The sequence below is a fragment of the Macaca mulatta genome, chromosome 4 (genome assembly GCF_049350105.2).
Source record: "Macaca mulatta isolate MMU2019108-1 chromosome 4, T2T-MMU8v2.0, whole genome shotgun sequence".
NCBI classification, from domain to species: domain Eukaryota; kingdom Metazoa; phylum Chordata; class Mammalia; order Primates; family Cercopithecidae; genus Macaca; species Macaca mulatta.
In genome coordinates, this window is record NC_133409.1 from 155,278,987 (window position 1) to 155,329,473 (window position 50,487).

At 40.0% G+C, this 50,487-nt stretch overlaps 1 protein-coding gene and 2 long non-coding RNA genes across 3 annotated transcripts; 1 reads left to right on the forward strand and 2 right to left on the reverse strand.

Annotated features, from left to right (window-relative positions):
- Positions 1–650: 650 nt before the first annotated feature.
- Positions 651–13,816, reverse strand: LOC144340541 (uncharacterized). The gene is made up of 4 exons (XR_013416771.1): positions 13,526–13,816; positions 2,091–2,248; positions 1,729–1,833; positions 651–1,250 (listed from the first exon to the last, which is right to left on the reverse strand). It is a non-coding gene; the product is annotated as an uncharacterized LOC144340541 (long non-coding RNA).
- A 10,254-nt stretch (positions 13,817–24,070) lies between these two features.
- On the reverse strand, positions 24,071–34,642 carry ZNF165 (zinc finger protein 165). Its single transcript, XM_015135770.3, has 4 exons — positions 32,751–34,642; positions 27,754–28,164; positions 27,336–27,474; positions 24,071–25,071 (listed from the first exon to the last, which is right to left on the reverse strand). The coding sequence occupies exons 2-4, from the start codon at positions 28,162–28,164 to the stop codon at positions 24,164–24,166; spliced, it is 1,458 nt and encodes a 485-aa protein (XP_014991256.2). The 5' UTR covers positions 32,751–34,642; the 3' UTR covers positions 24,071–24,163.
- LOC106997866 (uncharacterized) lies at positions 32,831–43,264 on the forward strand. Its single transcript, XR_001444146.3, has 4 exons — positions 32,831–33,479; positions 36,101–36,340; positions 41,065–41,187; positions 42,428–43,264. It is a non-coding gene; the product is annotated as an uncharacterized LOC106997866 (long non-coding RNA).
- The last annotated feature ends 7,223 nt before the right edge of the window (positions 43,265–50,487 follow it).

Here is a 50,487-nt window from a genome sequence, read left to right on the forward strand (position 1 = left end):
TCCTAGCATGTCCAGGAGATACAGCTGAGCCAGGGAGAATATACTTGTTTGGTACTTCCCTGCAGCTATTGGCCGAAGTGCTGTCATCATACATATATTCCCAGGCCTTAACATGGCCACCTGTCTAGATTCCAGAATTTAATGGCTCTAAGACATATGCTCACACACAAATTGAGCAAGTATCAAAGAATATCACAGAAGGAACAGTTTTATGACTTAAAACATTTAGTAGAGATAAGCCTAAACCTGTCTGACCAGCAGACCCAAGCAAAATGTCTGAATTATATTTAATACTGACAATTCTGAAGACATTTTTACTTTACCAACAATGTTTTTCCTAGAGATACGAGCACAAAAGAAAATTTACCAACAACTTTAAAACTAGTTTTATTTAATGAAGATTACTAAAGTCCCATGAACCTGAAAAATATTTGGGCTTATTAATTCATGAGTGCTCAGTTATTTATAAGTCAACTTGGTACCATGTAGATAATATACAAACAGATAGGTATACAGGTATACATAAAAGTAGAGACAAAAACTTTTATAGCATTTTTAAAAATTATTTTATTTTTATTTATTTTTTCTTTTGTTGAGACAAAGTCTCACTCTGTCGCCCAGGCTGGAGTGCAGTGGCATGATCTCGGCTCACTGCAAGCTCCACCTCCTGGGTTCACGCCATTCTCCTTCCTCAGCCTCCCGAGTAGCTGGGACTACAGGTGTCTGTCACTGCGCCTGGCTTTTTTTTGTATTTTTAGTAGAGATGGGTTTCACCATATTAGCCAGGATGGTCTTGATCTCCTGACCTCGTGATCCACCCACCTTGGCCTCCCAAAGTGATGGTATTACAGACATGAGCCACTGCGCCCAGCCTATAGCTTTTATTTTAAAACTTTTCCATGAAGTAGATAAAACTCACTAGTTTAAAAGGACAATTTGTGCCTTTGTAAATGGAAGAAGTTAAAGTTTATCTGTTTCACAAGGCTGAAGCCTTAACTGAGTTTTAGAGAACAAGGTAGCAAGTTTACATCTCAAAGTGAAGAGAAAGAGTTTAAGCTTTCCAAAAGGCCAATTAAGTTTTACATTTTTCTCAGCAAAAGTCATGACAAAGGGATCTGACAAGATGACCCAATAGGAACAGCTCCAGCCTGCAGCTCTCAGCGAGACCAATGTAGAAGGTGGTGATTTCTGCATTTCCAACTGAGATACCCGGTTCATCTCATTGGGACTGGTTAGACAGTGGATGCAGCCTATGGAGGGTGAACAGAAGCAGGGTGAGGCATCGCCTCACCTGGGAATTGGCAAGGGGCAGGGGACCTCCCTCCCCTAACCAAGGGAAACTATGAGGGACTGTGCTATCTGGCCCAGGTACCATGCTTTTCCCATGGTTTTTGCAACCCACAGAACAGGACATTCTCTCATGTGCCTACACCACCAGGGCCCTGGGTTTCAAGCACAAAACCCAGGTGGCTGTTTGGGCAGACATCGAGCTAGCTGCTGGAGTATTATTTTTCACACCTCAGTGTTGCCTGGAACCTCAGGGAGACAGAACCATTCACTTCCCTGGAAAGGGGGCTGAAGCCAGGGAACCAAGTGGTTTTGCTCAGCGGGTCCCACTCCTATGGGGCCCAGCAAGCTAAGAACCACTGGCTTGAAATTCTCACTGCCAGCACATCAGTCTGGAATCAACCTGGGACAATCAAGCTTGGTGGGGGAAGGGGCACCCACCATTACTGAAGCTTTAGTAGGCGGTTTTCCCCTCACAGTATTAAGGAAGCCACCGTGAAGTTCAGATTGGCCTTTCTAGATTCCTCTTCACTGGGCAGGGCATCTCTGAAAGAAAGGCAGCAGCCCCAGTCAGGGGCTTATAGATAAAACTTGCATCTCCCTGGGACAGAGCACCTGGGGGGAAGGCAGCTGTGGGTGCGGCTTCAGCAGACTTAAACATTCCTGCCTGCCGACTCTGAAGAGAGCAGCGGATCTCCCACAGCACTCAAGCTCTGATAAAGGACAGGCTGCCTCCTCAAGTGCATCTCTGACACCCATGCCTCCTGACTTGGAGACACCTCCCAGCAGGGGTCAACAGCCACCTCATACAGGAGCACTCTGGCTGGCATCAGGCAGGTGCCCCTCTGGAATGAAGCTTCCAGAGGAAGGATCAGGCAGCAATCTTTGCTGTTCTGCAGCCTCCACTGGTGACACTCTGGCAAACAGATCTGGAATGGACTTCCAACAAACTCCAGCCAACCTGCAGAAGAGGGCCTGACTATTAGAAGGAAAACTAACAAACAGAAAGCAATAACATCAACTTCAACAAAAAGGACGCCCACCCCAAATCCCCATCCAAAAGTCATCAGCATCAAAGATCAAAGGTGGATAAATCCATGAAGATGAGGAAAAACCAGCCCCCAAAATGCTGAAAATTCCAAAACCAGAATGCCACTTCTCCTCCAAATGATCACAACTCCTCTCCAGCAAGGGCACAAAACTGGACAGAGAATGAGTTTGATGAACTGACAGAAGTAGGCTTCAGAAGGGGGATAATAACAAACTCCTCTGATCTAAAGGAGCATGTTCTAACCCAATGCAAGCAAGCTAAGAATCTTAATAAAAGGTTACAGGAACTGCTAACTAGAATAACCAGTTTAGAGAAGAACATAAATGACCTGATGGAGCTGAAAAACACAGCATGAGAACTTTGTGAAGCCTACAAGTATCAATAGCCGAATCGATCAAGCAGAAGAAAGGATATCAGAGATTGAAGATCAACTTAATGAAATAAAGCATGAAGACAAGATTAGAGAAAAAAGAATGAAAAAGAATGAACAAAGCCTCCAAGAAATATGGGACTATGTGAAAAGACCAAACCTACGATTGATTGGTATACCTGAAAGTGACAGACAGAATGGAACCAAGTTGGAAAACACATTTCAGAATATCATCCAGGAGGACTTCCCCAACCTAGTAAGATGGGCCATTATTCCAATTCAGGAAATACAGAGAACATGATTAAGATACTTCTCAAGAAGAGCAATCCCAAGACATATAATTATCAGATTCTCCAAGGTTGAAATGAAGGAAAAAATGTTAAGGGCAGCCAGAGAGAAAGGTCAGGTCACCTACAACGGGAAGCCCATCAGACTAACAGTGGATCTCTCTGCAGAAACCTTACAAGCCAGAACAGAGTGGGCGCCAATATTCAACATTCTTATAAAGAAGAATTTCCAACCCAGAATTTCATATCCAGCCAAACTAAGCTTTATAAGCAAAGGAGAAAAATAGAATCCTTTACAGACAAGCAAATTCTGAGGGATTTTGTCACCACCAGGCCTGCCTTACAAGAGCTCCTGAAGAAAGCACTAAATATGTACCAGTCACTGCAAAAACATACCATAATATAAAGACCAATGACACTATGAAGAAACTGCATCAACTAATGTGCAAAATAACCAGCTAGCATCATGATGACAGGATCAAATTCACACATAACAATATTAACCTTAAATGTAAATGGCCTAAATGCCCAATTTAAAAGACACAGACTGGCAAATTGGATAAAGAGTCAAGAGCCATTGGTGTGCTTTATTCAGGAGACTCATCTCATGTGTAGAGACACATGTAGGCTCAAAATAAAGGCATGGAGGAATATTTTCCAAGCAGGGAAAAAAAAAAAATAAAAAAAGCAGGGGTTGTAATCCTAGTCTCCGATAAAACAGACTTTAAACCAACAAAGATCAAAAAAGACAATGAAGGGCATTACATAATGGTAAAGAGATCAATGCAACAAGAAGAGCTAACTATCCTAAATATAAATGCACCCAATATAGGAGCACCCAGATTCATAAAGCAAGTCCTTAGAGACCTACAAAGAGCCTTAGTCTCCCACACGATAATAGTGGGAGACTTTAACGACCCACTGTCAATATTAGACAGATCAATGAGACAGAAAATGAACAAGCATATTCAGGATTTGAACTCAGCTCTAGACCAAGCAGACCTAATAAACATCTACAGAACTCTCCAACCCAAATCAGTAGAATATACATTCTTCTCAATATCACATAGCACTTATTCTAAAATTGACCACATAATTGGAAACAAAACACTTCTCAGCAATTGCAAAATATCAGAAATCATAACAGTCTCTCACACCACAGTGCAATCAAATTAGAACTCAGGATAAAGAAAGTCATTCAAAACCACACAGCTACATGGAAACTGAACAACCTGCTCCTGAATGACTACTGGGTAAATAACGAAATTAAGGCAGAAATAAGTAAGTTCTTTAAAACCATTGAGAACAAAGAGATAACATACCAGAATCTCTGAGACACAGCTAAGGCAGTGTTTAGAGGAAAATTTATAGCACAAAATGCCCACATCAGAAAGCAGGAAAGATCTAAAATCAACACCCTAACATCACAATTAAAAGAACTAGAGAAGTAAGAGCAAACATATTCAAAAGCTAGCAGAAGACAAGAAATAACTAAGATCAGAGCAGAACTGAAGGAGATAGAGACACGAAAAAGCCTTCAAAAAATCAATCAATCCAGGAGCTGATTTTTTGAAAAGATAAAAAAAAAAAGACCACCAGCCAGATTAATAAAGAAGAAAAGAGAGAAGAATCAAATAGACACAATAAAAATGGTGAGGGGGATATCACCACTGGTACCACAGAAATACAAACTACCATCAGAGAATACTAAAAGCACCTTTATGCAAATAAACTAGAAAATCTGGAAGAAATGGATAAATTCCTGGACACATACACCCTCCCAAGACTAAACCAGGAAGAAGTTGAATCCCTGAATAGACCAATAACAAGTTCTGAAATTGAGGCAGCATAATAGCCTACCAACCAAAGAAGCTCAGGACCAGGTGGATTCACAGCTGAATTCTACCAGAGATACAAAGAGGAGATGATCCGATTCCTTCTGAAACTATTCCAAACAATAGAAAAAGAGGGAATCATCCCTAACTCATTTTATGAGGCCAGCATCATCCTGATACCAAAACCTGGCAGAGACACATCAAAAAAAGAAAATTTCAGGTCAATATCCCTGATGATCATCAATGTGAAAATCCTCAATAAAATACTGTCAAACCAAATCCAGCAGCACATCAAAAGCTTATCCAGCACAATCAAGTCAGTTTTATCCCTGGGATGCAAGGCTGGCTCAACATACACAAATCAATAAACGTAATCAATACACAAACAGAACCAATGACAAAAACCACATGATTATCTCAATAGATGTGGAAAAGGCCTTCAATAAAATTCAACACCCCTTCATGCTAAAAACACTCAATATGGTGGATGATGCCCGTAATCCCAGCACTTTGGGAGGCCAACGTGGGTGGATCACGAGGTCTGGAGATTAAGACCATCCTGGCTAACACGGTGAAACCCCGTCTCTACTAAAAATACAAAAATTAGCCTAGCGTGGTGGTGTGCGCCTGTAGTTCCAGCTACTCAGGAGGCTGAGGCAGAAGAATTGCTTGAACCTGGGAGGTGGAGGTTACAGTGAGCTGAGATTGTGCCACTGCACGCCAGCCTGGGTGACAGAGCGAGACTTCATCTCAAAACAAACAAATAAACATGTTCAATAAGCTAGGTATTGATGGAACATATCTCAAAATAATAAGAGCTATTTATATCAGACCCATAGCTAGTATCATACTGAATGGGCAAAAGCTGGAAGCATTCACTTTGAAAACCAGCACAAGGCAAGGATGTCCTCTCTCACCACTCCTATTCAACATAGTATCGGAAGTTCTGGTCAGGGCAATCAGGGAAGAGAAAGAAATAAAGGGTATTCAAATAGGAAGAGAGGACGTCAAATTGTCTCCGTTTGCAGATGACATGATTGTATATTTAGAAAACCCCATCATCTCAGTCCCAAAACTCCTTAAGCAGATAAGCAACTTCAGCAAAGTCTCAGGATACAAAATCATTGTGCAAAAATCACAAGCATTTCTATACACCAATAACAGACAAACAGAGAGTCAAATCATGAATAAACTCTAATTCACAATTGCTGCATAGAATAAAATACCTAGGAATACAATTTACAAGGGACGTAAAGGACCTCTTCGAGGAGAACTACAAACCACTGCTCAAGGAAATAAGAGAGGACAAAGAAACAGAAATGGAAATGGAAAAAAATTCCATGTTCATGGATAGGAAGAATCAACATTGTGAAAATGGCCATACTGCCTAAAGTAATTTATAGATTAAATGCTATTCCCATCAAGGTACCATTGACTTTCATCACAGAATTGGAAAAAAACTACCTTAAATTTCATATGGAGCCAAAAAAGAGCCCATATAGTCAAGGCAATCCTAAACAAAAAGAACAAAGCTGGAGGCATCATGCCTACCTAACTTCAAACTATATACTACAAGGCTACAGTAACCAAAACAACATGGTACTTGTAGCAAAACAGACATATAGACCAATGGAACAGAACAGAGACCTCAGAAATAACACCACACATCTACAACCATCTGATCTTTGACAAACCTGACAAAAACAAGCAATGGAGAAATGATTCCCTATTCCATAAATGGTGCTGGGAAAACTGGCTAGCCATATGCAGAAAACTGAACTGGACCCCTTCCTTACACCTTATACAAAAATTAACTCAAGATGGATTAAAGACTTAAGTGTAAAACCCAAAACCATAAAAACCCTAGAAGAAAACCTAGGCAATACCATTCAGGACATAGGCAAAGACTTAAAGATTTCATGACGAAAACTCCAAAAGCAATTGCAACGAAAGCCAAAATTGACAAATGGGATCTAATTAAACTAAAGAGCTTCTGCATAGCAAAAGAAACTATCATCACCATGAACTGGCAACGTACAGAACGGGAGAAAATGTTTGCAATGTATCCATCTAACAAAGGTCTGATATTCAGAATCTACAGGAACTTAAACAAATTTACAAGAAAAAAGCAACCCCATCAAAAAGTGGGTGAAGGATGTGAACAGACACTCCTCAAAAGAAGACATTTATATGGCCAACAAACATAAGAAAAAAAGTTCAACATCACTAATCATTAGAGAAATGCAAATCAAAACCACCATGAGATACCATCTCATGCCAGGTAGAATGGCGATCATTAAAAAGTCAGGAAACGAAAGATGCTGGAGAGGATGTGGAGAAATAGGAACACTTTTACACTGTTGGTGGGAGTATAAATTAGTTTAACCATTGTGGAAGACAGTGTAGTGATTCCTCAAGGATCTAGAATCAGAAATACCATTTGACCCAGCAATACCATTACTGGGTATATACCCAAAGAAATATAAATCATCCTACTATAAAGACACATGCACACGTATATTTATTGCAGCACTGTTTACAATAGCAAAGACTTGGAACCAACCCCAATGCTCACCAATGATAGACTGGATAAAGAAAACATGGCACATATACACCATGGAATACTATGCAACTATAAGAAAGAATGAGTTCATGTCCTTCTCAGGGACATGGATGAAGCTGGAAACCATCATTCTCAGCAAACTAACACAGGAACAGAAAACCAAACACCACATGTTCTTACTTATAATTGGGAGTTGAACAATGAGAACACATGGACACAGTGAGGGGAACATCACACACTGGGGCCTGTTGTAGTGTTGGGGGCAAGGGGAAGGAGAGCATTAGGACAAATGCCTAATGCATGCGGGGCTTAAAACCTAGATGATGGGTTGATGGGTACAGCAAACCACCATGGCACATGTGTACCTATGTAACAAACCTGCACATTCTGCACATGTATCCCAGAACTTAAAGTATAATAATAATTAAAAAAAAGAAAAAGAAAAAGAAAGTCATGCAAGCAAAGTGAGGGACCAAGCATATAATTAAAAGGTGGTTTATGTTGACGGAAAAAACAAACAAAAATTCCTGGAAACAGAATCCAAAAGAGAAAAAGCGGAAAGGCCATATATACATACATCTCACGCACACACACACAGACTCTCACACACACTCACACACACACACGCACACACTCTCTCTCTCTCTCACACACACACACGCCTGATTATCAGCTTTTAATTAAGCTGACTTCTGACCATAGAGCTCTTAATAAAATTCTTTTCACATCTTTTATCAGATTTCATCTGGGACAAACAGCCAATATTCCGAGCTTTTAAGCTTTTTTTTTTCTTTCTTTTAAACCAAAGGTACCTTTTCAAGTGACTCACCTGAACCAATAAGCCTTACCTAAGGCCTTGTGATGCACAAGGAAATCTCCAAAGAGGTGCAAAGCAGTCCTCACAAGACCCAGAACCAACTCAAATGTCAAAGAAAGAAATTCTTGCAAGCCACAAATGGTATACAACCTATGTTTTAGTCAGGCCATATTCTCTAGGGTCTCTGCTTCTCAGCTGATGTCCTACACATAAAGGCCAAATGGAAGATTGAAAGAGACAGCTGGTAAAACAGGAAAACCAAAGGTGCCTATAGGGGTAGTGCCAAAGGTGGGAAAATATGGAAAAGTAAATTTATGGGAAGAGTAAAGTCTGCTTCTAGATTCTCTGGGGCTGTCTCTGAGCTGATATGTAAGCTTTGTAGAAGGACCAGTCTTCAGGTGGGAAAAGGCAGGAAAACCTTTGTCTTTGAAAATCGCTTTCCTGCCATCAGGCAAGCAAGGAAGGAGGCAGAATGTCCTCATGCATTTTCACCTTTTCTAGCTCAGTATTTTAGAGAGGAATATTTTAGTTTCCTATAGTAGAAAGAATTACAAATGAGTACCCCAAAATGTCAAGAGTCATATGAATAATTTGAAACAAATAACTCAAATTTATTCTAATATATGTTTGTTTGTTTTCCCCTGAGCTAATGGTGTCTGCTAGAGGTGTTTGAACCAGAGCAACCCCATCCTGAAAAGGAGCTGGGCAAAATACAGGCTGAGACCTATTGGGCTGCATTCTAGGAGGTAAGGCATTCTAAGTCACAGGATGAGACAGGAGGTCAGCACAAGATACAGGTCACAAAGATTTTGCTGATAAAACAGGATGCAGTAAAGAAGCTAGCCAAAACCTACCAAAACCAAGATGGCTAAGAAAGGGATCTCTGATTGTCCTCGCTGCTCATTATATGCTAATTATAATGCATTAGCATGCTAAAAGACACTTCCACCAGCACCAGGACAGTTTACAAATGCCATGGCAACATCAGAAAGTTACCCTATATGGTCTAAAATGGGGAGAAACCCTCTGTTCTGGGGAATTACCTATCCCTTTCCCAGAAAACTCATGAATAATCCACCCCTTGTTTAGCACATACTCAAGTATTATCAGTCAAGCAGCCCAAGCTGCTGCTCTGCCTAGGGAGTAGCCATTTTTTATTCCTTTGCTAATAAACTTGCTTTCACTTTACTCCATGGATTTGCCTTGAATTCTTGCACGAGATTCAAGAACCCTCTCTTGGGGTCTGGATCAGAACCCCTTTCTGGTAACATATCCACTGAGGAAAGGAATTTTGTGATGGCCTAAAGAATTTTAACTCTTTCAAATCTGATCTCAGCTAGAATGCTGCTTAGCTAATTCCTTGGATGTTAACATTTCAAATGAATAATAAGATTTATATCTTCAAGAGACTGCAAAATCCAGCAAGACATTCAAAGGGTATTGGCTGATATTGGGTAAGGATTTAATCGGGTTTACTTCCACTTTAATGGTGGCAGCTGAATACATTTTAGCAATGTCAGTGGAGGATTGGGACCATAAATGGTCTGGCAAAGCTTGCAATAAATTATCACTGGCATTTATTAGTCCCAGTGTAGAAAAATATTATTGGATATGTATTTTTTATAATCTTAGGAGTTTCATTCTTATTCCGTAGTTGTTCATTTGCTCCTTCTGTTACAAATTTAAATACATTTCTCCCTTTCAAGAGAAGAAAATGTGTGCATTTTGAAATTCCAAAAAATATTTGCCTAAGAGATATACGGGAGCTGAGGGAACAAGCAGAAAGGAACAACACTGAGGAAACCTACCTGGAATTCTAAGGTTTTGGACTTACATACAGTAATAGGTTGATTAGATACGCCTACCATTTAGTTTCATTACTCTGAGGAAGCAGACAGTTTAAGGTAGTAGGGTAGAGGACAGAAAAAGTAGCTCTAGTGTTTTGAGGGTATGTGTCTGTTCTCCATTCATGAAGATGTAAGATACATTTGGAGAAATGGGAAAGCCCCCTTTTGGTCCTTGAAGCAACCCTACTTATCTTGTCAGGCCCTGTCCTCTTGTTGTTCCTGTTGTCATTTAAGTTTTCCACAATCCTTTTAAAAATGGCCAGGCATGGCTGGGCACGGTGGCTCACTCCTGTAATCCCAACATTCTGGGAGGCCGACAGGGTGGGCGGATCACCTGAGGTCAGGAGTTCGATATCAGCCTGACCAACATGGAGAAACCCCATCTCTACTCAAAATACAAAATTAATCGGGCGTGGTAGCACATGCCTGTAATCCCAGCTACTTGGGAGGCTGAGGCAGGAGAATCGCTTGAATCCAGGAAGTGGAGGTTGCGATGAGCTGAGATCGTGCTCTAGCCTGGGCAACAAGAGCGAAACTCCATCTCAAATAAATAAATAAATAAGTAAAATGGCCAGGCTTTTTGCAATAGAAGCAAATGCCTCTTTTGTCATTAGAAAGGATCATTCATCTTTTCTCAAAAGGCCTAGTTTGACTAGTCAATTGTCGTAGTTACAAACTAAGGCCTCTTTCAGGCCTTAGTTATTTTTTTTTTCTTAGTAGCTTTAGAAAGTTGATCTGCTAAGCTTGCTAATTCATGAATTTATATATTCACCCAATTAAGCTGGTGTCTTTTAATTAAGATAACCAAGTCCTCATTTAAGTCGTTGAGGAAAGTAGAATTTATAAGATAATCATTCTGTTGATCTTGGAGATTAGAATCAGCCATTCAGAATTTTGTTTAAAAGTTTTCTTCAAATCGTTCAAAATAATCAAGTACAGAATCAACTGATGTTTGAGTACCTTGTGGAATTCTACTCTAATCTACATGTTTAGAAAAGACCTAGGAGACTTCCTCAGGCAGTGATAATGGAAGGAGAGGCAAGTCACGACAGGGGAGTTCAGATAAGAAAGAATATGAAGGCACAGGGATGTAACCACTCAACAGATTTACCTTGCCCACTGCCTAGACAAAGCTGATATATCAAGACAGGGGAACTGCAATAGAGAAAGAGTTATTCATGCAGAGCCTATGGTGTGGGAGACTGGAGTTTTATTATTACTCAAATTAGTCTCTGTAAACTCAGGGATCAGAGTTTTAAACTATAATTTAGCAGGTAGGGGCTCCGGAATTGGGGAGTGCTGATTGGTCAGGTTGGAGATGGAATCACAGGGGGTCCAAGTGAGTTTTTCTTGCTGTCTTCTGTTCCTGGGTGAGACTGCAGAACTGGTTGATCCAGATTACCGTCTGGTGGTGTCAGCTGATGCACTGGAATGCAGGATCTGCAAAATATCTCAAGAACTGATCTTGGGGTTTACACCAGTGATGTTATTCCCAGGAGCCCCTTGAGGAGGTTCAGACTCTTGCAGCTGGAGGCTGCATGGCCTCAAACAGTAATCTTACAGCTAATTTGTTAGTACTACTAAAGTAGACTGGTCCCCAGGCAAGAAGGATTTGTGTGTTTTGTTTTGTTTTTTTGTTTTGTTTTTCTGGGAAAGGGCTATTATAATTTTTGTTTCAATGTTAGATGATAAATTCCTTCCCAAGGTTAGTTCGGCCTATGCCCAGAGATGAACAAGGACAGCTTAGAGGTTACAAACAAGATGGAGTTGGTTAGTTTGATCCTTTCATTGTCATAATTTCCTGAGTTATAATTTTTGCAGAGGCTATTTTAGGAGTAGAAGGAGGAGGAGCTGGAGGTGAAAGAAAGCAAGTCTCTGAAGTCTTTTAAAATTCAGAAATAGTTTCAGATATTCTTTTGTTTACCTCTTGTGAACCCCGAAAACCTGAGACAGGTCTCAGTTAATTTAGAAAGTTTATTTTGCCAAGGTGAGGACACACACCCATGACACAGCCTCAGGAAGTCCTGACGACATGTACCCAAGGTAGTCAGGGCACAGCTTGGTTTTATACATTTTAGGGAGACATGAGACATCTATCAATACGTATAAGAAGTACATAGGTTCGGTTCGGAAAGGCGGGACAACTTGAAGCAAAGGCAGGAAGACTGGAAGTGGGAAGGGGGCTTCCAGGTCACAGATAGATGAGAGACAAACGGTTGTATTCTTTTGAGTTTCTGATTAGCCTTTCCAAAGGAGGCAATCAGATATGCTTTTATCTCAGTGAGCAGAGAGAAAACTTTGAATAGAATGAGAGACAGGTTTGCCCTAAGTAGCTCCCAGCTTGAGTTTTCCTTTCAGCTTAGTGATTTTGGGGGCCCAAGGTATTTTCCTGTCACATTCTTGAATAGAGAAAATTTTCTCAGAATTTCTTTAGAAGTTTCTAGTTGCCGTTGGAAGTAAGTCTCCCCATTCAATTTGTCTGGTTCTAAACCAGCTTCTTCCAACTGTGTGCACCAATAAATGATTTAGCCATTTCTAAAGATGCCTATTTTGGCCATTGCTGCTATGACCATCCTGGTTTAGGTGGGTCCACATTCCTAGGTGTTTATAAGAGGACACTCCGTAAACATTATAAATTCAATTGGTATTTCTAAAAGTGGCTGTCCCTTAAAAGAGTGCTTAGATTTTTAGGCTTGATTTCTCATATTTTAGGAACTTTTCAAAAGTGACTAAGGCTAGGAATGTGTTTTGAGTCCAAGTGTGCTGCTTATAAGCGTCACTGCTCTAGGTGTCACCCAAGAGTTGTGAATTGCTCTCTTACATATCTTGGGCTATCTCTAACTACCAGGTGACATTAGAGTGCTCAAGGTATAGGGGACCATACCCTCATATTATACCTGAAGAGCAGAAGGGGATCCCTAAAATGTTATTTTGGTGAGGAATGCCCTACAAGGCCACTTCACATCCTAGGCCATATACCTGACACCTCTGCAAAGTCTTCAGTCATCTGGAACACCTGAATGGGTCAGAAGGCGCAATTGCTTCTTTTCTTCAGGTCAAGAGAACTCACCCTCATATATTTTTCAGTTATAACTAACAGGAATTAGTAACAAATGAAAATCTACATCTGGATTTCCAGCAATAGAAAACACCTGTAGTCTTAAAAGCATGCCATGTAAAATGAAACCACCAGTGCCTAATTGCTAGTACTTTGAACTGAACCCTCTGTGGGACAGAGGTGGAAAAGGCAGGAATTCTCTGCAAAGCTCTTTGCCTGACTGTGACCTAAACCTTCTGTCCTCAGGCAGAGGCAGAAAAGGCAGTTTTTCCTGTAACCCAAATCTTCTATCTGCAGGGTGACAACAGAAAACCTTCATTCTAGAAAGGGAGGATTGGAAAGAATAACTCAAACAAAGTATAGACTTTAAACCAAAAAGTGAAAAGGTACAGATTTTCAGTAGAACTTACCCCTTTATCTTCAACAATTTCTCTCGGAGTCAGAAGAATGAACATAAGGGGTTGGAGGCAGCCAACCTCTTGAGTCCAGGAGGAACGTTGGATGGTAGGGGATGGGTTGTTCTGAATCCTGCTCACAGTGCCAAAAATGTCAACCTAAAAGGAAGAGATTGAGGCACAAAATATAATTTAAGGAGTTTACTTGAGCCAAAGTGAGGACAGCTGCCCAGGACACACTTCCAAGTTGCCTGGGGAGTGCTGTGCCAGCCTTGGTTACAAGCAGGCTTTTAAAGTCAAAGGGAACAAGGAGTGAACTGATGCAACAATGTTTGACAGTAATTCTCATTGGTTTACAGAGATAACATTGATTAATGATTGGTTATATGTTAACATTGGCTATATGAACTATGGGGTATGAGTTATGGTGTCCAGCATATTGTACTTTATTGCTTCTTGGCATCAGTTATTTGAGAGTCCACACAGCAGGTGGCTTCAAGAGATAATTATTTAACTTGAGGTGGAGTGACATGATTGCTGTTTCATTCTAATATCTCTCTGGGCCTGATAATTTAAAGGGGCTCACATTTCTTAGATAAAAGGTTTATTTTCTTTTCTTCCCCCCACAACCCAAATACACTTTTTTGACATAAGGATTATTCTGAGAAACAGCAAACATGGGAGAAGATCTGAAAACAAGGTAGAAGTTACCCTAATGAAAGTGAAACTTGTATTTATGAAACAGGACATCTCTATTTGTAAAGGTGTCTCCCTCTCTATACCAGGAAGAGAAGGAAGACTGAATTACAAGACAGTCATATCAATGGAGAAGGCACAAACTTTGATTTGTACAACAAACCTTATTCTTGTTTACTTTTCCTGGTCATTTCCATAACTGGTCTCTCTCACACCTCTGTTTTTAGCTAAAGATGGTGTTTAAGCCTGAATTCTAAGCCATCTCTTCGAGAGTTACTCTTTCTTTGAGCTTTTCCCCATGCATACATGAGATATAATACATGTTAACCATCTTATTTGTTTTTTTCTTATTAATTTGTCTTTTATTACAGGGGCCCCAACAAAAACTTAGAAGGGTAAAGGGAAAATTATTTTTCCCTCTTTTATAGACCAGTCAGGGAAACATAATAGCTAGGGGTGTATTTTAAATTATTAGCATTAATTTTATTGTTCATCTTTATATTATGCAATGCCAGTTTTAAATGCAAACATAAAAGGATTTATCTCATGTGTAGAATTACCAAGATTACACAAAATTCATATTTTGTAGCTTCTACATGCATATATATTTTGTTCTTACCACATTAGTGAAAACACTGTATAAAACGAACTCATCACTTGAAAGGCACACAGTCTACCAAAACTCTCTCTCTTTAGCTTACTGATGAGTTAGGAAGGATTGAAAGAAAAAAGAACTATGAGTTGCTCAATCTTTCCCTTTCCTTCTGTGTCATTTTCAGGAAGTGTTTGCCTAATATAGAAAGTAACATGAATAAAAAAGAAATACTTTTTCCTTATGAAACACAGGAGTCATGGCTGACACACCTATAACAAAAGACATATTAACAAGAGGAAAGCATTACAAATTTATCTAATTAAAGTTTTACATGCCACAAGAACCTTCAGAAATGAAGACTGAATCAGGTAAAACTGTATTTTTAGCCTAAGTATGATGAAAAAAGCAGATGGTTGTGGAGAAACCTGATTGAACAAAAAGGGTATGATTTTACGGTAATAAACTGAGCAAGGTCTCTTTGTTCAGATTCTTCTTGGTCTCTCTGCATGAATTCCTTTCCTTTAAGTATAAGGCAGGACATCTGACCCATGAGGATCTTGTGACCTACTTTCAAGGGAGGTAGGTCAGAGAGAGTGACCTTAGTAGGTGTTATAGTTTGCTTTGAGAAAGCAAACTATAAAAAGAGAAAGATGGGCAAGAGACAGGAGGGAGGAGAAGGTCAGAGAGACTTTCTTGCTTCTGAAGTCCTCCTGTCTCCTTCAGCACATGCCAAGGTGCCATACTTTGGCACACCATGCTTTGAGCCCTGATAGTTCCTTGGCTACTCCAGTTTTTTAGACCCTGCCATTGACAGATTTCTGACTTAAAAGCAAGTTCTGGTTCCTGCAGAAAGCATGATCTCTCCAGGCTGTGAGTGCCCCAGCTTACTCAAATACTTTCCTTGTACTCACTCTGAATCTTGCTGAATGAACTGTGATGCATTGTTGACCCACCAGAATTCCATGCTCATGGAGGATCACAAGTGCCATATGTGAATGGTGCAGCAGGAAACCACAGATAACACATATAGCATGGAGAGCTTCTGCTCATGTGGATGCCCTATTGTTCTACTTACCTCACTTACAAAACACAAGTTCAAAGGTAAAATTAACAGTTTCAAGCCTGTGACAACAGAGCACTAAACTGTGCTCAGGGCTCTCTAAACACAGTACCCTCGTGAATACTGGGCCCTGTGGCCTGTGTGACTGCATAGGTCACACATCTTTGAGGCCAGGCATGAAGATCTAGCAGACTCAATGGGGAAACTGACAAGGAAGACAATTGCAGAGAAGCCTTTAAACATACAAGTTGTAATTGTGAGGATAATTTTGCCTGGAACTCAAATCTCATTAGACACAGGAGAAACCAGACTGGAGAAAAACCTTATAATTATAGTGAGTGGAAAAATCTTTATTTAGTGTTTCCAACTTAACTGGGTATCTGAGAAGTCGGTCTTGGGAGAAACTGTATCATTGTAATAAGTGTAATTGGTCAACACTGTTATCCTGAAAATTTATGTCAAAGTGAGGTCTTATAAATGTAAAGAATGTGGGAAAGCTTTAAATTAAAGTGCCAGCCTTATTCAGTACAAGACACTTCACACAGTAGAGAAACTCTATGAATGCAATGAATGTAAGAGAAGTTTTCGGGTGAGCTCAGCTCTGATAAGGCACCAAACTTCCATGTAGATAAGAGACCCTAATAATGGAATAAATATGGGGACCAATTTTGCTAAGAATTCAGGCCTTTCCCAATGGATAATGCATTTTGGAAAAGGATGTTATGAGAAGGAGCACAAAGAAAGCTCCAAAGTCATTTCCTTCTCACATGGCACATTTTTTCCTGACTTGATGGCCCTCATATGGAGATGATTCTTCAAAACGTCTTGCAAGGTGAAAAGACTTTCCCTCTACCCTCTGAGGATTTGATAACTGAGTCTATGACAGAAACTGATAACAGGCAGGTTAACATGAGAAGATGTACAATTTTATTATGTGCATGGAGGCAGTACAGAAAAGAAAGCATACACCTAAACAACCAGTGAGATTCAGGAGTTTCTATCTACAGGGGAGGGGAGGGGAGATGTAGGCAATTTAGGGGAGAAATAATGTTTGGGAAAGATGAATGGGTCCTCAGAAGAGCTGATAGTTTTTGAAGAAGTTTGTCTAGGTGCTGTGTCAACTTCTAGCCTCTTCTCTTGTGATAAGAGTTAATCTTCCCTGGCTGATGAAACTCTCAGGGAGGGGACTGATGACAGTTGAGCTCCTTTTGGAGGATCTGTCTTTAGGCAGATAGGGGGAGTTCAGAGAAAGCTTCTCCTTACATTTGTTGTTTTTCAAGTCGCTTTGGCTAGAATTAACCCATATACCAAATTGGCATAGTTTGGAGTGGCATTTCCTGAATTCCTTCAGTCTTCTAGCTAAACACTCATAAGTCTTCTTTGCAATGCACTAGACACTTATAATGTAAGGGTTTATGTATTGTCTTTGTATAAATAGCTGTAGCTTTGGAGACTGTTGCTTCTTTGCCTCATAACCGTGTAACTGTTGACAAGTTATTTGACTTCCTTATACTCAGAATTTTCTTCAATAAGATGAGGGTAATATCTGCCCTACTATCTGCCAAGGATATCTGAGGATAAAAGAAGATAATACATGGAAAGTATTTTGAATACAGCATTCTTGTGCTGGCATAAGAAAGCTGTAGTATAGGTGAGTATTGGCTCTGCCAAATCAAAATGGAAGAACAAAAGGATTATATGACATATAAGTAAAGAAATAAACAATCATAAAATACCTGTTAAAATGTCATGAATCTCATTTAAGCAACATATTACAAATGTATTTCTAGGCTATGGAACAAAATCTTTTCCCAGGCTTTATGTTATAAAGGGTTTTTTATTTTGTCTTTATAAAATGTTCATACTCAGAAGACAAACTTTACTGTGTTTCTAACCAAATATTTTTTCTTGAAAAAACGTGGAATGTCAGTGCTTTCAGATGAGAAAGATGGGATTAAAATATTTTAAGACTTCTACAAAATTTTACGAAATGATGTGGATACATAAAAAGTTATGTTTCAGAGTTAGTGTATTAGTTCGTTCTCACATTGCTACAACGAAATACCTGAGACTGGGTAATTTATAAAGAAAAGAGGTTTAATTGGCTTATGCTTCTGTAGGCTGTACAGGAAGCATGACGCTGGTATCTGCTTGGCTTCTGAGGAGGCCTCAGAAAACTTACAATTATGGCAGAAGGCAAAGGGAGAGCAGGATTCTTACATGGCAGGAGCAGGAGCAGGAGCAAGAGAGACAGAGAAGGGAGAGGTGCCACACACTTGTAAACAACGAGATCACACAAGAATTCACTATCAGGAGAACAGTACCAAGAGGATGGTGCTAAACCATTCAGAAGGATCCAACTCCATGATCCAATCACCTCCCACCAGGCCCTATCTCCAATATTGGGGATTAGAATTCAACATGAGATTTGGGTAGAGACACATATCTGAACTATATCAGTAAGTAACTTTGGGTTGAAATGAAAAGAATAAAGAGGAATTATTTCTAAATTCAAATTTGTTATACAGTATGAATTTAAAATTTGGCTTATTATCTGTAATAGTGGATGACTAAAGAATTTTTATTATATTGTATTATGAACCTTCATAATTTGCCTTTTTCAGTGCTTCTGAGAAGTGGGTTCCTTTGTAGGAGCTACATATCAGAGAGCTATCTTGGCCTACATTTCACTGCTGGAGACACATTATTTAGAGCCAGAGCTGGAAATGAAAAATAATTCCTTAACTCCCCCAAACTGGTGCTGATTGGGAGGAAACTAAGGGGTGAGAGTTTCCAACTACAGACTCATTTGGAAGATGGGGAACCAGAATAAAGAAAAGGAAAACTAGGCTAGTTAAGTCTGAGTCTTGAATCGTAAAGATCTCTGTATCTCAAGGGTATAATCTCAGTAACTAAAGTTTCCCCAAATTAAGGGAAAGAAATATAGTACAGAGTAATACTTAGGGATTTTCTAGGATATAGCCACTGTGAATGGAGTATGCATCCTATATTTTTAAAATTTTTCATGAATTCTATTCCTAAGTATATGTTTCACTTTGAATAAAATACTAAATTGGGTTACTTATACTTTTGGGAGCACACACTGGTTTTCTGTGAAAAAATGGCCCTTAGAAAATGTAAATGGTTCTTCAGTCAAAATCTACTATTAATACTTTTGTCCTTTTCTTTAAGCAAGCAAGCTATGCTCCATGCAGATAACTATCTTCCCTGCTTGTGATATCTCTAAGAATATATTCCTTGTAAGCGAGGAATAAGATAGCTGGTAAATGGAAGGAGACCTCTCGTGCACATTATTGCCACAGAATTGGGACATGAAGTGGTGTTAAGTTGGGCCGCCATAACAAAATACTATACTGGTGGTTTTAAATAAGAGAAATTTATTTTCTCACAGTTCTGGAGGTTGAAATCAGGGTACTAATATGGTTGGTTTCTAGGGAGGGCTCTCCTTCTGGCTTTCAGATGATCACTTTTTTGCTGTTGTGCTCACAAGACCTTACCTTCATGTGTGCATGGAAGAGATATCAAGCTCTCTGGTGTCTGCTTTTAAAAGGGCATTAATCCTATTATACCAGGGCCCTGCCCTCAAGAACTAATTACCTCTCAAAGGCCGCATCTATAACACCAACTCATTGGAGGTTAGGGCCTCAATGTATAAATTGTTTGGGGGTTGTTGGTGTTACCACAAACATTCAGTCCAAACCACTGAGCAAAGGAAGAGACAGAATAAAGGAACAACCAAGAAGAGAGCTGTGTTGAGCAATGGAAGTAAAAATGAGTGTCAAAAGTAGAGGAGGATGAAAGTGAGTGGAAGTTCTGAAGATGGCATGTGGAAAGTGACAGGTAAGAGAAAAATAATTTGTTTCTATTGAGAGTCAGGACAAATTCCAACATACTGAAGTTAGAAGTAATGGGTCCAATGAGGAAGTAATACTGAAGACGATTGACCTAAGGGATATTTTAGAATTATTTGTAATGTTTGAATTAAAGACAACAGGGACTAAAGAATAAAAATGTTTAGATGAGTCTAAAAGATCAGGTCAATTATGTAGCTTCTATTACAAGGGAACAGAAAAGAGGGTACAAAATGGCATTAGGTGATCCAGGGGATTCAGAAAAGGTAATTTTAAGACAAAAGAATAAAGTCTACTTTACAGAGAAAGCACTAAATGTGTAGTAGAGATTGGTATATGAAGTTATATATTATGAAAATATTACAAAAAATTAAAGGTACTTTTGTTTTATGAGAGTGGCCTAGAATAGCTTTTTAAAAGATATTAGGGAAGCTGGTGTACAACTTCCTGCTGAGGCTGATATGAGGGAGGACAGCATTATGCCATTCTGCATCAGGTCCTCTGTTAGTGCCACATAAGCTGGAATGTAGTACTTCAGGAGATGGACCTTCAGTCTGATTCAGCATGGTGTTATGTCTGAGATGCTCCTAATGCTGTTCAGCCTGGGTAACTGGCAGAGCTTTCAACCACTCCCTTTCTCTTGAGATGGATTGCAATGCTCACCTTGCTCATGAATGGCCTGGAATTCTGGATATTCCCATTTAAACTGTCTTTTCATTGGCTGGAAAGGAATAGTTGGTGGCTCCTGTGCTGCTTGATGATGATATTCTGAGTGCAGTCCCATTCCACATGCACTGGCTGCAACTTGGAAACGATTAGATATGGCTGGGCTTGTGAAAGACTCAATGAGGGAACCACAGTTAATATATTTAAAAGACATCTTACAGAACACATCTCAGGGCATAGAATAGAGAAAGAATGCTGACACAGTCTTCTTCCACCCTTAAGAAGTAAGGAGCAAACCAGAAAGGATGAGAGTGAGAAACACAGAGAATTATATATCTAGTGGGAGGGAGTGGAGATTGAGCTCTGCAACCTTGCTTCCCTGGGTGTGTGGCTGCTTCTTTCTCTGGCTAGGGTGTTCATGTGCCTTTTAATCACACCTGACATTCTGTTTCATCAAGCTCTCTTTCCAAATCCTCCGCCATGATCACCACATCCTCTTTGTTCTCCAGCTGATGCTCTAACATCTGGGCTTGGAGCTCCTCTGGCAGCATAGTCTAGAACTGCTCCAGCACCAGCAATTCCAGGATCTGTTCTTTGGTGCGGGTCTCTGGCCTCAGCCACTGATGGCAAAGTTCCCAGAATCAGCTCAAAGCCTCACAGGGTCCAGGTGCCTCCTGGTAGCAGAAATGCCTAACGTTCTGATGAGCTACCTCCTGGTTGCTGGAGTTCTTCCATATGAAGTAGCCCATATCTTGGCCCCTAGTGTAGTCCTCTGCTTTAACTGTCAGGCGACTTTTCTATTCCCTTTGAGATTTATTAGTCAAGGCTGCAGCTGTTATGGGCTATAACAGTTCATGTAAAGTCTTATTTTGCAGGTTGGGGTATATAGAAGTCTGCTTTAAGGAGGCTGTCCTTGGGCAAGTTTCTTTTGGGTCACTCCCAAGGCAAAATAAATCATTACTAACTTGCAGAAATGAAAAGGTTGCTAAGAACTTTTATTTATTTTTTTAAGATTAAAGACATCTAGTTATCTTGAAACTCATTGAACCACAAATTCAAAAGGAAAATGGACAATTCGGGTGAATTTTATCATGTGCGACAGAAAGCACAAACTAGGTAAGACAGACATACAATTAATAATATGATTTGAAAACTGCAGATACGAGGATGAAATCACTTTTGTCAGACCCAGGTAAAATACGGCTGGGAAGGCATGAAGGAGAGGAGGCTCATGCTTACATGTTTGAGATAAGAACTGTTTCCAAGGTCTTTCTAAACACCGCACAAGAAACCCTTTCATTTCCTCCATGCATCTCCTGCTTTGACAAGGTTTATCAGTAGACATTCTTTAGGACTGCTATAATTCAGATACGATGTTCTGGAAAGAACACTTGCCCAATTATGGCATCTCCACCATGAACTGACAACTCCAGATTTGAGCCTCTGAAACCAATGAACACGGTCTCTAAGCAGCTTATATGAACCTCTCTTTTTGCTAATAAAAACTTGCCTTTACCCTTCCCTCACTGAATGCATTAGTGGCTTGCCATTCTGTGCATTCTAGGTTATAATCTTCATTTCTCATTTGCGAGTCAACTTTTTTTAAGTTTAACAATGGAAACAATGTGAAGCTTGACTACAAATATTATAAAATTAAGACACCAAAGCAAGCATACTAGTGTGTCTCACTACAAATACATCTACACATAACACTTCTGATCATTAGAAAATAATCCAATTGTGTTTAGAGGTTCAATGACAGCATAAACAGATTTAAGTGTGATTATACACCTCATTTCTCCCACAGGGCTCCTCTACTAATGCCTCTGGGAGACAGCTTCATACTGCCAGCACCAGGAGGGGAGAGGAGAAGAAAGGAAGTCTTCTCTCCATGCCCTCCTGGGGCCCATCTTGGTGTTGTGTGTGGTGAAGGGGGGACGAATCTGGGGTCTCAGTCGCAGCCTCCTCTTGCAGCTGCCACCTTCATCCCCGAAATCCTGTTCCTAACAATCAATAGGAACCCTGAGAAAAGTTAGAGGTGTGAAGTCTGCACATAACCCTGGGCCACAAACTCGGTCCCGGACGCCACAGGACACTCACTCACCCGGGACACACATCCTGGCCGGAAGATGGGCGTGTACCGGGGCTCCTGCTGCTTCCGGCCCCTCTAGGAAGAGGCTCTCCGTGGTGGTCTCGCGCACCCCGTATTGGGAGGGAGCCGCCGCGGGGTTTAAGGGTGCAGTCGGTTCCTAGCCTAGCGGGTGGCAGCTCCCTCCATGATTTTGAAATGTTGATGCATTAACCTTCTAGAAGGGTGCTAGGTCTCCCTCTTTCCCCTGCCACCAACTTTAGAGTTGTGGTGTACAAGCGCTATCTTTTCTGATGTTATATTCCATAGGAATATTTTCAGTGACATAATCAAGTTTAAGCGTTAAGAACTAGGGCCCTGGAATAAAATGCGTTAAAATCTTGGTTCTACCACTTACTATGTGATCTTTAGCAAGATAATTAACTTCATTACTGCTGAGTTTTCTCACCTATAAAATGTGAAAAATAATAACCGTTACAGAATGAAGTAGGACATACTAGTATAGTGCCTGTAAAAAACTGTGGGCTCAACATTACCTTAAAAAACAAACCAAATATTGTGTTACTTAGATCCTGTCAGGACATTTTTAAAGTCATTGAAAGTAAATGCTATCTCTTACAAAGCCTCTTAGTGGGAGATTTTGTACATTTCACATTATCATACATCTAACATCAAGCTCCTGTTTACATTTTATAATGTAAAAACCTTACATACTATGGAATGTTTCAGACTTAAATCATTCCTCCCTACCCTCTTTCATATACTATTGCTCTACACTCTCTTCTCAGTCTTCTGTAGACAGCAGCCAGCAGCAATGAAATAACATTTCAGGACCATTATTTCCAGTACTAACTTCCTCAGTAATCTACCACAATTGCCAGTAGCCAGAGAATCCTATCACTTTCTGTCAGGAGAGCTCACTATAGTCCCTATCAACCTACCCCAGAAAGGTGCCAAAAACCAGTAAAAGCCTGGTTATCCTGTGTTTATCCTCCAACTTCTGAGGTTTAGTTCAATTTGAACATATTTTCTCACTCCTAACCCAATTCTATTTCTTCCTGTCTTACTTAAATATCTGGATTCTGGCCTCTTCCCTGGGGTGCTCTTCTGCTTTTTTACTCCCTGGTATGACCTCTGGACACAGATTTTGGCCTCATATAGGAATGCCACCATTACATATGTCCTTATTTGACATGACTCTCTAACTTAACATTAGCATCTAACTTAGTTTTGTGGTCTTCAGTTTTTAAAGGGATGCTCTGAAAACACTGTTCTGCAGTGCATTGTGCAAGCTATTTCACTCCTGGGTTTAGCTGACCTCTTTTTGTGCAAAACTAACTAGGAAAATAAACTAGGACTGATTATCAGTCTCTTTACCTAAATCTTTATTTTCTTCCCACACTGTAATCATGGTTGTTTCCCCAGTCTCTATTTCTCTACACTGCACTGCCATAGACTACCCTATTTATTAGGCCCCCTAAATGTAGCTCTTTCGGTTTGACTTTAGTAGTCAATGAAAGAAGGGGTACATCATCAGTCTCACAGAAAGTACACACACACAGATGAAGACCAGACACTGGTCTTTCAGTCTTTCATCTTGCCCAATATTTATTTTTTATTTAATATTTTTCATATTGTGTCATTTCCTCAGCATTTACATACAAATTTAAGTCCCTTACATTAATAGGTTTTCCCTCATGTGAATTCTCTGGTGTTGACTAAGGTTTGAGCTCTGACTGAAGGCTCTTCCACACTCACTGCATTCATAGGGTTTTTCTCCAGTGTGAATTCTAAAGTGTCGAATAAGATGTGAGCTCACTCGGAAGGTTTTCCCACATTCACTACACTCATAGGGTTTCTCTCTGGTGTGAATTCTCTGATGCCGGATAAGATGTGAGTTCAGGTTGAATGCTCTCCCACATTCTTTGCACCCAAAGGGTCTTTCCCCAGTGTGAATTCGCCGATGTCTAGTAAGATCTGAGCTCTCTGCAAAGCTTTTCCCACATTCATTACATTCATAGCGTCTCTCTCCAGTGTGGATTCTCTGATGCCTAGCAAGTTTTGAGCTGTGCCTGAAAGCTTTCCCACATTCATTACACTGATGAGTTTTATCTGCACTGAAAACTGCTGCATGTTTAGCAAGTTTTGGGCTCTTGAAAGATTTTCCATATTGGTGAATTTTTTCTCCAGCATAAATTCTTTGAGGGTTAATAAAATCTGAGTTCCATTTGAAGCTCTGGTCACAGGTACCATGTTTACAAGATTTCTGGTGTGTGAATTCATTTGAGTTCAGATTTAATCTCCTCTCACATCCATCATGGCTTATTATTTCACCTCTGACTATATTTTTGTGGGTGAGGATTTTACCAAAACCTTCATCCTGGGCAGATGACAGTCTCTGAGACTCCCCTGATTCTTTTTCCCATTGCTTCTTTACCCTGCCTGCAGACTTACAGATGTCTTGAGATTCACCAGATGCTTCTGATATGTATCCTGAGATTCTTCCAGATGTAATTCTCTGTGATTCAATTTTTTCAAAAATTTCCAGCTTTGGCATGGATCTACTGTTTTCACTCTCATTATCTAAAATAAAAAAGAAAGAGGTAAATATCACCTGTTTGCTGCACTAGAAGAAAGAAAATTTTGCAGCATGCTCAAGATAGTAACATATTGATATGCCCACTTTAATATATGACCTTTCATATGAGAGGAATGATAGAATGAAAGAGGATGACAGGAATGAAAGAAACATTGGTAAGAACAAGTAATGCCTGCAGTGGTTGGCAGAGAGAGGAATCAGACATGTGAAGCATATATATTAGAAAAGATTGGGAGGAGGATTGCCATCAGCAAGAACTCAAGAGATAGGGGGAGACGGAGTAAGGAGAAGGAACTCTACAATGTTGACTGAAGGGGATCTTGGGAACCTTGGATCTATGATACATTTCTAGAGGGAAAATGGAGGCACTACCTCAAAGAAAGCAGATTAGAACACAAAAAAAGTAAAGCTATGTTACTCTGAAGTATGTGTGAGAAAACTTCCATCCAACTATCGTCTATTTCTTCCTCATATTCCATGGTAAATCAGTCTTCTAAATCCTGTCATCTCTGTCCGCTAAGTGTCCCTTGTATAAATCCCTTCTTTTACATTTCTGCTACCATTGCTGTAGCCTTCAACCTCACCATTTCCTATCTAGACTTTAACTGCCTCCTTGCTGTTTTGACTGCACTTTTCTTCTTCCTAGTTATCCTAAAGATCCTTACTAGACTAATGGTCATTAAACACTGTCATCCTTACATACTCTACTCAAAAACCTTGAATCTCTCTCTCTCTCTCTTTTTTGTTACAAGACTAAACTCCCCAGCCTGGTTTCCAAGATCCATTTATCATCTAGTCTTCACAAATCCCACCTTGTAGCTCTATACCATGCTGGAGTTGAATTGCCCTTCTTTGTTATAAGGTATCCTTTGTCTACAATATGCTAGGGCAGGAAAGAGGGTTAGGGAGTGCTGTTCGCGGGGTGAGGGAAATTTACAATTTTATATAGGATAGATGGAGATGTTTCCAGAACAAACCTGAAGGCAGAATGTGTAGAAATTTATTAAAAATTAATGATGGCTGGGCGTGGTGGCTCATGTCTGTAATCCCAGCACTCTGTAAGGCTGAGGCAGGTGGATCACGAGGTCAGGAGTTTGAGACCAGCCTGGCCAACATGGTGAAACCCCGTTTCTACTAAAAATACCAAAATTAGCCAGGCTTGGTGGCAGGCACATGTAACCCCAGCTACTCGGGAGGCTGAGGCAGGAGAATTGCTTGAACACAGGAAGCAGAGGTTGCAGTAAGCCGAGATCACGCCACTGCACCCCAGCCTGGGTGACAGAGCAAGACTCCGTCTCGGGGAAAAAACAAAACAAAACAAAACAAACGAACAAACAGTAAGTTATTCTTGGGTTTACTATAGGGACCATTCACACCTTAAGTGATACTGCATCTATGAATCTTTTAAATAGATGAGTTTTAGAATAGAGATGCATAGTCTATGGAAGTAGTCTCTAGAAGTATAGCTAACTTTCTATAAAAGTGTAAAAGAGCTTTATAAGACCAAGAGCATAAGAGGAAAAATATGGACCAGGGTCTATGTTACTTGTGAATTATATACTATTTCTCAGTATATCATCGTGTATCTGTTTCTCTTGATCATTATATGTACTTCTCTATGAACATGTTTTGCTTCTGCCCATGTATTTCTTTTTGTTTTGCTTCTTTTCTCTTTTTATGATATTTTTTCACTCATTCACTTTTATTTCCTTTAATTTGGTCATATCATAAACATGTTCTGTGTTTTGGAAATATTCTGGATAAGGAACAAAATTATTTTTTCCCCCACAATTGGCCAAAGACTCACAGGAAAACAAGTTCTCTCTTTTCATTTTTTTTTTCTTTTTGAGATGGAGTCTCGCTCTGTCGCCGAAGCTGGAGTGCAGTGGCGCGATCTTGGCTCACTGCAAGCTCCGCCTCCTGGGTTCACACCATTCTCCTGCCTCAGCCTCCCGAGTAGCTGGGACTACAGGTGCCTGCCACCATGCCCAGCTAATTTTTTAGTACAGACGGGGTTTCACCATGTTAGCCAGGATGGTCTCAATCTCCTGACTTCATGATCTGCCTGCCTCGGCCTCCCAAAGTGCTAGGATTATAGGCATGAGTCACCGCACCTGGCCACAAATTCTCTCTTTTCATTGGGTAATAAAGGAAAGGACCACCTACAGTTACCAAGACTAGTTTGTGAAGGGAGATTCATTCTCCTGTTTCTTCAGTGATGTGCACTGTATGGCATTCTGCCCCTTACCACAGTCCCATAGGAGCTGGGGTTCTGATGAATCAAAATAGGCCTTGGTTTCCACTGGCTGTAACTGGACACTAAGTGCTGGTCCAGGTGGTGACACTTTTTTCCTGAATATTTCTTGTCCATGTTCATGGGCTTGAACCTGAGAAAAATAAAGTACATTTGGGCTATAAAAGAATCCCTGTGTTAAACATCTTCTAACAACGAAGAGAAACTCCCATAGGAATACAAAACTGGGGAAGGAAGAATCGAGTCTGAGTCATTTGTAAAATGTCATGTGGAATCAAACAGACAGGAAAGGAGACATAAATGCACATTCAACCAATAGCTCCTGCAAGCTAGATACGCAATCTCAGGCCTCTCCTCCCATTTTGGGACTTTATCCATTATGGAGGTGTTAGATCTCCCATCCCCTATGCACCTGGAGTACTGCTTTATTAGTGCCTCTCTCCAAATCTTCCACTATGGTCACTGCCTCCTCTCCACTCTCTGGGTAATGTTCATGCACCCAGGCCTGCAAATCTCCTGGCAGGATGGTCAGGAACTGCTCCAGCACCAGCAGTTCCAGAATCTGTTCCTTGGTATGGATCTCCGGCTTCAACCACTGACAGCAGAGCTCCCGGAGCTGGCTCAGTGCCTCGCGAGGTCCAGGAGAATCCTGGTAGCAGAACTGCCTAAAAAGCTGCCTGTAGAGCTCCTGCTTAAGGAGTTCACTTCTCTGTAAGCAAGCGTCCTGCCTGTGGATAAATTCTTCCTCTTCTATCTTCACTATCAAAAGTCCTTCATCCTCTGGAGAGTTCTGGGCTGCAGCTTTCTTTGATTCTGTAGCCATCTGTGGAAAGAATATATTATCAGAACTGCTTTGGAAAGGGTCTTCTTTAGTTTCAAGTCCTCCTGAGGGATCAAAAATTACTATTACTGTCTAGGAAAATGAAAGACCATGTAATAAAAATCATCATTCTCCATTACACAAAAATTTACTGGGCATTTATTGTATGCAAAAGCACTGACATACTTGATTTGTAGAATACAACTGTTATGATTTCTGCTTCAAGATAGCTTAACGTTTAAATTTAAAAATAAGAATTTAAATTAGAAACAATAAACTTAAATGTAATACTAAATATTAACAAGGTACATGTTATTAAATTTTAAAAGTCACAGAGAAAATAAGGATGAAAAAGAAAAATGACAGAAGTGCTTCATAAAATGGAGATGGGAAAAATACAGATGGTTGCAGTGGTCAAGGGAAGCTTAATGAAAAAATGAAATTCTGAAGAATAGAAAAGATTTGACTGGGATGCGAGAGAGAAAGAAGTAGGAAATTACAAACAGAGAAATAGTCTGAACAATTGGGTAAGGGTAGGAATACAGAAGTGGGAAAGCAAAATGTTTAGTAGGTTTGTATAAGAAAATTATCGAGACAAAGCTTGGAGATGTCACTGCAGAAAACATCAAATGTCAGGTTCATGAATTTGGAGTTTATCTTTTAGGCACTAAGGAGTCATTGAAGAGGAGTCAATTCTTCTGAGCAGAATGACCTGCTGAACACTGTAGAGATGAATATGTTCTTAATTTCTAGGGTGGGTAGTAATAGGAAAAGACAGAAGCCACTGTATTCATGAAAGTATGAGGTTCTTTTTGTTTGTTTTTTGAGAGGAAGTCTCACTCTGTCACCCAGGCTGGAGTGCAATGGCACAATCTCGGCTCACTGCAACCTCCGCCTCCCAGGTTCCAGTGATTCTCCTGCTTTAGCCTCCTGAGTAGCTAGGATTTCAGATGCACATCACCACACCTGGCTAATTTTTTTGTATTTTTGGTAGATATGGGGTTTCACCATGTTGGCCAAGCTGGTCTCAAACTCCTGACCTTGTGATCTGCCCACTGCCCAACTCGGCCTCCCAAAGTACTGGGATTACAGGTGTGAGCCACCGTGCCAGGCCTGAGGTTCTTTTACTGAACATTTCACTAAGTTGACTACTGACTGATGCAATCACATACATTTTATTAAGAATCTTATCACAAGCACAGTGTTGGGCTATAAGTTGTATAGCGATGGTTTACAAGAAAGTCTGAATCTGACACTGGGCTTGCTGCCTAATCATCATATGGGATCTCTGGTAGAAACAGCTTCTTAGACCCTACCTCTGGAGATGCTGACTTGGGCCCTGCTCCTAGAGATGGTAACTTGGTCAGTATGGCATATGCCTGGAAAATCTGTATTCTAATATACAGCTTAATGGATTAAACAAGAAGTGTTTGAGTTTGTGAACTAGTTGGGAAGAAATTATAAAACATGGAAATAAAAGATTTAAATGAGAAACATTTAACATGACATATACATTGCACATGTTTGTTAAATGTTGAATATTGAAGTATAAAATGAATTTATGGTGGAGATGCTGAATGTTCTAACTGTCCTGCGGTGGGAAGAGACTGTCAATGGTAGAAGGTATTTCCCAGAGGTGGTGGGTGTTAGAAATAAATTTTTGGGCGGCAAAATAAATAGCACTCGAACATGAATTTTCTCATCAAGGCAATTTTGCTTCTATAGAAAGGTGCGTCTTGCAGATGGAGCAATGGCGAGAGCACACCTGAACAAGGGAGGGGAAGGGGTTCTTATCACTGACGCAGGTAGCCCTTACTGCTGTGTCATTCCCCTATTGGCTAGGGTTAGACTGCACAGTCTAAGCTAATTCCGATTGGCTATGTTAAAGAGAGCAGGGGTATGAACCAGAGTGGTGGGGTGAGCAGTTTCAGCGGGAAGGACAGTTATGGAACGGGTAACTAAGGTGATGCAGGTCAGAGCAGGTGACCAGGGGAATAGATGTGAACTACTGATTGGAACTGGTGGAAAAGGTTGTTTACTGAAACTAGGGGCAAGGAGACGAGGTTAAACTTTAAAATGGAGAGCAAATAACTGAACATACTGACATAATAATTCTTTGAAGAGAAATGTAGAACTCACTGTATTTAACATGGGGCTTAAATTGGACAATAAAGGATGAGAAAGATTCAGAAAGGAAAGGACAGGAACAGAGTTGAGGAAGTGGGAATGAGCAGCAGGTTGATGGTGAGATCAGCTTACAGGGTATGGTGGCTGGAGTGACTAAGAACTCTACTGCCTCTGTTAAGAAATTGCTCAACTCTAGTCTGAGTTCTTACAATTCCTAACACATACATATATGAATATATAAGTCCTTGTATTATTTTTAGTTGTTTGGCTCTTTTTTTCATCAACTGATTGCTGTTCCATGAGGTTAAGGACCATGCATTATTAAGTGTTCTTAAGGCTTCATATTTGTTGATTGAATGAAAGGAAAAATTTGGAAAGTTTCAGATGACTTCTGTTTTGGATGATCTGTATTTAAGATGATAATAAGACATCTACTTGGAAAAATATTTCCAACAGAAACAATGATATTTCAATAATGGAAAGGAACTTGGAATGGGAAGACAGATTTTGACAAGTGTTGGGAACAGGGCCCCAAATCTGGCCATAAACTGGCCCCAAAACTGGCCATAAACAAAATCTCTGCAGCACTGTGACATGCTCATCATGGCCTTGATGCCCTCGCTGGAAGGCTGTTGGTTTACCGGAATGAGGGCAAGGAACACGTGGCCCACCCAGGGTGGTAAATGGCTTAAGGAGTTCTTAAACCACAAACAATAGCATGAGCGATCTGTGCCTTACGGACATGTTCATGCTGCAGATAACTAGCCAGAGCCCATCCCTTTATTTCGGCCCATCCCTTTATTTCCCATAAGGAATACTTTTTTTTTTAAAATGCTAATATTTAGATGAATTTATTTTTTTATACATATATCTATACATTTTTAAACATATAGAGATTAAATTCAATGTGCATTTACTTAATATTTGCAAGAAATTATATGAATATTTAATATATATTCATTAACATACTTTTAGTAAATCTTATGACTGGCTTGCTGTCAATAAACATGTGGGTAAATCTCTGTTCAAGGCTCTCAGCTCTGAAGGCTGTAAGACCCCTGATTTCCCACTCCACATTCTATATTTCTGTGTGTGTGTCTTTAATTTCTCTAGCGCCACTGCGTTAGGGTTTCTACGACCGAGTTGGTCTCCGCAGACAAGATTCATGAAAAGGGTAGTTGAAGATATCTATCTGTATTAATTCTCCAAGACTATGAAATAAATATCACAGGTTCAGACTGAACCTTGGAAAACAAACAGTTTGAGTGAGTATAAGAACAAAATTTATCAATGATAAAAAAAAAAGGAGGGGGTTAGTTCCATGGTATATTAACCAGAGAGTCTCAATCCCTTATATTTTACTGGGCCATTCCTTTGATGTTTCTTGTTATGTTTCCTAGATGCCCTAACCAAGTAGTGTCCTAATGCTTAATGAGCATGATCTCATTTACCATAGTAGATGGGTATAAAGTAGGCCCATATAATCCGAATGAAACTTTAATTATGCTAAGCATGTTATCTCAGCTGACAGTCCTATCTCCAGGTGTTTTATCACTTCTCATCCATTTAAAACCTAGTCCCTCTAAAGTTAGTAGCTTTAATAAATATTTCTTGAGCATCTAGTGCCTTATAATAGTGTTAGGAGGACTTACAAAAACGGGTAAGCAGAAGTGTAAACAAACGCTAGGAGAACAGAGAGGAACGAGTAATTAATTATGAGAAAGGTGGAGGTTAAAGAGGAGGGCTCCTGATGGATGACCATGCCTTGGTGGGTATATGGAGGAGGGGAAAACGGGTGAGAGTTTTGTTGGTGGAGGGGGAGAGAGTCAGGGGAAATCCGGTAGAGACCACAAAGCAGAACAGAGGCGTCAAGGGGCATGCTGGTAAAGGCTCCCATAGTACCTTGTGTTTCTCAAGGGTAGGTCAGTGTTGGTTTCACTGCATCCTCGGCACACAGGAAATACTATTTACCGTGTCAATAAATTTCAGGACAAGCCGGGGTTGTCCCCAAGTGTCCTACAAAAGGGCAGTTACTCTTCCCAAGGGAAGCAGGGGACTGGGGATGGTCGTCACAGCAGTTTCTTTTGGCAGACAATAACAGATGCGAGACATTTGACACCCCTCCCCGTTCCACCTGGCTGGAATGGGCAACTCCTCTTACCAGTGACCCCAAATTCAGGATCAGCAGGACAGCCCCCACCCCACGCCACCACGCCCTCTCAGCGCCCCACTATGACGTCACGCGCGGCGGAGGTAACTATGGAGACCGCCAAACCCTCACTAAATACGTAAGCGCGCCTGCCCTCCCAACGCCGAAGCTGGTTCCACCTTTCTCCGGGATTCCTCTGAGGTCCAAGGTCTGGTCACCCAGAGGCTGCTAATTTCAAAGGCAATATGAGAGGGACTGGATGTTTGGAGGGGGAAACAGGGCTGGACGTCTGGGTCCCCAAACCCGGACTCACCTCTCCGACAGGGCTGATTCCGATCGGACACTTCCGGTGGAAGGACTGAGCGGCACTACACTTCAAGGATTCCGTCCACAGGGACTTGTGAGTCTGCGCAGAAGACGGGATGCCTTTGGGACTATGATTCCGAGAATCCTTCCTGGGTCGCTTCAGGCGCAGACTTTTCGCCAAAGTCCTGAAGCTCTCAGGGCTTGAAGGAGAAGGCGTCTTTTTTCTCCATTGTAGTAGTGTGTCTCGCTAAATAACAGAGGGGACTCTCGAAAAGAAAATGACGTTGGCCGGGCGCAGTGGCTCACGCCTGTAATCCCAGCACTTTGGGAGGCCGAGGCGGGCGTATCACGAGGTCAGAAGATCGAGACTATCCTGGCTTGCAGGGTGACACCCAGTATCTACTGAAAATACAAAAAAAAAAAAAAAAAAAAAAAATTGCCGGGCGTGGTGGCACGCCCCTGTAGTCACAGCTGCTTGGGAGGCTGAGGCAGGAGACTCGCTTGAACCCGGGAGGCGGAGCTTGCAGTGAGCCGAGACCGCGCCGCTGCACTCCAGCTTGGGTGACAGAGTGAGACTCAGAAAAAGAAGAAGAAGGAAAAAAAAAATATTTACACTCGAGCACAAATTTTCTCAGCAAAGCAATTTACTTCTATAGAAGGGTGCGTCTCACGGATAGAGCAATGGCTAGAGCACACCTGATCAAAGGAAGGGAAGGAGTTCTTATCCCTGACGCAGGTAGTCCCTAGTGCTGTGTCGTTCCCGTGCTGGCTAGGGTTGGGCCGCACAGTCTAAGTTAATTCCGATTGGCTATTTTAAAGAGAGCAGGGGTAAGAGCCGGGGTGGTGAGGTGAGTAGTTTCGGCGCGAAGGACGGTTACGGAACAGGTGACTAAAGGTGACTCAGGTCAGAGCAGGTCACCGGGGTGACTCACGACAGAGCAGGTGACTAGGGGTGACTCAGGACGGAGCAGGTCACCAGGGAAACAGATGTGAACTACTGATTAGAACTGGCGGAAAAGGTCGTTTACTGAAACTAGAAGCAAGGAGATGAGGAAAATGAGGAAGTTAAACTTTAAAATGGAGAACAAAGAACTGAAGGTACTGACATACTGGTTCTTTGAAGAGAAATTTAGAACGCACTGTATTTAACAAGGAGTTCAAGGCCAGCCTGGCCAACATGGTGAAACCCTGTCTCTACTAAAAATATAAAAATTAGCTGGGTGTGGTGGCGAGTGCCTGTAGTCCCAGCTACTTGGGAGGCTGAGATAGGAGTATCGCTTGAACCCAGGAAGTGAAGGTTGCAGTGAGCCAAGATCATGCCACTGCACTCCAGCCTAGGCGTCAGAGCAAGACTCCACCAAAAAAAAAAAAAAAAAAAAAAAAAAAAAAAAAAAAATTTATTCGGGAATAGGAAATTGCATTAAAGAATAGACTTGCCAGAGTAAACTATGTTTCTATTCAGGGAGGTAAGGGAAGACAAAGGTTTTTAAAGGAAGAATGAGGAGGTTTATGTGATTGTTTAAAATCATTATCCTTGACTACAAAGATTGGTAACAAGGATGACACCAGTCTGAGGTTAGACAAACAGTTGCTGGGCAGATGTCCTTGCAGAAGTATTTTTGGTGTAAGGTGGGTTTTGCAGTCATATGTGATAGTTTTCTTATGAGGCGTACAAGCCTGAGAAGGGCTATGAAGAGACCCTTGAAGAGACCCTGGCTCTATCTGTCAGATTCTTGCTTTTGTTTTTATTTTTTAACACTAGTGGGCCGGGCGTGTTGGCTCACTTTTCTAATTCCCCACTTTGCGAGGCAAACACGGGAGGATTAATTGAATTCAGGAGTTCGAGACCAGCCTGGGCAACATAGCTGGGACCTTGTCTCTACAAAAATTTAAAAAAAAAAATAATCGAGGGTTGTGGAGTGCACCTGTACTCCCAGCTACTCACGAAGCTGAGGCGGGAGGATCGCCTGAGCCCAGGAAGTGGTGGCTGCAATAGTGAGCTGTGATTGCACCACTGCACTCTAGCCTGAGTGACTCCTGCCTCTATTTAAATCTCAGACGGTGAAATTGAAGCCCACGCAACAGGGATGCAACTGAAACTTCACCTCCTCTGCAAAACCTTCCTGCATTCCCATGCAACTTTTCTTCTAAGGCCTTGTTTGATTCATCGCCTTACTCCAGTGGAACTCAGATATTCAAAATGGTATTAATTATAACCACTGGCTGTCATTGGTCCATGCGTGGCCTTAAAGTGTGAACATTTTTTAATCCATTACCTGATCTATAAGAACTATAGATTGACAACAACTTAGATTTAATACTACTCTTTTTCTAGTCCCTCTCTGTACTACCTCTCATCTGAGGAAACACTATCACAAATTTTGTATTTGTTGTTCCCTTGCTTTTTAACAAGATGATTCCATTAGATATGTACTGTTTTGTCCCTCGAAAGTGGTGGCAGGGGAGTTCACACAAGGGAGTGCCCAAAACTGTCCTAGTTGGGGCTGGTTGGAATTCCAAAGAAAGAAGCACTATGTGCCAAGGTGATCAGTCTAAAGCATTTATTGAGGGAACTTACATCGTGTTGCAGAAATCCTCCCCATGGATAGGAGAGAAAAGGGGTGTTCTACCTAGATATGTCTGCAGTGAGGGGGTCAGGGTATGGAGTTTATATGAGGGTTTAAAGAATTTGGCTCAGGGCCAGAGCTAGTTTCTTTCAGTGTTTTTGGCGACAACTTAGATACCTTTATCAGTGCCTGAGAATGTTCAAGACCCAAGTTTGGGTTCAAGCATGCTGGGAAAAAGCTGCAGCTGGCTAGGTCAAAGAGAGGTCAAGGCACTCTGATTTTCAGTCACAGAATAGTCAAGGCTCTATGATTTCCAGTCAGAGATCCTGCAATCCATTTTCCTGATTGGCTCTTACAATTTCACATGCCCATCTCTTCCTATATGTTCCCTGAGCTGGTCAGAAAGGGTGGGATCGTCGGCAATTTCTTTCCCCTGGCTTTATGAAACACAGCAAACAAAACCTACGCTAACAGTAAATACAAGTGCACATGACAAGATCTAAAATCACATTTTCCAAAACGCTTGCTAGCAGAGCTTTCCACCAAGGACCCCATCCTGGAAAACATGACTTTGTGTAGACCACTTGGCATACTCTATGTGGTCAGTAAGCTGTAATTGCTTTTATAAGTGAAGGATGGATTGATTAACTTCAGCTTCTTTGTCTGGAATATGCACACAATGTTCACTTTTGAAAAGGGCGCAGGTTCCCCCTTGCACAGATGTCAGCATCTCTAGGGCCATTTGGTTTTGTAGACAACTTTTTTCATTGATGCTTTTTCAATGTTCAAGGCCTCCATACCATGTTTGGCATCATGCAAAGCTGTGGAGACGAATCTCTGAAGGGCTTCCAGCTTCTACGTGATATCAGAAGAACCTACTGGAGGCACAAATATAGTCAATAAGTAATCCCACCAAGAAAAAACAGACCTACTCCACTGACTTCTCCAGATGGACTCATTGAGGGATACAGGAATGGTGTCAGAGATTCTGGAGTCATCCAAGCCACCCCAGGGGAAGCCTGGGCCGGAGGTTAGTAGCACAGAGCCACTGGGTACCATTTGGGGCAATTCAGTATATTCCTGGCCTACAAGACTGTTTGTGACAAATCAATCTGTGTCCTTAAGGATAATGGTGTATTGGCATTGGGCAGTTGGGAGGAAACCTAGGTACTAGAATACCTTAGGCATTACCTGAATGTCTTTAGCGTGATTAAGTTGTTCCTAACAGATCTCTGCAACTCAAGAGAGCATCCTTGCTGTAGGGATGAGCTAAAGAAAGCCATCCCACATTTGCCAGTATGATCTCCATTGCCAGAAACTGGTGCTCTTCAGGGCAGTTTTCACTTTTATGGTTGCCTCCTGTGGGACATGTTTAGGGAAAAACTTAAATTTTGTCTATAGTTGTTCAATGTCATATCTCAATCACTCACATTTGCATGTGTGGTGTTAGATGGATCTAGGGTACCTATTTATATGTATTGTCCGGTTATCCAAGTTTGTACAGAGATCCAGTCTTTACCCAGTAGTGGCTCAGTCCACCATAGAGTTCCTACATGGCTATTCAAGGTCATAAGACCAAACACTCAGCAGTTAGGTTGGCCATGCAGGTGGGCTGTGTGATGGCCCCAGGCCAGGAAAACATTTTGGAAGGATTTCCAGGTGCCAGTGGGAATGATATAACAGCAAAGGAGAAGGCAACTCAAGCTAACAGTGAAATGAACTGTAAACTAGTTCAACCATTGTGGAAAACAGTGTGGCGATTCCTCAAGGATCTAGAACTAGAAATACCATTCGAGCCAGCCATCCCATCACTGGGTATATACCCAAAGGATTATAACTCATGCTGCTATAAAGACACATGCACACGTATGTTTATTATGGCACTATTCATAATAACAAAGACTTGGAATCACCCCAAATGTCCATCAGTGACAGACTGGATTAAGAAAATGTGGCACATATACATCATGGAATACTCTGCAGCCACAAAAAAGGATGAGTTCATGTCCTTCGTAGGGACATGGATGCAGCTGGAAACCATCATTCTCAGCAAACTATCGCAGGAACAGAAAACCAAACACCGCATGTTCTCACTCATAGGTGGGAATTGAACAATGAGATCACTTGGACACAGGAAGGGGAACATTGCACACCGGGTCCTATTGTGGGGAGCGGGGAGAGGGGAGAGATAGCATTAGGAGATATACCTAAAGTAAATGACAAGTTAATGGGTGCAGCACACCAACATAGCTCATGTATACATATGTAACAAACCTGCACGTTGTGCACATGTACTCTAGAACTTAAAGTATAAGAAAAAAAAAAGATAAAAATAAATAAGTAAATAAAATAAAAAAAAATAAATAAATAGAAAAAAATTTAGAGTTTAAAAAAAAAAAAAGAAGTGATTACAACGATCTCAACTTGTCAAGAAATAACCTGACAAGCCCCAAACTCTCTTCTCTGCTTTACATTCTAGTTTTTCTCTCAAGATAAAAGAGGAACAAAGCCATGTGATTACTTTTCTTACAATTTGATTGAAGTGATAGAGTAATAGTGTTGCACTACTTCAGAAAATGGTAAAATGGAGTAATTGCAATAGGGTAATTAAATTATAGAGAAAAGAGGCAATTGTAATAGCACATAGTATTCACATTCTTCCTCTGTCTACCTGCCATTTGGGACAAACACCTGGTGTTCAGCAGGCTTTCTGGAGCTGTCAACCAAAACTCCAACACAAGGATGTCCTGCTGACTCCAGAAAATAAACAAGGCAGATTTGAAAGATCTTATAGACCCAGATGGGGGAAAAAATGGAGGGGTAATATCTTAGGATCAAAAGCCGTACCTGAAAGTTGGCATAACATATTTTCTTGCAAAGATCATGGGGGTTGCATGCTCCCTTTGGGTAATTAACTAGTGCAGCAGAAGGAAATAGAAGAGTAAATTCTTGTGGGAAATCATGGAGTCATCAGGGAAATCATCAGATGATTGGGAATCAAAACTCTTAGGTCCATTTTTAGGTTTTAGTCTGGGCCATAGCTGTTCATATCCTTAAAATTTGGCTTTTTATTTCTATGGTAAAATACTCTTGGTGTTTGGTGAGGCAAAAAAGTAAATTTGGCAAGATAGCACAAATATGAACAGTATTTGAATACTTCTTTGTACTTAAATTGAGATTTTTGTCAGTTTTCTTAGGAAAGAATATTGAAGTCTAATTTATTTATATTTTAATATAATTTTCAATTGAAAATTATATTAAATCCAAAGAGTTTTTTTTTTTTTTTTTTTTTTTGCCATAGTCACTGGATTTGTAACTTTTATTTACAGGTTCAATTGGCAAAGTTACTGGAATGTATGACATACAAAATAAACACATGAAATTTGGTTGACTGATGCTCATAAAATTATATTCAAACAAAAAACTGAAGTCACACTGATTACCCTTTGGAGAAGGTAAAATTGGCCCCCAAGAACCTCCAAAATCATAATATTGTCTCTAAGAGAAGTTAAGGATTACAGAGATTTCTTTAAGAATGGCTCATAGCTTAAGAAGAAACATTGAGCACATTCATTGCTGTGAGAGACTAAAGCTTACATTTTCCTCAAACTGATGTTATTTGAAACTCATGACTGACCCTAAAAAAAATTATTTCAGGCCGGGTGCGGTGGCTCACACCTGTAATCCCAGCACTTTGGGAGGCCAAGGCAGGCAGATCACGAGGTCAGGAGATCGAGACCACCCTGGCTAACACAGTGAAACCCCATCTCTACTAAAAATACAAAAATTCACCGGGCATGGTGGCACGCACCCTTAGTCCCAGCTACTCAGGAGGCTGAGACAGGAGAATTGCTTGAACCCAGGAGGTGGAGGTTGCAGTGAGCCGAGATCATGTCGTTGCACTCCAGATTGCATTGAATCCATAGATTGCTTTGGGTATCATAGACATTTAAACAATGTTAATTCTTTCAATCCACGAACATGGATATCTTTCTATTTATTTGTGTACTTTTTAATATACTTCAACAATGTTTTATAGTTTTTATTGTAGCGGTCTTTCATCTCCTTGGTTAAATTTATTCCTGGGTATCTTTTTTTGTAGTGATTATAAATGGGATTGCTTTCTTGATTTTTTTTTCCAGATAGTTTGCTATTACACTACTGATTTTTGGATACTGATTTTGTATATTGCAACTTTACTGAATTAGTTTATTGGTTCTGACAGTTTTTTTGGTGGTGTCTTTAGGGTTTTCTATCTATAAGATCATGTCATCTGTGAACAGGGGCAATTTGACTTTCTCCTTTCCAAATTGTATGTCTTCTATTTCTTTGTCCAGCCTACTTGCTCTGATTAGCACTTCAGTACTATGTTGAATAAATGTTCTAAAAATGGGCATCCTTATATTTTTCCAAATCTTAGAGATTGGAAAATCTTTCAACTTTTCCATATTCAGTATGATGTTAGCTGTCAGCTTGTCATATATGGACTTTATTGTTTTGAGGTATGTTCCTTGTACACTTGGTTTGAGAGTTTTTATCATAAAGCCTATTGAATTTTATCAAATGCCTTTTATTTGTCATGTAATTTTTGTCCTTGATTCTGCTAACATGATATATCATGTTTATTGATTTGTGTATGTTGGACCATCCTTGGAACCATAGGACAAATTTCACTTGATCATAGTGAATGATCTTTGTAATGTGCTATTGAATTTGGTTTGCTATATTGTTAAGAGTTTTTGTATCTATGTTCATTAGGGATATTGGCCTGGAGTTTTCTGGTTTTGTTGCATTTTGTCTGGTTTTAGTATAAGAATAACAATGGCCTTGTAGAATGGGTTTGCACGAATTTCTTCCTCTTCAATTTCTAAAATACTATGATTTACATAAATATGCAAAGATAACAGGAGTTTCAAATAAGTGAATTTTTAATTTTCCCTGTTTAGTCTTGTAAAAATAAAAAAGTTAACATATAACCATATGAAAATGTAATATATAATTATGACTATATGTTGCTTTAACATTTATAAGTGTTAAATAAATGTTGGAAGTAAATTTTTAAAATTAAGCTTCAGTTTAATGTCATTTGTTTTTTCATGTTTTCTCTGTCTTCTAAGTAAAAAGGAAAGATACTCAACCCACTAACTCATTTAACAACTGACTTATTGTCCCTGATAGTTAAGTTCTGAAGGAGATGAGAAAAAAAGATGGAATTATAGATTGGAGAGACTAAAGAAAGAAATGTTTGGATTTATTGATAAAAGAAGTTTTTCTTAGGCCATCTTTTTCTGGTAAAATTAAAAGATGGTTACATTTACTCATGTGATTCTCTCTGCATAACTGAAAAATCTTAAGGGAGTCTGAGTGATGAAATCGATGGGTAACATTTAAAATTAGAGCAAGTGGGAAAGTGATTTTCAACTTCTGCAGTTCTTTATAAAAGTTGGAAGGAAGAACAAGACCTTAGAGATCTCATTATAATAATTATTAGAATTCAGCTGCCAACAGCAGTGATCTTGTTTTCTCCATGTCCACAGGGATCCAGCTCTTGGGAGAGTAGAATCGATTAACATGTTCTGCCTATGCTGCATGCAACTATTAAAAAGTTTCAAATGAGTTTTGTTATAATTCATAAAATGGAATACTCTCTGGGGTTGTCTGCCTTAGAAGAGAAATAGTCAATTAAGGACTAATTACAGTGGAGAGCTAAAGTGAGTCAGCTCCTGTCACTGTTGTCTTCCCTTTGCTTTACAGTTGCATCTTAGAGCTATTCAGCAGCCCTGGGGATTTACCCAATACTATTATTCACACCATCAAATCTGAAACTTTCCCAATAGAACTCAAATAATCATCCCCTCACTTCTGGATGGCATTTTGGTGAGTAAAGATTTAGTGAGAGTACCTAGGAAAGCTATTCTCTGTCAGTGACTTTTTTGTTCTATGCATATCCTTCAGGAATAATTCCCATAAAATCTTATAATGCAGAATGACTCTGGGATATACAATATGTTTCTATCATTAGACATTTTCAGGCACTGTGAAAGACACTTGGGATGTAAATAAATGTTACATATGTGCCCTCAAGGATCTCACAATCCAGAGAAAGGTAAGAATGAGGAAGTTACAATATTGTGTCACAATTACTATCTTATCCAAGACAGTGAAAAAGATAAACATTGGATTATTTATTCTATTATGTTTGTTAAGTGCTTATTATTTTTCCACTCTTTGATATTTTCATTTCCATTAAGTATTGTGTTTACTGCTATATTCCCCCATGTGTAATCCCTTCTATTAAGTATGAGTTAGTCTTATTGATGATGGCAGGAGGCAAATAGGTTACTAGGTGGGAAGGGGTGGGTCTGCAGTGAGTCCCGACCTTCAAGCCAAGAATGGCCTGAAGCCTCGGGACTGGGCTGCCAGTTCCAAATGGAGTCCAAGACATAGATTGAGAACTTCCTTGATGCCTTTTGGCTAATCAGGTGGTTTTTCCGGGCCTACTCATTGACCAATCAACATGTACTTTCTCCATGGACCAATTCTCCTGCCCATGGACCAATCAGCATGTACTTCCTCCTTTTCGAGGATGGTTATAACCTTCCTGGGGTTATTCTGAGCCCATAAAAACCCCAGATTCAGTCCAATCCTGCCTGTGAATAGGAGTTACCCACTTTGGGTCTCCTCTCTGCTGAGAACTGTTCTGTTGTTTAATAAAGCTCTTCTTCACCTTGAACACCCTCCAGTTGTCCATGTGACCTCATTCTTCCTGGACACAGGTCAAGAACTCGAGACCCATGGAATGGCAGGCGTGAAAAGGGCTGTAACACTTTCCAGGCTGGCTCACTGAGCTGTGGGCAGTGACACACTCCTGTTTGTCAAACTGTGGGAGTGAAACCTGGTGACTGGGGACTCTTCTGAGGGCCCAGACCTCGGGATTTCCCCTACCAGAGCTGTAACACTATAGCCCTACCCACCTTCACTGGTGTAGGTGGCTGCCCCATGCAATGGGAGGCAGGGTGTGGTTGGGCCAGCCCAGGAGTAGGTTGGAGTGGGATGGTGGGACTGAACCAGTTGTAACACAAACGGGCTGAAACCAACCCTCTCTCCATTTACCAAGCTGCAGGTGGTGTGAACAAGAGAAATGTAGCATGTGCCCCGCCCAACCCTTGGGGTTCTTGTGGCATCGTCAAGTTTTCAGGCACCACCACATTCCCCTCATCCAGGCGCCAGTGCCTGCAGTGGAAGCTGCTTGCCGTACACCTGGTCCAGCCACAGCCTTGCGTGGAGTCGGCACCAGGAGCTGCCTATTCTGCCACAGCAGTTGGTGCACCTGGTTATGTTCAGTGGCCAGACCCCACACTCACTCACACAACCCTCACTACTCTGTGCCTGGCTCACCCTCGGCGGGCATGGGATCTGGGCCAGTAGTGCAAACAGAGTGCAGCCTGCTGAGCCAAGTGGGCAAAATGAGCCCAGTGGGCACGAGCTAAACTCAAGCAGAGGCGCAGACGGCCACAGAGGTTTCTGGCTGGCGAAGTGACACCTGAAGGATCCTGTGACCTTATTGACTCATTTCTAACAATTAGAATAAAGCAGAAGTGTTGTGATGTCACTTCCAAGATGTTAGGTTATAAAAAGACTGGCTTTCATGTTGCCTGCACTCACTCTCACTCGTTCTGATGGATTACTCATGGTGGAGAAAGATAGCTTCCATGTCATGGAGCAGCCGTATGAATAGGTCTAAATGAGTAACCCTGCAAGTAGGTCTTCTGAGACCAGCCAACTATCAGTGGGTGAGATTGGAAACCCCATTAAGACCTAAGATGCCTGTAGCTCCAGCCAACACTTTGTATCCTTGTGTGAGACCAACCCTGAGCCAGAGGACCCCACTAAGCTGTGCCTCAATTCCTAACCTAAAAGAAACTGTGAAGTAATAAATGTTTGTTGTTTTAAACTGGTAAGTTTTGGAGTGATTTGTTATGCAGCAATAGATAACTACCTTACCATACTGTCAGGGGAAATTGACCCTGATCAGCAGGAGGAAGCAGGGCTCATTTTAGACAAGGGGCCACAGAAGAATTCATGTGGAGTACAGGAGATCCACTTGGCTACCTCCTGTGTTCCATCATAACTATGAATAGACAGATGCAGCAACTTCAGACTGAAGACAGCATGATTACCAAGGGTTCAGACCTTTAGAAATGAAGGTTTGGGTCACAATCTCAGGTTAGCAACCAAGACCCTTCAAGATGCTAGACGAGGGTGGGGGAGATTGGAATAGATAACTAGAAGATACCCTTGTGAATTTCCACTCAGAAAGAGAAGTCCATGAATACCATGGGAGATCTGCTTTCCTAACATGTGGGGAGAAAAATATCTATGTGGGTCATGGAATGGATTACAGTGATCAGGAAATTGATGTACTATTCTGTGTCTCAGAAGAAATGAATGAGACTTTCTGCACTCTGCATCTTTGCTAGCAATTGGTATTGTCGATTTTTAGATTTTAGTTCATTCTAATGAGAATGTAGTGGTATCTCCCTGTTTTTTGATTTGTAATTTCCTAACAAAAAATGACATTGACTATCGTTTTACATGCTTATTTGCCATTTGTATTTCTTCTTTGTTGAGGTGTCTGTTCAGATATTTTGCCCATTTTTTAATTGGTTTACGTGTTTTCTTATTGTTGAGCTTTGGCTCACCAATACCTTGGGCAATGATATCTTAAATATTTTTTTCCATTCAGCTCACTGATAACCTTGTTTAGCCAGTCATCAGTTGCCTCCATGCCTACTCTGTCCAGGATCTTCTTGATGTCCTTGGCACTAAGGGAGGTGTTGCTCACAAGGGAAGGTAATAGGTAGGAAGTGAGATAGAGCATCTCAGTGGCAGTGGCAGTGGCAGAGGAGGGGCCTCGTGGGTCATGATATGTATGTTTTGCAAATATTTTCTCCCGATCTGTGACTTGTCTTTTCTGCAACTCTGGAAATAAAGCTAAGGCACAGAACAAACAAAGTTAAATGGTCTATCCAAGAGAAACTGCTGAATCTTAGTAAGCTAGTTGGGGTCTGTGATATTTTAACTTGGGGATCCCAAGCTCAGTGGCATCGTATTCAAACTCTGGCGGCCTTTCAGTCAATAGAGAGGTTTGACCTCTTTTGGAGCTCTGTTAAAAAAAGTAAAAGTCATGTTCACTGAAAACTATAAAACATTGTAGAAAGAAATGAAAGATTTAAATAAATGGAAAGTCATCCCATGTTCATGGGTTGGAAAACAATATTATTAAGATGACAAAACCCCCCGAATTGATCTATAGATCCAATGCAATCTGTAACAAAATCACAGCTGGCTTTCTTGTTTTTTGTTTTTTGTTTTGTTTTGCAGAAATTGACAAGCTGATCTTAAAACTAGTATAGAAATGCAAGAGACACAAAATAGTCAAAGCAATGTTAATAATGAAGAACAAAGTTGAAGGACTCACACTTCCTAATTTCCAAACTTACTACAAAACTACAGTTATAAAGAAAGCAGGGTACAGGCATAAAGGTAGACATATGGATCAATGGAATAAATTGTGAGTCCATAGATAAACTTACAGATTTATGGTCAATGGATTTTTGACAAGGGTGCTAAGATAATTTATTGAAGAAAGAATAGTCTGTTCAACAAATGATGCTGGGACAAACATCAAATAGATATGCACATCTAAAAAGATGATGCTGGACTCCTTCCTCACACCATACGTAAAAATTAACTCAAAATGGATCACAGACCTAAATGTATGTAGAGGCTGAACTATAAGTCCCTAGAAGAAAACCCAGGTAAAAATCTTTATGGTCTTCATTTACACAGTGGTTTCTTAATACTTAAAGATAAATTGGGCTTCATCAAAATTGAAAAACTTTGTGCTTCAAGGGACACCATCAAGTAATTGAAAATACGGAACAGGAGAATATCTTTGCAAATTATATCTCCAACAAAGACTTGTACCCAGAATATGTAAAGAACTTCTGTAATTCAGTAATAAAAAGACAACTCAACTTAAAAAGTGGGCAAATGATTTGAATACACATTTCTCCAAAGAAGATATACAAATGACCAATAAAAACATGAAAAGATGTTCAATATCACTAGTCATTAGGGAAATAAAAACAAAACCACAAGATACTGCTTTGCAACCAACAGGATGTCTATAATAATGAAGAATGGCAGTACCAAAGTGTTTTCAATAAAGTGGAAACTTAGTATCCTCTTATGTTGTTGGTGGGAATTAAAATAGAGTAGCTACTTTGGAAAACATAGTGGCTGGGTGCAGTGGCTTATGTCTGTAATCTCAGCACTTTGGAAAGTCGAGGCAGGCAGATCACTTGAGGTCAGGAGTTTGAGACCAGCCTGGCCAACATGGCAAAACCCTGTCTCTACTAAAAACACAAAAATTATCCAGGCATGGTGGCGGGTGCCTGTAATTCCAGCTATTTGGGAGGCTGAGGCAGGAGAATCGCTTGAACCCAGGAGGCAGAGGTTGCAGCGAGCTGAGATTGTGCCACTGTACTCCAGCCTGGGTAACAGAGTGAGACTGTGTCTAACAAAAAAAGAGAAAAAATTAAACATGGTGTTACTATATGGCCCAGCAATTTCACTCATACATAGAATATATACCCAACAGAAATGAAAACATGTGTCTATATAAACTTATACTTAAATGTTCATAGTGACATTATTCATAAAGACCAAAAAGTGGAAACAACTGAAATTTTCATCAACTGATGAATGGATAAATGAAATTAAGTATATCTATGCAATGGAATATTATTTGGCAATAAAACAGAATGAAGTACTGAAACATGTTACAACATGAATGGGCCTTGAAAACATTATGTTAAGTGAAAGAAGTCAGTCACGAAAGACTGTGTATTATATGACTCCATGTATATGAAATGTCTAGAATAGGCTAACATATAGATATGAAAAGTAGATTAATGGTTGCCAATGGCTTGGGTTGGAAGTGAAGAGCAGGTGAAATGGAAAATGACTGCTAAGGTACACAAGGTTTCTATGGGGGATAATTATAATTTCTAAAATTCAGCGGTGGTGATGATTACAGAATTCTGTGAATGTACTAGAAAACCACTGAACTTTACTTCTCATTTTGCTTATTTTATTTTGAGAGAGGGTCTTGCTCTGGCACCCAGGTTGGAGTGCAGTGGCACAATCAGGGCTCACGGCAGCTTCCACCTTCCTGGACTCAAGTGATCCTCCCACCTCAGCCTCTCAAACTGCTGGGATTACGGGCATGAGCCACCCCACCTGCTAACTATACTTTTGAATGAGTAAGTTTTATGGTATGTAAATTATATCTCAATAAAGGTGTTAAAAATGAAACAAGCTTGAACCTGGCAGGGCCTGAACAGTACTTCTAAATGAGAAAGTTTTCTGGTATGTAAATTATATCTCAATGAAGGTGTTAAAAATGAAACAAGCTTGAACTCAGATTGCATCACTGCATTCCAGCCTGGGCAACAGAGTGAGACTCTGTCAAAAATGAAAAAGAAAAAAGCTACAGATTAGGAGAAAATAATTGCTAAATATGTATCTGATAAAAGACTGTGTCTACAATACATAGAAAAGTCTTGATAATAATAAGACACTTCATTTGACAAATGGGCAAAATATTTGAATGTATATTTTATAAAAGGAGCTGTATAAATGGCTAATAAGTGCATGAAAATATGCTCAACATCATTAATCACTTGGAAAATGCTAATAAGTACATAATGAGACATTACTACACATACTCTAGAATGGCTATACTGCAAAAGTCTGAAAACATGTGTCAGTTAGGATGGGGAGAAATTAAAACCCTCATGTGTTGCTGGAGAAAAATATAAAATGGTATAATCACTGTAGAAAACAGCTTCGTATTTTGTTAAAAATGTACACATGGATTTGCCATTACAACCTAGCATTTCTACTCCTAGATGTGTGCTCATGAAAAATGAGAATTTATCTATATAAAAAATTGTCTATGCATTTTCATATAAACATACTCAAAATAACCCGAACTGGAAACAATCATAAAGTACAACTGGTGAACAACTGTGTAAATTTACTAAAAGTCATAAAACAATAAAAAGCAAGTTAATGTTATGCTGCTTAATCAGAGGATAATAGGCTACATAGCTTCAGTCTATGAATGTCTATAGATAACTATTCATCCTAATCTTTAATTAAACATTCCAAAACTTCAGAACTTTTGGCTCTAGACAGTTATTTTATTCCTAAGTTAAATTCCTTCTTTATTTATACTCACAGACTCACAGAATCTCTGGGTTAGAAATCATCCTGTAAGTCATGTAATCCAACCATCCTTCCAGTATTTGAATACCATATGAAATATTTCCACAAAGTGATATACTTGAATAACTGTTGCTAAGGAAATTTTATTTTATTTTATTTTTAAATTTTTTATTTATTTATTTTTTTGAGATAGAGTCTTGCTCTTGTTGCCCAGGCTGGAATGCAATGACACGATTTTGGCTCACTGCAACCTCCGCCTCCCGGGTTTAAGTGATTCTCCTGCCACAGCCTTCCGAGTAGCTGGGACTACAGGTGTGTGCCACCACGCCTGGCTAATTTTTGTATTTTTTTAGAGACGGGATTTCACCATGTTGTCCAAGCTACTCTCAAACTCCTGACCTCAAGTAATCTGACTGCCTTAGTCTCCCAAAGTGCTGCGATAACAGGCGTGAGCCACTGTGCCTGGCCAGGAAATTTTATTATTCATGAAGCCAAATCATTCCATTTTTGTTTTTTACTGACTGTGAGCAAGTCCTTCCATACAACCAATATTATCTCCACATACTTCTTACTAGTTCTTTCTATTTTAGAAACCAACAAATAAAGTCTAACTCCTTTTCTATATGACATTTTCCCAAATGTTTCAATTTATCTGTCATTTCTTTTTCACATTTTGTTTCTCTGGACCTCAATGGAAATGGTTATCATGGATGCAATTTATTACAAAAACTCCCATAAGGATAGGTATATCTCTTATAAGGATTATTATGAGTTGAACTGAATTTGATAATCTACATGTGGTACCATGAATATATGTCCTTAGTTCTATCCTTATGAGAGTCACTGGCAATCTTATAATTTCTACTATTACATAGAATATAACATGTAGTAAAAGCTTTTGCATTGATGTTCAATTTTATTTTTTATTTTTTTAGAGATGGGTCTTGCTATATTGCCCAGGCTGGCCTCGACTCTTGAGCTCCAGCGATTCTCTTGCCTCAGCCTCCAAAATATGATGTGCAGTTTTATTCCCTAAATTTAGTTTACTATTCCTGGTTGGGCCTGATTGCTCTTTTATTTGAATATTTATGTCCCATTACAATAAAACCTCTCTTCTTGAGTAATTTCCATTAATCAATTTTTGAGTGAGAATATAGAAATAGATATGAACAAAAAGAACTCTACTATTTTCTGGTTATTCTCTGTATCATAAAATATATATCACAAAGCACTTTATAAAAATTAATTTTATTAAAATGAGCTATATGGAGAAATTACAGCCCTTGTGGACAGTTAGTGAGAATGAAAAATGGTGCCACCATTATAGAAAACAGTATAGCAGTTTGTCAAAAAATTAAAAGTAAGATTACCATATGATCTAGCAATTCCACTTCTGGGTATATACCCAAAAGAACTGAAAGCAGGAACTCAGACAGATATTTATACACCCATATTCATGGCAGCATTATTCAACATGGCCAAAAGGTGAAAACAACTCAAATACCTATCAACTGATGAAAAGATAAACCAAATGTGGTATATACATACAATAGAATATTATTCAGTCTTAAAAGGGAGGAAATTCTGACACATGCTACAACATGGATGAACCTTAAAGACATTATGCTAAGTGAAATAAGTTAGCCATGAAGAAAAAGCACTCTAAAATTTCATTCATATGAGGTATCTAGACTGTTCAAAATCAGATGGAAAAGAGAATAGCAGTTGCCAGGGGCTGGTGGGGACAAAATATGGAATATAGGTAGTTATTTGTTAATGGGTACAGAGTTTTAGTTTCAGGAGATGAAAAAATTCTGGAGATTGACGCTCAATGTGATTGCACTTAATGCCACTGGCTGTACACTTAAAAATGGTTAAACTACGAAATTTTATGTATATTTTATTATAAGTATAAAAAAATCCAAAATACATTCTCCTTAAAAGTGGTTTGTATTAGAAAAATAAATTTCTCAGAATTGCAAAAAAGGAGAGACACAGTTTAATGTGTCTTGTTCTATATGAATCATTAATATATTTTTTATATTCTCAAGGTAACTGATAATAGCTTAGTTATAGAAGTTACCAGTATAAAATTATACACCAGGATACAAGTATAAATACTAGTTAAAACCAAATCTGCAATTATAAAATTAGTTAAATCAATCAACCTCTCATTTTAAAAATCAACTATTTCAATTTCTGGAATTCTGTTTTCTCTTCTATGTCCTCATAATTCATCAAACTACACTGACATTGGCTTTGAGATACACATTTGTCTCCAGTAATCTGACCTGTCATTTATTTGGACCTTTAGCAATGAATTAATTTTCAGTGAGAAAATTATTATCTTTTTTTTTTTTTTTTTTTTGAGACGGAGTCTGGCTCTGTCGTCCAGGCTGGAGTACAGTGGCCGGATCTCAGCTCACTGCAAGCTCCGCCTCCCGGGTTTACGCCATTCTCCTGCCTCAGCCTCCCGAGTAGCTGGGACTACAGGCGCCCGCCACCTCGTCCGGCTAGTTTTTGTATTTTTTAGTAGAGACGGGGTTTCACCGTGTTAGCCAGGATGGTCTCGATCTCCTGACCTCGTGATTCGCCCGTCTCGGCCTCCCAAAGTGCTGGGATTACAGGCTTGAGCCACCGCGCCCGGCCGAAAATTATTATCTTATGCTTTAAATATACTTTATCAGTATTTTGCTTCAATTTATGCTTTTTATGATAATTATTCCCATTAGGAGAGAAAACTGAAGTCAGAACTTGGCAAACCAGATTTATTTCTCTGTTAACATTTTATTATGGCAAAAGTGCTGTAGGTTTTGATAAGAAACATGATAAATATATTTTAAGCTACTGTATTTTCTACATGTATAATGCATTAGTAGA

Coding starts and splice junctions, on each gene's coding strand:
- ZNF165 (XM_015135770.3), bottom strand. CDS start 28,164: ATGGCTACAGAATCAAAGAAAGCTGCAGCCCAGAACTCTCCAGAGGAT. Junction 27,475..27,753: donor CTAATAAAGCAGTACTCCAG/GTGCATAGGGGA, acceptor TATTTTTCTCAG/GTTCAAGCCCATGAACATGG. Junction 25,072..27,335: donor CCAGCTCCTATGGGACTGTG/GTAAGGGGCAGA, acceptor TTTTTATTTTAG/ATAATGAGAGTGAAAACAGT.